Genomic DNA, 72,089 nt, shown 5'->3' with positions numbered 1-72,089 from the left:
GTAGACCTAAACAATTCCTCATCTACTACTATTACTCCACACATCGACCGCTATCCAGCATGCATCTAGAGTATTAAGTTCATAAGAACGGAGTAACACATTAGGCAAGATGACATGATATAGAGGGATAAACTCAAGCAATATGATATAAACCCCATCTTTTTATCCTCGATGGCAACAATACAATACGTGCCTTGCTGCCCCTGCTGTCACTGGGAAAGGACACCGCAAGATTGAACCCAAAGCTAAGCACTTCTCCCATTGCAAGAAAGATCAATCTAGTAGGCCAAACCAAACTGATAATTCGAAGATACTTGCAAAGATAACCAATCATATATAAAAGATTTCAGAGAAGAATCAAATATTGTTCATAGATAAACTTGATCATAAACCCACAATTCATCGGATCTCGATAAACACACTGCAAAAAGAGTTACATCAAATAGATCTCCAAGAAGATCGAGGAGAACATTGTATTGAGATCCAAAGAGAGAGAAGAAGCCATCTAGCTAATAACTATGGACCCAAAGGTCCGAAGTAAACTACTCACACATCATCGGAGGGGCCATGGAGTTGATGTAGAGGCCCTCCGTGATCGATTCCCCCTCCGGTGGAGCTCCGGAAAAGGCCCCAAGATGGGATCTCTTGGGTACAAAAGGTTGCGGCGGTGGAAATCGGGTTTCGTGGTGCTCCTGGCTGTTTTCGGGGTATATGAATATATATAAGAGGAAGAAGTAGGTCGGTGGAGCCACGAGGGGCCCACGAGGGTGGAGGGCGCGCCCCTACCTCGTGGCCTCCTCATTGGTTGCTTGACGTACACTCTAAGTCCAATGGATCACGTTTGTTCCAAAAATAACTCTCCCAAAGGTTTTATTCCATTTGGATTCCGTTTGATATTCCTTTTCTGCGAAACACTGAAATAGGAAAAAAAACAGCAATTTGCACTGGGCCTTGGGTTAGTAGGTTAGTCCCAAAAATAATATAAAAGTGTATAAATAAGCCCATTAACATCCAAAACAGATAATATAATAGCATGGGACAATCAAAAATTATAGATACGTTGGAGACGTATCAAGCATCCCCAAGCTTAATTCCTACTCGTCCTCGAGTAGGTAAATGATAAAAATAGAATTTTGATGTGGAATGCTACCTAGCATAATTCTCAATGTATTTTTTCTTTATTGTGGCATGAATGTTCAGATCCGAAAGATTCAAGACAAAAGTTTAATATTGACATAAAAATAATAATACTTCAAGCATACTAACTAAGCAATCATGTCTTCTCAAAATAACATGGCAAAAGAAAGTTCATCCCTACAAAATCATATAGTTTGGTCATGCTCCATTTTCCTCACACAAGAATGCTCTCATCTTGCACAACCCCGATGACAAGCCAAGCAATTGTTTCATACTTTAGTAATCTCAAACTTTTTTCAACTTTCACGCAATACATGAGCGTGAGCCATGGATATAGCACTATGGGTGGAATAGAATAATGATAGGGGGTTATGTGGATAAGACAAAAAAAGAGAAAGTCTCACATAGACGAGGCTAATCAACGGGCTAGGGAGATGCCCATCAATTGATGTCAATGCAAGGAGTAGGGATTGCCATGCAACGGATGCACTAGAGCTATAAATGTATGAAAGCTCAACAAAAGAAACTAACTGGGTGTGCATCCTGAAGGAAATATGCCCTAGAGGCAATAATAATGTTATTATTTTATTTCCTTATATCATGATAAATGTTTATTATTCATGCTAGAATTGTATTATCTAGAAACATAATACTTGTGTGAATACATAGACAAACTAAACGTCACTAGTATGCCTCTACTTGACTAGCTCGTTAATCAAAGATGGTTATGTTTCCTAACCATAGACACGTGTTGTCATTTGATTAACGGGATCCCATTATTAGGAGAATGATGTGATTGACATGACCCATTCCATTAGCTTAGCACCCGATCGTTTAGTATGTTGCTATTGCTTTCTTCATGACTTATACATGTTCCTATGACTATGAGATTATGCAACTCCCGTTTACCGGAGGAACACTTTGTGTGCTACCAAACGTCACAACGTAACTGGGTGATTATAAAGGAGCTCTACAGGTGTCTCCAAAGGTAAATGTTGGGTTGGCGTATTTCGAGATTAGGATTTGTCACTCCGATTGTCGGAGAGGTATCTCTGGGCCCTCTCGGTAATGCACATCACATAAGCCTTGCAAGCATTGCAACTAATGAGTTAGTTGCGAGATGATGTATTACGAAAGAGTAAAGAGACTTGCCGGTAACGAGATTGAACTAGGTATTGAGATACCGACGATCGAATCTCGGGCAAGTAACATACCGATGACAAAGGGAACAACGTATGTTGTTATGCGGTCTGACCGATAAAGATATTCGTAGAATATGTGGGAGCCAATATGAGCATCCAGGTTCCGCTATTGGTTATTGACCGGAGACATGTCTCGGTCATGTCTACATTGTTCTCGAACCCGTAGGGTCCGCACGCTTAAGGTTTCGATGTTAGTTATATTATGAGTTTATGAGTTTTGATGTACTGAAGTTAGTTCGGAGTCCCGGATGTGATCACGGACATAACGAGGAGTCTCGAAATGGTCGAGACATAAAGATTGATATATTGGACGACTATATTCGGACACCGGAAGTGTTCCGGGTGATTTCGGAGAAAACCGGAGTGCCGGAGGGTTACCGGAACCCCCCCGGGAGAAGTAATGGGCCATATGGGCCTTAGTGGAGAGATAGAAGGGAAGCCAGGGTGGGCCGCGCGCCTCCTCCCCCCTGGTCCGAATTGGACTAGGAGAGGGGGGGGGGGCGCCCCCCTTTCCTTCTCCCTCCCCACTTCCTTTCCTCCTCCTAGTAGGAGTCCTACTCCTACTAGGAGGAGGACTCCTCCTTGGCGCGCCAATAGGGCCGGCCGGCCTCCTCCCCTTGCTCCTTTATATACGGGGGCAGGGGGCAACCCTAGACACACAAGTTGATCCACGTGATCATTTTCTTAGCCGTGTGCGGTGCCCCCTTCCACCATAATCCTCGATAATATTGTAGCGGTGCTTAGGCGAAGCCCTGCGACGGTAGAACATCAAGATCGTCACCACGCCGTCGTGCTGACGGAACTCTTCCCCGACACTTTGCTGGATCGAAGTCCGGGGATCGTCATCAAGCTGAACATGTGCTAAAACTCGGAGGTGCCGTAGTTTCGGTGCTTGATCGGTCGGGTTGTGAAGACGTACGACTACATCAACCGTGTTGTGCTAACGCTTCCGCTATCGGTCTACAAGGGTACGTAGATCACACTCTCCCCTCTCGTTGCTATGCATCACCATGATCTTGCGTGTGCATAGGATTTTTTTGAAATTACTACGTTCCCCAACACATCCAACTTGCTTGCTCCCGAAGACCTAGGGCATTTGAGGAAGCCCATCGTTGGAATATACAAGCCAAGTTCTATAATGAAAAATTCCCACTAGTATATGAAAGTGACAAAACAAGAGACTCTCTATCATAAAGATCATGGTGCTACTTTGAAGCACAAGTGTGTAAAAAAAGGATAGTAGCATTGCCCCTTTTTATTTCTTTTTTTGGGGGGGGGGCTTTTTTTGGCCTTTATTTTTTTAATTTGGGACAATGCTCTATTAATGATGATCATCACACTTCTATTTATTTACAACTCAATGATTACAACTCGATACTAGAACAAAGTATGACTCTATATGAATGCCTCTGGCGGTGTACCGGGAAGGGCAATGAATCAAGAGTGACATGTATGATAAATTATGCATGGTGGCTTTGCCACAAATACGGTGTCAAGTACATGATCATGCAAAGCAATATGACAATGATGAAGCGTGTCATGAATGAAATGGTGGAAAGTTGCATGGCAATATAACTCGGAATGGCTATGGAAATGCCATAATAGGTAGGTATGGTGGCTGTTTTGAGGAAGATATACGGAGGTTTATGTGTGACAGAGCGTATCATATCATGGAGTTTGGATGCACCGGCGAAGTTTGCACCAACTCTCAAGGTGAGAAAGGGCAATGCACGACATCGAAGAGGCTAGAAATGATGGAAGGGTGAGAGTGCGTATAATCCATGGACTCAACATTAGTCATTATTGCAAAAATCTACAAGTCATCAAAAACCAAGCACTACACGCATTCTCCTAGGGGGATATATTGGTAGGAAAAGACCATCGCTCGTCCCCGACCGCCACTCATAAGGAAGACAATCAAAGAACACCTCATGTTTCAAATTTGTTACACAATGGTTACCATACGTGCATGCTATGGGACTTGCAAACTTCAACACAAGTATTTCTCAAATTCACAATTACTCAACTAGCACACTCTAATATCACCACCTTTATATCTCAAAAATAATTATCAAGTATCAAACTTCTCATAGTATTCAATGCACTTTCTATGATAGTTTTTATTATACCCATCTTGGATGCCTATCATATTAGGACTAGTTTCATAACCAAAGAAAATTACCATGCTGTTCTAAAGGAATCTCAAAATGATATAAGTGAAGCATGAGAGATAAATAATTTCTATAAAATAAAACCACCACCGTGCTCTAAAAGATATAAGTGAAGCACTAGAGCAAAATTATCTAGCTCAAAAGATATAAGTGAAGCACATAGAGTATTCTAATAAATTCCAATTCATGTGAGTCTCTCCGAAAATGTGTGTACATCAAGGATGATTGTGGTAAACTAAAAAGCAAAGACTCAAATCATACAAGACGCTCCAAGCAAAACACATATCATGTGGTGAATAAAAATATAGCCTCAAGTAAACTTACCGATAGAAGAAGATGAAAGAGGGGATGCCTTCCGGGGAATACCCAAACTTAGGCTTTTTTTTTCCTTGAATTTTACCCTGGGGTGCCTTGGGCATCCCCAATCTTAGGCTCTTGCCACTCCTTGTTCCATAATCCATCAAATCTTTACCCAAAACTTGAAAACTTCACAACACAAAACTTAAACAGAAAATCTCATGAGCTCCGTTAGTATAAGAAAACAAACCACCACTTAAGGTATTGTAATTAACTCATTATTTATTTATATTGGTGTTAAACCTACTGTATTCCAACTTCTCTATGGTTCATAACCTCCGATACTAGCCATAGATTCATCAAAAATAAGCAAACAACACACGAAAAACAGAATCTGTCAAAAACAGAACAGTCTGTAGTAATATGTAGGTTTCGAATACTTATGTAACCCCAAAAATTCTAAAATAAATTGATGGACATGAGTAATTTATCTATTAATCATCTTCAAAAATAATCAACCTAATCGCACTCTCCAGTAAAAAATGGCAACAAATCTCGTGAGCGCTAAAGTTTCTGTTTTTACAGCAAGACCGCAAAAACTTTCCCCAAGTCTTCCCAAAGGTTCTACTTGGCACAAACACTAATTAAAAGCATAAAACCACATATAAAAAAAGGCTAGATGAATTATTTATTACTAAACAGAACCAAGAAGCAAGAAACAAAAATAAAATTGGGTTGCCTCCCAACAAGCGCTATCGTTTAACGCCCTAGCTAGGCATAAATGCAAGAATAGATCTAGGTATTATCATCTTTGGTATGCAATTCTTCAATGGAACACTTATAACCCTTTGGAGTTTCCTTCTTTTTATTAATGATCAAACTCCTAGGCAAGAAATCAAGAAATTCATTTGTAGCAAAAGGTTCCCTACTAGAAGATTTGAGATCCGCATTTTCCTTACTAGAAGATTCATCCTTATTTTTAGGAACATACATTAATTTAGCAATCTTGGTAGTAGGAGGATTTGGAGTATTTTTAAAGTATGAAAAGGAAGACCCTAAATTAGTAATGATATCCTCAAGTTTACCAATTCTTGTGGAATCTTGATCTATTCTTTTGTTAACTATAGGTTCTTTTTCTTTAAAAAAATTCAGAGTAACCCCTATCTTAGATCCAAATTGAGTGATTTGGTTGTGGATCTTTTTATACAAATTTTCAATCAACTCCACAGAGGCAACTTTATTTTCAATAATTTCAAGCCTTTGCATCACATGTTCCAAAGTTAAAACAGTTCCATTAACCAAAAGAGGTGGTGGGCCAAACAAATCTATCATAGCATTATAAGAATAAAAAATATCGCTACCCAAGAAATTCCCTCCGTTAATGGTATCAAGAATATATCTATTCCAAGGAGTGATACCTACATAATTTTTTTGAAGAAGAATGGAAGTGGATTGCTTCCTAGTGGATCTATTCTGAGCATTGCAAATTCTATGCCAAGCATCTTTTAGATTTTCTCCCTCCCTTTGTTTAAAATTAAGAACTTCATGATCGGGAGTACTAACAATGATAGAAGGACTAGCCATGACGACACACAGCGACACAAGAAGCAAGCGAAAAAGAGATGAACAAAAAGAGAGGGGAACGGAAAAGAGGGCGAATAAAACGGCAATGGTGAAGTGGGGGAGAGGAAAATGAGAGGCAAATGGCAAATAATGTAATGCGAGGGATAAGAGTTTGTGATGGGTACTTTGTATGTTTGACTTGATGTAGATCTCCCCTGCAACGGCGCCAGAAATCCTTCTTTCTACCTCTTGAGCACTGCATTGGTTTTCCCTTGAAGAGGAAAGGGTGATGCAGCAAAGTAGCATAAGTATTTCCCTTAGTTTTTGAGAACCAAGGTATCAATCCAGTAGGAGACTACACGCAAGTCCCTCGTACCTACACAAACAAATAAGAACCTCGCAACCAACGCGAAAAAGGGGTTGTCAATCCCTTCACGGTCACTTACGGGAGTGAGATCTCATAGAGATAATAATAGCAAGATAAATATTTTTGGTATTTTTATGATATAGATTGAAAGTAAAGATTGCAAAATAAAATAGATTGGAAACTTATATGATGGAGATTAGACCGGGGGGCACATGTTTCACTAGTGGCTTCTCTCAAGATAGCATAAGTATTATGGTGGGTGAACAAATTACTGTCGAGCAATTGATAGAAAAGTGCATAATTATGAGAATATCTAGGCATGATCATGTATATAGGCATCACGTCCGCGACAAGTAGACCGAAATGATTCTGCATCTACTACTATTACTCCACACATCGACCGCTATCCAGCATGCATCTAGAGTATTAAGTTCATAAGAACAGAGTAACACATTAGGCAAGATGACATGATGTAGAGGGATAAACTCAAGCAATATGATATAAACCCCATCTTTTTATCCTCGATGGCAACAATACCGTGCCTTGCTGCCCCTGCTATCACTAGGAAAGGACACCCAAGATTGAACCCAAAGCTAAGCACTTCTCCCATTGCAAGAAAGATCAATCTAGTAGGCCAAAAACCAAACTGATATTCGAAGAGACTTGCAAAGATAACCAATCATACATAAAAGATTCAAGAAGAATCAAATATTGTTCATAATAAACTTGATCATAAACCCACAATTCATGATCTCGACAAACAACGCAAAAGAATTACATCAAATAGATCTCCAGAAGATCGAGGAGAACATTGTATTGAGATCCAAAGAGAGAGAAGAAGCCATCTAGCTAATAACTATGGACCCGAAGGTTTATGGTCAAGTACTCACACATCATCAGAGAGGCTATGGTGTTGATGTAGAAGCCCTCCATGATCGATTCCCCCTACGGCGGAGCTCCAGAAAAGGCCCCAAGATGGGATCTCTTGGGTACAAAAGGTTGCGGTGGTGGAAATAGGGTTTCGTGGTGCTCCTGGATGTTTTCGGGGTATATGGATATATATAGGAGGAAGAAGTAGGTCGGTGGAGCCACGAGGGGCCCACGAGGGTGGAGGGCACGCCCCCTGCCTCGTGGCCTCCTCGTTGGTTGCTTGACGTCCACTCCAAGTCCCCTGGATCATGTTGTTCCAAAAATAACTCTCCCGAAGGTTTTATTCCGTTTGATATCCCTTTTCTGCGAAACAATGAAATAGGCAAAAACAGTAATTTGCACTGGGCCTTGGGTGTAGCAACCCGACCCGAATGATCAAGTCTCTGTGCTTAAGTGTCATCCCTGGATCGGTATGCTGACACACACAGTACTCGAGGATTTATAACAAGAGGTAAATCACATGTAAAAGTAACGTAAATACTATTACCTCACCAAAATAGCGGAAGTAACAAGGTTGTGGATTCCCATCAACACCAACGGCAAAGTTGAGTGTAGAAATCGTAACCCTAACGTATCACTTACTCGTCGTAAGATTCCTGCAACATGAGACGTTGCAGCCACAGAGGGTCAGTACATTGAATGTATTGGCAAATTCACACCATAGAGAATGATGAAAAAGGCTATCACTACATGCATATTTGGCTGGTGGAAAAGCTCTATGGTTATAAGGTTTTTGAGAAAAGCCAATTTTTCCCTACTACAAAGGAATAAATTTTATTTAACTATCATGGTGGTTGTTGAACATTGAGAATGGTTGACAGCATTCTCAATCCCAATTAATAACATCATTAAACCCAACAAAATTATTTAAAGTAACGTGATGAGATCAACATGATAATCCAGGTACTAGATACTCAAGATGTCCATAACCGGGGACACGGCTAATCATGATTAGTTTAATACACTCTGCAGAGGTTTGCGCACTTTTCGCCACAAGACTCGATCTCCTCCGTTGGATTTGTCGCACTACATGGTGTTTGAGAAACGGATGACCAAGACATAGTCTTTTAGAAGCGTTTGCACCTTACGATGGGTAGACCGTACCACCTACAACCCCTACATCTGCTAGTCTACCACTGTAAGAGTTCACACGACTTAATCAACTATGCTAGAGCCCATAATAGCTTGTGGCTGCACACGGAAGTTTCTAACATGAATAATCTTATGATCCCTTTTAGCCTGGGTGGCGGACCATAGGATGATCACACGGTATATCCCCGGGATCTCCTAGGACAACACTGGTATATCCCCAGGTGTCCGGGCAAGTCCACTGGTATATCCCCAGGGTGCCCCAACCAATCCACCCAGATGTGTATTAAAGTAGCCACCTTAAGTTAAACCATTAGTTAACAATAATCTCTCACATCTATCATGAAATTCTCTCAAACCCAATCCACGTCTATGAGCATAGCATGGCAATATAAGCATAACGTAATAGTAACTCCCAAGGGTTTGATAATAAACAGGTAATAGGTTCCTACCTCATCAACTACTTCCCAACCCACAAGTTAATGACACCTAACCATGCAATGTTTGAGGATTGGAAACTAATGCATAAAAACTGGGTATAAAGAGTATGATCAAAGTGTGATTGCCTGCAATGTTGATGAAGACGATTCGCACTCAAAACTCTTGATAGATCTACTCGTCACACTCTGGTCAATCTATCGTAAGCAAACAATAGTAACCACACATAAGCAATCACTCAAAAGATCAGAAAGAACGAAGAAGACGATTCGGAAACATCAAAACCAAGCAAATAACTCTTGCAACATAAAACAATTTCTAACAGTACCAAAATTATGTGAGTTTGGCCTTATTAGAACGTTTAGGTCAAGGGATTCGATTTGCAAAAAGAATCAACTAAATCGGAGCTACGAAACTCAAGTTATGATCAAACGAAGTTTGAATTCAAATCTGATCTAATTCAAATTTTAAACTTTTCAAAAACATGTTTAAGTTGTTTTACTGGATAGAGGAGATCATAACGAAGAAGTGGGCGTTGGTTTCGTTGAATTTGGACTAACAGGTAAAAAGTTGTCTTGTTTGAAGAACAGGGACTATTATAAAATCTTCACAGATGGGTCCCTGGCCGAGATTAACAGAAAAAAGAAAACACTAAATAACGAACGTTCACTAACTAGTCCTAAACAGAGAACGTTCTCTAAATAGATCTAACTAAAAAAACTAAACCGTTTTTTTAACGAAAACCGAAATCACCTAAAGGAAAATAAACCAGACCGGGGTGGTTTTATACCGGTTCGGGGCGGTTCGAAGAGAACCGGCGGTTCGCGGAGAGGATCAGACCGGCGAGCTCTGGCGAACGGCAGCAGACGGCTCTGGCTAGCGGGGCTACGCGGCGCGGGTCGGCGCTGCAAGGCGGCGAGGGCAAGGCGGCAGCGGCGCGGCGTGACGACGGTGGTGGCAGCGGTCGGGGAGCGACGGAGTGGAGCGGGCAGCGGTGAGCTGCGCAGCGGCGGCTTCCGCGGCAGTGGCGAGAAGTGCGGCGGCGGCGCGGTGGCGAGGAGAGAGAGGAGAGGGGCCGGGGCCCGGGTTTTAAGGAGGGGTGAGCGATGCGTAGGCGTGGGGAAGGGGCGCAGAGGGGAGGCGGCCATGGCGGCGCCGGACTCGGGGAGGGACTCCGTCCCGGTCGGTGGCGACGGTGCGGAGCGGCTGGGCCGGGCCTGCTGGACTGGGTCCGGCCCAGTCGGGAAGATTTTAAAAAAAAAATTTCGAGACAAATAAAATAATAAAACAATTAAAAGAAAAATATTATATAGGCATATAATATATCAAAAATTTCAGAAAAAGATTTCCAACAACATGGACATTTTTCTAGCATTAAATAAAATACACATAAATTCTAATAATTCAAAGAGTGCTACTGGTCTATTAAAATCCAATAGAAAACATTTTTAAAATACCAAAATGATTTCAAATTAATTTTTTTCTCCAATTTTCTATTGTAGGGAATCATGTTACCCTATTTTCCATGTATTTTATTTTTGGAGGAAAATAATTTGAATAAAACTCAAATAACTCCAAATTGAAAATAAATTCAAAAGAACCTTGAATTTAATTCTTTGAAACTCCCAACTCATATTTCATATAATTTGAAGAGTCCTTTTATCTTCTCTTATGAAAATCATTGAGCTGCATGAAGTTTATGAATTTGAAATATTTCCAAATGAAATTCAATTATTTTCAAATACCCTTTCATTTAATTTAAATGGAAGAAGTCATATCATCTTCGCTCAAGGGTTTTGTATTTGAAAGAATTTGAATTCATGGAGATCAGAAAGCAAATATGAAAGTTTGGGAAAGTCCTTTTATTCCCTCTCATGTAACTTTCAAAAAGTTTCGAATTTCACTCACTTTCAGTCAATCAATCAAATAGTCAATCAAATCTATCTATTTATTATAACATTCCAAAATTTAGAATTTTGGGATGTTACAAACCTACCACCCTTAAAATGAATCTCGTCCTCGAGATTCGGAGAGGCTGGCAAGAAATAGGTTAGGGTATGGGGGTCTCCTCAAAATCCATCGATCATCACACGGGGTCTGGGGTGCTACCACCCTTAGAAGTATGGTTACTGTTCCATCAAAACTCATATACTCCATCCTTATTCTTGACAGTGTCGGTCTTCTCAGATCCTCGAGAAATTCCTTCTCTGAGCTCTTTCGGTAGTGGCATAACCTTTACCACAGTTTTTCTGTCCTTTCATTTGGTAAGGTTATTCCGAGACTTGGTCTTCTTACCTGACGGGTCTGGCGCCATTACTAAACAACTATTGGAAACTCATGGTGGTCAACCATTTATGGTTTCTCCTGCAGGAAATGGGTCTGGGTTGATCCTCACCGTATAACCTACGGTTGGCAAAAGCTGCCTTGTACAAGGGAAAAATTTCTTATACCATTCTAAGGTTCAAACAAGGTTTAATACCATCGTCTCTCTACTATAGGTAAGTCACTCAGATTTACCATCCCATATAGCAAGGCGAATAATAAGAGTAAGTCGGTATGGTGATCAATCCATCCCACACCCAAATCATTACCTTGTATACGGTTTAGCGAATCTCGCGTTCTAACACTCGGTCATCCTCACAAGCATTGCAGAATTTCTCTTGTCCACGAACTGCGTTCGGAATAATCTATTGATTCTGCAAGCCAAACAAACATTTATCGTTCCTTCACAACTCTCAGGTTTTGCATTACTCCTATAAAATCGTCTATCGATAAACGTCGTATCTTCCTCCGGGGTTCTTCCTTCAGCAAAATGTGCTTGCTTCTTGGCAGGTCCTGGGGCCTGTGGGTTATGGCCCATCTCATCACTTGTAGTTCTTGAACTTATCATCGGGCAACTGATCATTATTCCAAGTTCCAACTTCTAGCTTCCACGCATACTTCAAATCCATCAAATTGTACTGTCTTCCTTCCTTCTGTTGTACCTAACTAAGACATGATTACTCAGACTCATCATGGAGTTTCCATTGATCCATATTTCCGACATCATACCTCCTTTATATCCAATAGTAATTTATCTCTTCATCCTCGTGGGATATCCCTCATATCGAGATAAAAACTTATGAAGTCCATATTCCACTTCGTGGAACATCATTATCCTTTCCAGGGTCAAGCGTCCTTGAAGGGGAATATTGGCCATCTCTGCATGGCACTTCTTCAACTGGGAAACGTGAAACACATCATGGACTCCTGACAGTCCTTCGGGTGACTCCAACATGTTGGCCACTTCTCCCACACGCTCCAAGAGTCGGTATGGTCCTACAAATATAGGGGCTAACTTTCCCTTAACTCCAAATTGTTTAACTCCTCACAGAGGGGTCACACGAATACATGCTCTGTCTCCAATTTCATAGACTACCTCCTTGCGTTTTTAAGTCTCCATAACTCTTCTGCCTGGACTAAGCTACCTTCAGTCTATCTCGAATCAACTTAACATTCTCTCTAACTCCTTTGATCACATTTGGTCCAAACAAATGACGGTCTCCAACTTCATCCCACATACTCTTGGGGTATCACACATATCGAGACAAAACTCGTATTCATTTTGTCCAAAATCCACTTAGTGGAGTATCCTTATCTTTTCCAGGGGTCAAGGGTTCTTACAGGGTACTACCACCCTTAAAATGCACAAATCTTCCATAGACCATATTTCTCATATCCTAAAAATGGTCAAAATCCTTCTTCATAGAGTAACAACTCACAAAACCCAAATCTTTACCAACGATGCTAACTTTATTGCTTCTCCAATGATTACAATCTCTTGCTTTTCCATTATATGTCTCAACTCAACACCTCAATATAAAAGAAAATGTTCTCAATTCTACTACTCCATTTCTTTTGTTGCAAACTCAACTATCTAGCACAAGTTTCCTTCTCCTTGGGGAATTCTCTGGCAAAGTGCCCTGCTCCATTACAACTAAAACATATTACTTCTGACAAGTATCGAGGTTTCCTTTTTGGGCAATTGTTGAGGTAGTGCCCTGACTCCTTGCGCCTGTAACAGGTGATATGACTCAGGTTCCTCCTGGGCTCCAATCGGTTTCTCTTCCTGGACTTTTCCATTACAATTAGGGCTTCTATTTCCTGTGGGTCATATTCTACTTCCTCTGTTGAATTCTACTAGATCCCCATTCAAACAATTTGGGAGATGTGTCCTTCTTCTCCACATGAATAGCAAGACTTAGTGCAGGGTTTACTCGGGTCTTCTTTAGGTGTGTCCTCCATCACAGCTTCTTCTAAAATTTCCATGAGGGCTCCTTTCATTTCTTCTTTCTTCTGCTGGATGGTTCGTTGTACCATGGGGTAAATGTGACACTGAGCAGGATAGTGGGTAGTCCCTTCACACAAGAAACAAGTAATCTGCCTAGTTGGGCATTCTTCAACTGGGTGACTTCCTTCACAATTAGGGCATTCATCCTTGTGTTCTTTATGGGTGTGTCCTATTTCTCCACAAATCTTGCATGCACAAGGTTTCTTCATATCCTTTCCATAAGGCTTCAATTTCTGGGACACAAGGTGAGATCTTTGCAGAGTCAACTTAAATTCTTTCCAAGTGGTTACTCCTTGCCATCCATTGATGGTTTGGTACATCCTCCACCAAGTAGCAGCACCTCTTTCAAAGCACTGAAGAGCATGCTGGGTCATATCCTTTCCGACTATAGGGTTATTCTCCATGTGATCCTCCATGTTCTGAATCCATCGGTCCGTCTCCAACTTGACTCATCGGTCCAGAAAATTACAAGCTCATCCTTCATCCTCTATTGGGTCCATGGGTTATGGGGTGAGATAAGAGAGATAGAGAGGGATACACACAACACAAGCAAAAGTTTTGAAAAGACAGATTTTATTGTGGCTGTCGGAAAACATCAAACAAATGACAGCTCACAATAATCGCATCTAACGTAGGCATATGAAAGGGGTTTGGTCTTCTAAGGTCAATAAATCTTCAACGTCTCCAAACTCTACAAGCCTTGTTCATGCCTCCAATGGCTTCTTCCGATTATGCCTGTCTCTATCCTCAAGTTCTTTTGCCAGATCATCTCTGTTGACGTGAAATCTCTCATGACATTCTTTAATACTCCGGAGTTGCATTTCAAACTTCTGGGTTTCAACATCCTTGGCATGAACCATGGTCTAGTTCCTGACGAATCTTCGGTTTCTCGAGTTTTGCTCCTCCAGCTTGCTACTTCAGCTTCTTGGACCTAAGTTCTTCACGGAATGCTTCCTTGTCTAATATGGCTTCATGGAGCTCCTCCTTAAACTTCTTGATGTACTACTCCAGATCCTGGTGATACACCGGCTAAGGTTAAAACTTAATGTTACTAATAGGTGCTCCATCAGCCTTCTTCCATCAAATCCATTTTGAAGAAATGCATCCTTAACTCAGCACGGTGACAATAGCATCAGCAGGCGATGACATCACGGATAACCATGTTTCTGCTCTTGTCATTCCCATGGGCTATCTCTCCATAGTTGATATCTCCTGCCTTAGGGTTTTCTTAGACAAAACTTTGAGTTCTATGCTCCATGTTCCAGTCTTTCTCCAACACACCTTGATCTCGGGTATTGACAACTTCCATAGTCTGCCAAGTTCCATAAGGGTAGCCTTCCTAGGTCATACAAATCTGGGAATTCTTCAGAGCCTTCAAATTCTACTTGTCTTCGTCAACCGTTGTAGTTTCCATTATTCAGATGCACGGAAAATACTCTTCATTCCGAAGTGGTCTTAGTTGTCTGATATCTTGTACTTCTTGGAGTGGTCTCATCAGTCGAATCTTCGTGTGGTCAAAAAGGGAAAGGGGTATGGTCTCACTAAAGGGAATTTTTGAATAAGCTCATAAGAGAAGAGAGGTAAAAGATCCTTTTGAAAGGGAAAGTTGTAGAGAAAAATCTTTGCTATGGGCTTGCCAGTTTCTAGGCTCACGTCCTACAGTCAACATGTGCTCTGATACCATCTTGTAGCGACCCGACCCGAATGGATCAAGTCTTTGTGCTTAAGTGTCATCCCTGGATCGGTATGCTGACACACACAGTACTCGAGGATTTATAACAGAGGTAAATCACATGTATAAGTAACGTAAAGTACTATTACCTCAATCCAAAATAGCGGAAGTAACAAGGTTGTGGATTCCCATCAACACCAACGGCAAAGTTGAGTGTAGAAATCGTAACCCTAACGTATCACTTACTCGTCGTAAGATTCCTGCAACATGAGACGTTGCAGCCACAAAGGGTCAGTACATTGAATGTACTGGCAAATTCACACCATGGAGAGAAATGATGAACAATGGCTATCACTAAATGCATATTTGGCTGGTGGAAAAGCTCTATGGTTATAGTTTTTGCGAAAAGCCAATTTTTCCCTACTATAAAGGAATAAATTTTATTTAACTAACATGGTGGTTGTTAAACATTGAGAATGGTTGACAGCATTCTCAATCCCAATTAAATAACATCATTAAAACCCAACAATATTCATTTAAAATAACGTGATGATATTCACATGATAATCCAGGTACTAGATACTCAAGATGTCCATAACCGGGGACACGGCTAACCATGATTAGTTTATTACACTCTGCAGAGGTTTGCGCACTTTTCCCCACAAGACTCGATCGCCTCCGTTTGGTTTCTCGCACTACATGGTGTTTGAGTAGACGGATGACCGAGACATAGTCTTTCAGAAGCGCTAGCACCTTACGATGGGTAGACCGTACCACCTACATCCCCTACATCTGCTAGTCTACCACTGTAAGAGTTTGCACGACTTAGTCAACTATGCTAGAGCCCATAATAGCTTGTGGCTGCACACGGAAGTTTCTAGTATGAATAATCTTATGATCCCTTTGAGCCTGGGTGGCGAACCATAGGAGGATCACACGGTAACCCCGGGATCTCCTAGGACAACACTAGTATATCCCCAGGTGTCTGGGCAAGTCCACTGGTATATCCCTAGGGTGCCCCAACCAATCCACCCAGATGTGTATTAAAGTAGCCACCTTAAGTTAAACCTTAGTTAACAATAATCTCTCACATATGTCATGAAATACTCTCAAACCCAATCCACGTCTACGAGCATAGCATGGCAATATAAGCATAACGTAATGAAGGAAATATGCCCTAGAGGCAATAATAAAGTTATTATTTATTTCCTTATATCATGATAAATGTTTATTATTCATGCTAGAATTGTATTAATCGGAAACGTAATACATGTGTGAATACATAGACAAACAGAGTGTCACTAGTATGCCTCTACTTGACTAGCTCGTTAATCAAAGATGGTTATGTTTCCTAACCATGGACAAAAGAGTTGTTATTTGATTAACGAGATCACATCATTAGTTGAATGATCTGATTGACATGACCCATTCCATTAGCTTAGCACCCGATCGTTTAGTATGTTGCTATTGCTTTCTTCATGACTTATACATGTTCCTATAACTATGAGATTATGCAACTCCGTTTACCGGAGGAACACTTTGGGTACTACCAAACGTCACAACGTAACTGGGTGATTATAAAGGAGTACTACAGGTGTCTCCAAAGGTACATGTTGGGTTGGCATATTTCGTGATTAGGTTTTGTCACTCCGATTGTCGGAGAGGTATCTCTAGGCCCTCTCGGTAATGCACATCACTTAAGCCTTGCAAGCATTGCAACTAAATGAGTTAGTTGCGGGATGATGTATTACAGAACGAGTAAAGAGACTTGCCGGTAACGAGATTGAACTAGGTATTGGAATACCGACGATCGAATCTCGGGCAAGTAACATACCGATGGCAAAGGGAACAACGTATGTTGTTATGCGGTCTGACCGATAAAGATCTTCGTAGAATATGTAGGAGCCAATATGGGCATCCAGGTCCCGCTATTGGTTATTGACCGGAGACGTGTCTCGGTCATGTCTACATTGTTCTCGAACCCGTAGGGTCCGCACGCTTAAGGTTACGATGACAGTTATATTATGAGTCTATGCATTTTGATGTACCGAAGGTTGTTCGGAGTCCTGGATGAGATCACGGACATGACGAGGAGTCTCGAAATGGTCGAGACATAAAGATTGATATATTGGAAGCCTATATTTGGACATCGGAAGTGTTCCGGGTGAAATCGGGATTTTACCGGAGTACCGGGAGGTTACCGGAACCCCCCGGGAGCCGTATGGGCCTTAATGGGCTTTAGTGGAAAGGAGAAAGGGGCAGCCCAAGGTGGCTGCACGCCTCCCCCCTCCCCTAGTCCTATTAGGACTAGGAGAGGTGGCCGGCCCCCTCTCCCTCTTTCCCCCTCGAGGAATCCTAGTCCAACTAGGATTGGGGGGGGGAGTCCTACTCCCGGAAGGAGTAGGACTCCTCCTGCGCCCTCCTCCTGGCCGGCGCCCCCCTCCCCCTTGGCTCCTTTATATACTGAGGCAGAGGCACCCCGGAAACAGACAAGTTGATCCACGTGATCTATTCCTTAGCCGTGTGCGGTGCCCCCAGCCACCATAGTCCTCGATAATACTGTAGCGGAGTTTAGGCGAAGCCCTGCTGTTGTAGTGCATCAAGATCGTCACCACGCCGTCGTGCTGACGGAACTCTTCCCCAACACTTTGCTGGATCGGAGTCCGGGGATCGTCATCGAGATGAACGTGTGCTCGAACTCGGAGGTGCCGTAGTTTCGGTGCTTGATCGGTTGGATCGTGAAGACGTACGACTACTTCCTCTACGTTGTGTCAGCGCTTCCGCAGTCGGTCTGCGTTGGGTACGTAGACATCACTCTCCCCTCTCGTTGCTATGCATCACATGATCTTGCGTGTGCGTAGGAATTTTTTTTGAAATTACTACGAAACCCAACAGTGGTATCAGAGCCAGGTTATTTATGTTGATGTTATATGCACGAGTAGAACACAAGTGAGTTGTGGGCAATATAAGTCATACTGCCTACCAGCATGTCATACTTTGGTTCGGCGGCATTGTTGGATGAGACGACCCGGACCAACATTACGCGTACGCTTACGCGAGACCGGTTCCCCCGACGTGCTTTGCACATAGGTGGCTTGCGGGCGACTGTCTCTCCAACTTTATTTGAACCAAGTATGGCTACGCCCGGTCCTTGCGAAGGTTAAAACAGAGTCTATTTGACAAACTATCGTTGTGGTTTTGATGCGTAGGTGAGATTGGTTCTTGCTTAAAGCCCGTAGCAGCCACGTAAAACATGCAACAACAAAGTAGAGGACGTCTAACTTGTTTTTGCAGGGCATGTTGTGATGTGATATGGCCAAGACATGATGCTGAATTTTATTGTATGAGATGATCATGTTTTGTAACCGAGTTATCGGCAACTGGCAGGAGCCATATGGTTGTCACTTTATTGTATGCAATGAAATCGCGATGTAATGCTTTACTACTAAGCGGTAGTGATAGTCGTGGAAGCATAAGCTTGGCGAGACGACAACGATGCTACGATGGAGATCAAGGTGTCACGCCGGTGACGATGGTGATCACGACGGTGCTTCGGAGATGGAGATCACAAGCACAAGATGATGATGGCCATATCATATCACTTATATTGATTGCATGTGATGTTTATCCTATTTATGCATCTTATCTTGCTTTGATTGACGGTAGCATTATAAGATGATCTCTCACTAAATTATCAAGAGGTGTTCTCCCTGAGTATGCACCGTTGCCAACGTTTGTCGTGCCCAGACACCATGTGATGATCGGGTGTGATAAGCTCTACGTCCATCTACAATGGGTGCAAGCCAGTTTTGCACACGCAGAATACTCAGGTTATACTTGACGAGCCAAGCATATACAGATATGGCCTCGGAACACGGAGACCGAAAGGTCGAGCGTGAATCATATAGTAGATATGATCAACATAACGATGTTCACCATTGAAAACTACTCCATCTCACGTGATGATCGGACATGGTTTAGTTGATTTGGATCACATGATCACTTAGAGGATTAGAGGGATGTCTATCTAAGTGGGAGTTCTTAAGTAATATGATTAATTGAACTTTAATTTATCATGAACTTAGTCCTAGTAGTATTAGCATATCTATGTTGTAGATCAAAAGCTCGCGTTGTTGCTTTCATATGTTTATTTTGATATGTTCCTAGAGAAAATTGTGTTGAAAGATGTTAGTAGCAATGATGCGGATTGGATCCGTGATCTGAGGTTTATCCTCATTGCTGCACAGAAGAATTATGTCCTTGATGCACCGCTAGGTGATAGACCTATCGCAGGAGCAGATACAGACGTTATGAACGTTTGGCTAGCTCAATATGATGACTACTTGATAGTTTAAGTGCACCATGCTTAACGGCTTAGAATCGGGACTTCAAAGACGTTTTGAACGTCATGGACCATATGAGATGTTCCAGGAGTTGAAGTTAATATTTCAAGCAAATACCCGAGTTGAGAAATATGAAGTCTCCAACAAGTTCTATAGCTAAAAGATGGAGGAGAATCGCTCAACTAGTAAGCATGTGCTCAGATTGTCTGGGTACTACAATCGCTTGAATCAAGTGGGAGTTAATCTTCCAGATAAGATAGTGATTGACAGAATTCTCTAGTCACCATCACCAAGTTAGTAGAACTTCGTGATGAACTATAATATGCAAGGGATAACGGAAAAAACTCCCAAGCTCTTCGTGATGCTGAAATCAACGAAGGTAGAAATCAAGAAAAACATCAAGTGTTGATGGTTGACAAGATCACTAGTTTCAAGAAAAGGGTAGAGGGAAGAAGGGGAACTTCAAGAAGAACATCAAGCAAGTTGCTGCTCAAGTGAAGAAGCCCAAGTCTGGTCCTAAGCCTGAGACTAAGTGCTTCTACTGCAAAGGACTGGTCACTGGAAGCGGAACTACCCCAAGTGATTGGTGGATAAGAAGGATGGCAAAATGAACATAAGTATATTTGATATACATGTTATTGATGTGTACTTTACTAGTGTTTATAGCAAACCCTCAGTATTTGATACTAGTTCAGTTGCTAAGATTAGTAACTCGAAACGGGAGTTGCAGAATAAACACAGACTAGTTAAGGGTGAAGTGACGATGTGTGTTGGAAGTGGTTCCAAGATTGATATGATCATCATCGCACACTCCCTATAATTTCGAGATTAGTGTTGAACCTAAATAAGTGTTATTTGGTATTTACGTTGAGCATGAATATGATTTGATCATGTTTATTGTAATACGGTTATTCATTTAAGTAAGAGAATAAATTGTTGTTCTGTTTATATGAATAAAACCTTATATGATTACACACCCAATGAAAATAGTTCGTTGGGTCTCGATCGTAGTGATACACATAATCATAATATTGAAACCAAAAGATGCAAAGTTAATAATGATGGTGCAACTTATTTGTGGCACTGCCGTTTAGGTCATATTGGTGTAAAGCGCATGAAGAAACTCCATGCTGATGGGCTTTTGGAATCACTTGATTATGAATCAGTTGATGCTTGCGAACCATGCCTCATGGGCAAGATGACTAAGACTCTGTTCTTCGGAACAATGGAGCGAGCAACAGATTTGTTGGAAATCATACATACTGATGTATGTGGTCCGATGAATATTGAGGCTCACGACAAGTATCATTATTTTCTGATCTTCACAGATGATTTGAGCAGATATGAGTATATCTACTTGATGAAACATAAGTCTGAAACATTTGAAAAGTTCATAGAATTTCAGAGTGAAGTGAAAAATCATCGTAACAAGAAAATAAAGTTTCTACGATCTGATCGTAGAGAAGAGTATTTGAGTTACGAGTTTGGCCTTCAGTTAAAAACAATGTGAAATAGTTTCACTACTCATGCCACCTGGAACACCACAATGTAATGGTGTGTCCGAACGTCATAACCGTACTTTATTGGATATAGTGCAATCCATGATGTATCTTACCGATCTACCACTATCGTTTTGGGGTTATGCATTAGAGACAGCTGCATTCACGTTAAATAGGGCACCATCAAAATCCGTTGAGACGACGCCTTATGAACTGTGGTTTGGCAAGAAACCAAAGTTGTCGTTTCTTAAAGTTTGAGGTTGCAATGCTTATGTGAAAAAGTTTCAACCTGATAAGCTCAAACCCAAATCGGAGAAGTGCGTCTTCATAGGATACCCAAAAGAAAAATGTTGGGTACACCTTCTATCACAGATCCGAAGGCAAATTCGTTGCTGAGAATGGATCCTTTCCAGAGAAAGAGTTTCTCTCGAAAGAAGTGAGTGAGAGGAAAGTAGAAAACTTGATAAGGTAATTGTACCTTCTCCCTTATTGGAAAGTAGTTCATCACAGAAATCTGTTCTTGTGACTACTACACCAATTAGTGAGGAAGCTAATGATGATGATCATGTAACTTCATATCAAGTTACTACTGAGTCTCGTAGGTAAACCAGAGTGAGATCCGCACCAGAGTGGTACGGTAATCCTGTTCTGGAAGTCATGTTACTAGACCATGACGAACTTGCGAACTATGAGGAAGCGATGATGAGCCCAGATTCCGCGAAATGGTTTGAGGCCATGAAATCTGAGATATGATCCATGTATGAGAACAAAGTTTGGACTTTGGTTGACTTGCCCGTTGATCGGCAAGCAATTGAAAATAAATGGATCTTCAAGAGGAAGACGGACGCTGATAGTAGTGTTACTATCTATAAAGCTAGAATTGTCGCAAAAGGTTTTCGACAAGTTCAAGGTGTTGACTACGATGAGAGTTTCTCACTCGTATCTATGCTTGAGTCTGTCCGAATCATGTTAGTAATTGCCACATTTTATGAAATCTGGCAAATGGATAAACAAAACTGCATTCCTTAATGGATCTATTAAAGAAGAGTTGTATATGATGCAACCAGAAGGTTTTGTCAATCCTAAAGGTGCTAACAAAATATGCAAGCTCCAGCGATCCATCTATGGACTGGTGCAAGCATCTCGGAGATGGAATATACACTTTGATAAGTTGATCAAAGCATATAGTTTTATACAGACTTGCGATGAAGACTGTATTTACAAGAAAGTGAATGGGAGCACTACAGCATTTCTGATAAGTATATGTGAATGACATATTGTTGATCGGAAATAATGTAGAATTATTCTATAAAGCATAAAGGAGTGTTTGAAAGGAGTTTTTCAAAAGAAAGACTTTGGTGAAGCTGCTTACATATTGAGCTTCAAGATCTATAGAGATAGATCAAGACGCTTGATAAGTTTTTTCAATGAGTACATACCTTGACAAGATTTTGAAGTAGTTCAAGAATGGAGCAGTCAAAGAAAAAGTTCTTGCCTGTATTACAAGGTGTGAAGTTGAGTAAGACTCAAAGCCCGACCACGGCATAAGATAGAAAGAGAATGAAAGTCATTCCCTATGCCTCAGTCGTAGGTTCTATAAAGTATGCCATGCTGTGTACCAGATCTATTGTATACCCTGCACTGATTTGGCAAGGGAGTACAATAGTGATCTAGGAGTAGATCACTGGACAGCGGTCAAGATTATCCTTAGTAGAATAAGGAAATATTTCTCGATTATGGAGGTGACAAAAGGTTCGTCGTAAAAAGTTACGTCGATGCAAGTTTTGACATGGATCTGGATGACTCTAAGTCTCGATCTAGATACATATTGAAAGTGGGAGCAATTAGCTAGAGTAGCTCCATGCAGAGCATTGTAGACATAGAAAATTGCAAAATACATAACGGATCTGAATGTGAAAGACCGTTGACTAAGATTCTCTCACAAGCAAAACATGATCACACCTTAGTACCCTTTGGGTGTTAATCACATAGCGATGTAAACTAGATTACCGAATCTAGTAAACCCTTTGGGTGTTGGTCACATGACGATGTGAACTATAGGTGTTAATCACATGATGATGTGAACTATCGATGTTAATCACATGGTGATGTGATCTAGATTATTGACTCTAGTGCAAGTGGGAGACTGAAGGAAATATGCCCTAGAGGCAATAATAAAGTTATTATTTATTTCCTTATATCATGATAAATGTTTATTATTCATGCTAGAATTGTATTAATCGGAAACATAATACATGTGTGAATACATAGACAAACAGAGTGTCACTAGTATGCCTCTACTTGACTAGCTCGTTAATCAAAGATGGTTATGTTTCCTAACCATGGACAAAAGAGTTGTTATTTGATTAACGAGATCACATCATTAGTTGAATGATCTGATTGACATGACCCATTCCATTAGCTTAGCACCCGATCGTTTAGTATGTTGCTATTGCTTTCTTCATGACTTATACATGTTCCTATGACTATGAGATTATGCAACTCCCGTTTGCCGGAGGAACACTTTGTGTGCTACCAAACGTCACAACGTAACTGGGTGATTATAAAGGAGCTCTACAGGTGTCTCCAAAGGTAAATGTTGGGTTGGCGTATTTCGAGATTAGGATTTGTCACTCCGATTGTCGGAGAGGTATCTCTGGGCCCTCTCGGTAATACACATCACATAAGCCTTGCAAGCATCACAACTAATATGTTAGTTGTGAGATGATGTATTACGGAACGAGTAAAGAGACTTTCCGGTAACGATATTGAACTAGGTATTGGATACCGACGATCGAATCTCGGGCAAGTAACATACCGATGACAAAGGGAACAACGTATGTTGTTATGTGGTCTGACCGATAAAGATCTTCGTAGAATATGTCGGAGCCAATATGGGCATCCAGGTCCCGCTATTGGTTATTGACCGGAGACGTGTCTCGGTCATGTCTACATTGTTCTCGAACCCGTAGGGTCCGCACGCTTAAGGTTACGATGACAGTTATATTATGAGTCTATGCATTTTGATGTACCGAAGGTTGTTCGGAGTCCCGGATGAGATCACGGACATGACGAGGAGTCTCGAAATGGTCGAGACATAAAGATTGATATATTAGAAGCCTATATTTGGACATCGGAAGTGTTCCGGGTGAAATCGGGATTTTAGCGGAGTACCGGGAGGTTACCGGAACCCCCCGGGAGCCGTATGGGCCTTAATGGGCTTTAGTGGAAAGGAGAAAGGGGCAGCCCAAGGTGGCTGCGCGCCTCCCCCCTCCCCTAGTCCTATTAGGACTAGGAGAGGTGGCCGGCCCCCCTCTCCCTCTTTCCCCCTCGGGGAATCCTAGTCCAACTAGGATTGGGGGGGGGGTCCTACTCCCGGAAGGAGTAGGACTCCTCCTGCGCCCTCATCCTGGCCGGCGCCCCCTCCCCCTTGGCTCCTTTATATACTGAAGCAGAGGCACCCCAGAAATAGAGAAGTTGATCCACGTGATCTATTCCTTAGCCGTGTGCGGTGCCCCTAGCCACCATAGTCCTCGATAATACTGTAGCGGAGTTTAGGCGAAGCCCTGCTGTTGTAGTGCATCAAGATCGTCACCACGCCGTCGTGCTGACGGAACTCTTGCCCGACACTTTACTGGATCGGAGTCCGGGGATCGTCATCGAGCTGAACGTGTGCTTGAACTCGGAGGTGCCGTAGTTTCGGTGCTTGATCGGTTGGATCGTGAAGACGTATGACTACTTCCTCTACGTTGTGTCAGCGCTTCCGCAGTCGGTCTGCGTTGGGTACGTAGACATCACTCTCCCCTCTCGTTGCTATGCATCACATGATCTTGTGTGTGCGTAGGAATTTTTTTTTTGAAATTACTACGAAACCCAACACGTAATAGTAACTCCCAAGGGTTTGATAATAAACAGGTAATAGGTTCCTACCTCATCAACTACTTCCCAACCCACAAGTTAATGACACCCTAACCATGCAATGTTTGAGGATTGGAACTAATGCATAAAAACTGGGTGATAAAGAGTATGATCAAAGTGTGAACTTGCCTGCAATGTTGATGAAGATGATTCGCACGCAAAACTCTTGATAGATCTACTCATCACACTCCGGTCAATCTATCGTAAGCAAACAATAGTAACCACACATAAGCAATCACTCAAAAGATCAGAAAGAACGAAGAAGACGATTCGGAAACATCAAAACCAAGCAAATAACTCTTGCAACATAAAACAATTACTAACAGTACCAAAATTATGTGAGTTTGGCCTTATTAGAACGTTTAGGTCAAGAGCTTCGATTTGCAAAAAGAATCAACTAAATCGGAGCTACGAAACTCAAGTTATGATCAAACGAAGTTTGAATTCAAATCTGATCTAATTCAATTTTTAAACTTTTCAAAAACATGTTTAAGTTGTTTTACTGGATAGAGGAGATCATAACGAATACGTGGGCGTTGGTTTCGTTGGATTTGGACTAACGAGTAAAAAGTTATAGTCATTTGAAAATCAGGGACTAATCTGTAAATAAAATCTTCATGGATGGGTCCCTGGCCGAGATTAACAGAAAAAGAAAACACTAAATAACGAACGTTCACTAACTAGTCCTAAACAGAGAACGTTCTCTAAATAGATCTAACTAAAAAAAACTAAACCATTTTTTTAACGAAAACCGAAATCACCTAAAGGAAAATAAACCGGACCGGGGCGGTTTTATACCGATTCGGGGCGGTTCGAAGAGAACAGGCGGTTCGTGGAGCGGATCAGACCGGCGAGCTCCGGCGAACGGCGGCGGATGGCTCCGGCGAGCGGGGCTACGCGGCGCGGGCGGCGCTGCAGGCGGCGGGGCAAGGCGGCAGCGGCGGGAGGCGTCGCGGGCGGTGCAGGGCAGCGGTGCAGGCGGAGCAGTGGCGGCGGCGGGAGCTGCGGCGGCGGCGCGGCAGTTGCAGCGAGATGCGGCAGTGGCGAGGAGAGAGAAGGGAGAGGGGGCCGGGGTGGCCCGGTATTTAAGGAGGGGTGGCTTCGGGAGGCGTGGGGAAGGGGCAAGGGAGGCGGGGCGGCGCCGGACTCCGGGGAGAGTCCCGGTCGGGGACGACAGGGAAGGCGGCGCGGAGCTGGGCCTTGGCCTAGCTTCGGCTGGGCCGGCCCAGTCGGGAATTAAAAAAAAAATTTCGAGACAAATAAAATAATAAAACAAATTAAAAGAAAATATTATATAGGCATATAATATATCAAAATTTTCAGAAAAAGATTTCCAACAACATGGACATTTTTCTAGCATTAAATAAAATACACATAAATTCTAATAATTCAAAGAGTGCTACTGGTCTATTAAAATCCAACAAAAAACATTTTTAAAATACCAAAATAATTTCAAATTAATTTTTTTCTCCAATTTTCTATTGTAGGGAATCATGTTACCCTATATTCCATGTATTTTATTTTTGGAGGAAAATAATTTGAATAAAACTCAAATAACTCCAAATTGAAAATAAATTCAAAAGAACCTTGAATTTAATTCTTTGAAACTCCCAACTCATATTTCATATAATTTGGAGAAGTCCTTTTATCTTCTCTCATGAAAATCATTGAGCGGCATGAAGTTTATGAATTTGAAATATTTCCAAATGAAATTCAATTATTTTCAAATACCCTTTCATTTAATTTAAATGGAAGAAGTCATATCATCTTCGCTCAAGGGTTTTGTATTTGAAAGAATTTGAATTCATGGAGATCAGAAAGCAAATATGAAAGTTTGGGAAAGTCCTTTTATTCCCTCTCATGTAACTTTCAAAAAGTTTCGAATTTCACTCACTTTCAGTCAATCAATCAAACAGTCAATCAACTCTATCTATTTATTATAACATTCCAAAATTTAGAATTTTGGGATGTTACATTGGGTTAGTAGGTTTGTCCCAAAAATAATATAGAAGTGTATAAATAAGCCCATTAACATCCGAAACAGATAATATAATAGCATGGAACAATCAAAAATTATAGATACATTGGAGACGTATCAGCTGCATAGTAGAGTGCAGCGCCTTGCTGTCGGGCCCTGCATATTAAGGGTCAGCTGGGTGAAATACTTTTAAAAATAGTTTAGTTTGTGAAATACTTTCAACATGAGGTCAGATTTGTCCATTTTGCTAGCACCGGTCTACCCACATATCAAATTATCAAAGTAGCGAACGCGAATCAAACAAACATGATGAATGTGACTAGATGAATTCCCATGTGTCCTCAAGAACGCTTTGCTTGCTATAAGAGAAAGTTCTGGCCTGTGCTTTCCTATAAAAGGATTGGGCTACCTTGCTGCACCTTTGTTACTATTTCTACTTGTCACTTGTCACGAATTATCTTGCTATCAAACTATCTGTTCCCGATAATTTCAGTGCCTGCAGAAAATACCTTGCTGAAAACCGCTTGTCATTTCCTTCTGCTCCTCGTTGGGTTCAACACTCTTACTTATCGAAAGGAATATGGTTGATCCCTTGTACTTGTGGGTCATCAAGACTCTTTTCTGGCGCCATTGCTAGTGAGTGAAGCGCCTTTGGGAAGTGGAATTTGGTAAGGAAACATTTATATTATGTGTTGAAATATACTGTCACTTGTCACTATGGAAAACAATCCTTTAAGGGGTTTGTTCGAGGTATCTTCACCCTGACCAAAAGCACAAAGAGTTGACCCTCAACCTATTGCACCTACTGAAAATATTTATTATGCGATTCCTTCGGGTATGTTAGAGAAACTGCTAGCTAATCCTTATGTAGGAGATGGAACAGTACATCCTGATATGCACTTGATATATATATGAAATTTGTGGATTGTTTAAGCTTGCAGATTTATCCGAGGATGGAGTTAAGAAGAAGGTATCCCCTTTATCTTTGGAGGGAAAGGCCTCGACATGGTATAGGCTATTGGATGATACTAGAACATGGGGCTAGAACCAGATGAAATTGGAATTTCATCAAAAGTTTTATCCTATGCATATGGTTCATCGTGATCGAAATTATATATATATATATATAATTTTTGGCTCGTGAAGGAGAAAGTATCGCTCAATCTTGGGGGAGGCTTAAGTATATGATGCACACATGCCCTAATCATGAGCTCTCAAGAGAAATTATTATTCAGAATTTTTATGCTCGACTTTCTCATAATGATCGGTCCATGCTCCATTCTTCCTCTACTGGTTATTTTATGAATAAAACTATTGATTTCAAGTGAAATCTTTTGGAAAGAATTAAATGCAACTCTGAAGATTGGGAATTCAACAAAGGTAAAGAGTTAGGTATAAATCTTGAGTTTGATTATGTTAAATGTTTTATGGAAACTGATGTTTTTCATAAGTTTAGTACTAAATATGGACTTGACTCTGAGGTAGTAGCTACATTTTGTGAATCTTTTGCTGCTCATGTTGATCTCCCTAAGGAGAAGTGGTTTAAATATCATACCCCTATTAAAGAAAACATATAGGAACTCGTTATAATTAAAGATGAAACTATCATTTACAATGTTGATCTAGTTGTGCCTACTGCTTATATTGAGAAATCTCCTTTTCTTGTTAGGATTAAGGAACATGCTAAAGATACAACTGTGGTTAATAAAAGTAATATTAGAACACCTAGACCCTCTGAAAAATTAAGGTTGAACCCAATATTTCAATGGTTAAGGATCTTTTGGTTGATAATATTGATTGACATGTTATTTATTTTTGCGATGATGTTGCTAGAATTGCTAAACCCGTTAGGAATGAACACGATAAGCTAGATAAGAATAAACCCATAGTTGGCATGCATGTTGTTTCTGTTAAAATTGGAGATCATTGCTATCATGGCTTATGTGACATGGGTTCTAGTATTAGTGCTATTCCATTTACTCTATATCAAGAAATTATGAATGATATTGCACCTACTGAGATTGAGGATATTGATGTCACTATTAATCTAGCAAATAGAGATACTATTACACCACTTGGGAATGTTCGAGATGTTAAAGTCTTGTGTGGTAAGATCAAATACCCTACTGATTTTTAGTACTTGGTTCACAACAAGATAATTTTTGTCCCATTATATTTGGTAGACCTTTCTCTTGAATATTGTTAATGCTGAAATTGTTTATGTCAAAGAAAAGGTTAGAGATAAATTTGTGATGTATCTGATGAGTTCAATTTCTCTAAGTTTCGTAGACAATCACATGAAAAGGAATTGTCTAGTAAAGATGAACTTATTGGTCTTATTTCTATTGTTGTTCCTCCCACCGATCCTTTAGAACAATATTTGCTAGACCATGAAAATGAAATGCATATGCATATGGATGAAAGGAATGAAATATATGATATATTCTTCAAACAAGTACCTATCCTTAAACATAACTTGCCTATTGAAACTCTTGGGGACCCTCTTCCACCTAAGAGTGATCCCGTGTTTGAATTAAAGCAATTGCCCAATACATTGAAATATGCTTATCTTGATGAAAAGAAGATATATCTGTTGGGAAACATTGCATGGAAAACAAAAATTTTCTATGCACACGCAAGATCTATCCATGGAGATGCATAGCTACGGGCAGGGGTGTAACACCCACGATGCGGCTATATCTCCCACGTGTCGAAGCACGACTTAGAGGCATAACCGCATTGTAAGCAATGTCGCAAGTGAGGTAATCCTCACACAACCCATGTAATACATAAGGGAAAGAGGTACATAGTTGGCTTACAATCGCCACTTCACACAATTACATGAATAAAGCATTACATCAACCAGATACAATCAAGGTCTGACTACGGAACCAAAATAAAAGAAGACTACCCCAAATGCTACACAGATCCCCGATTGTCCCAATTGGGCTCCACTACTGATCAATGGGAAACGGAACAATAAAACGAACACGAACTTCATCGACCTCCTCCTTGAGCTCGGTTGCGTCACCTGCACGGTATCATCGGCACCTGCAAGCTGGTTTTGGAAGTAACTGTGAGTTACGGGGACTCAGCAATCTCACACCCTCGTGATCAAGACTATTTAAGCTTATAGGAAGGGTAAAAGGTATGAGGTGGAGCTGCAGCAAGCGACTAGCATATATGGTGGCTAACATACGCAAAGGAGAGCGAGAAGAGAAGGCAAAGGCACGGTCGAGAAACTATGATCAAGAAGTGATCCTAGAACAACCTACATCAAGCATAACTCCAACACCGTGTTCACTTCCCGAACTCCGCTGGAAAGAGACCATCACGGCTACACACGCGGTTGATGCATTTTACTTAAGTTAAGCTTTAGGTTTTCTACAACCGGACATTAACAAATTCCCATCTGCCCATAACCGCGGGCACGACTTTCGAAAGTTCAAATCCCTGCATTGGTGTCCCAACTTCGCCCATCACAAGCTCTCATGGTCAACAAAGGATATTCGTTCTCCCAGGAAGACCCGATCAGGCTCGGAATCCCGGTTACAAGACATTTCGACAATGGTAAAACAAGACCAGCAAAGCCACCCAGATGTGCCGACAAATCCCGATAGGAGCTGCACATATCTCGTTCTCAGGGCACACCGTATGAGCAAGACGCCGAGTAGGCCAGCCCAGAGTTGCCCCTGGTAGCCCTGGACATCACTCAGTTGGACCAACACTTAGAGAAGCACTGGCCCGGGGGGGGGGGGGGGGGGGGGGGGGGGGGGGGTTAAATAAAGATGACCCTTGAGCCGGCTGACCCAAGGGAAAGAAAAGGCTAGGTGGCAAATGGTAAAACCAATGTTGGGCCTTGCTGGAGGAGTTTTATTCAAGGCGAACTGCCAAGGGGTTCCCATTATAACCCAACCGTGCAAGGAACACAAAATCAAGGAACATAACACCGGTATGACGGAAACTAGGGCGGCAAGAGTGGAACAAAACACCAGGCATAAGGCTGAGCCTTCCACCCTTTACCAAGTATATAGATACATTAATTAAATAAGAGATATTGTGATATCCCAACAAATATCCATGTTCCAACAAGGAACAAACTCCAATCTTCACCTGCAACTAACAATGCTATAAGAGCGGCCGAGCAAAGCGGTAACATAGCCAAACAATGGTTTGCTAGGACAAGGTGGGTTAGAGGCTTGACATGGCAATATGGGAGGCATGATAAGCAAGTGGTAGGTATCGCAGCATAGGCATAGCAAAAGAGCGAGCAACTAGTAAGCAAAGATAGAAGTGATTTCGAGGGTATGGTCATCTTGCCTGAGATCCTGCAAGGAAGAAGAACGAGTCCATGAAGAAGACAAATGGACGTAGTCGAACGGATCCTCACAAACGCGACGTTAACGGAACTAACCCGAAGAAGAAACACCGGAAAGAAGCAAACAACATGGTAAACAACCATCACATAAGCATGGCATGATGCACAACCAAGTATGATGCATGTCCGATTTAAATATGCATGACATGGCAAAGTGCAACAACCAAAACTACAAATTAAGTGGAGCTCAATATGCAACGGTTTGCATATTGACGGAACACCACATTCAAGTTATTTAGTTCGATCTCGTTTATGTACTCACCAATATTAAATGTTGTTAAGCATGTCAAGAGATGATACATAAAAAAACTATACCATCTAAACAATTTAAATGGGGCCGGGTATAATAAACAACAAACCTGGTAAATCCCCATATGCATTAGTAATTTAATGCAAACAACAATTTTAACCAATCTTGAAGTTGTTATCATGATGCAGATGACATGTGCAAGTTTATGCAAGTTTTAAGGAAAAGTAGACATGACAAGATATGAGGCATTTGTCGCCATGGCGGAAGGAAAAGGGGTGCCACGGCGGTGAAACGGAAATTTTACCATGGCAACATTCCGGTGATCCGGCAACTCAAATGAGATGCTAGTGCAAAGGAACAAGTGTGGGTGCGCGAAACGCGCAAGAGTGACGGGGAGTGATCCCGGATACTGGGTGTCCCACGAGACGATGGTAACAAGGCAAAAGAGGGGCAACGTGCATCGACAATTCGAGCACGGAGCAAGCACGAGCATCTCATACATCACACATGCATTAGTTCACGGGCGGTCGTCTCGGTGGTTATACCTTTCGGAGCGTGCATTATCGGAATAGATCAAGTTCGAAGCGGAGAAGGGGAAGTAGACATTCTCGGGACTTTCATAGTGGAAGTAGTCGTTCTCTCATGCTCTAGGGTCGACAGTAGAGGTTCTCGCGATCTCGGCGACGATAGTGGTACATGTTTATCGGTAGTCGAACATGACGATCCGGAGAGGGTACTTGGCAACATGCATGTCGTCGATAGTTGTACACAATCATTGTCGGACTTGACGGGTTCGAGGTCTCCGGACATAGTGGTACATGTTCGTTTTTTGGAGAGGTACATGGCGTTCTTCGGTCATGGTACTTGGACATTTTGCTATCCGGGTCTTCAGCGACAGTCATTGTACACATGACGTTGGGGTACGTGTCGGTCCGGTCTTGACGGAGTAGATGTACACGTTGTCAGGGCTTGTCGCATCACCCGGGCGTAGTCGACCTTGGCATATCCGAAGGGGTACTTGTGGTCTTGAGGGTCGACGGTAGTGGAACTTGGCGCAATCCACGAAAACAGTGCTCGTTCGGGCATCGTAGTCGGTCTTGGCGGGTCATCATGTAGTCGTGCACGTGTCTACGGCGACACCAGGATGCATCTTGGCGGTCTCGTCTCGGTCTTCAATCCAAAATGAAGCAAGGCAAAAGACTCGGGGCGGTGGTACTCGGCAGGAGGGTTTGACTCCGGCCGGATGCATGGAGCATCAGGGGATGTCGCATAGGCGAGGTGGAGGAGGAGCTGCAGGGGCGGCTGGAGATAGAGGTGGTGGCGCCATGGCTGCAACTGGGGAGGGGCGACGGGGAATGGACGGAGGAGGTGGGCTCGCTGTTGGTGTCGTGCTGGTGGTTCTCCGGCGATGAGGTGCGCCGGGGTGGCGCTGCTGCCATCTGCAGGTGCTAGTCGTCGGCGGCGACCGGCAGAGGAAGGGCTCGCCGGAGGCGCCGTTGGTGCAGTACGATGGGAGATGCGGGCGCCATGTCAGGACGATGAGGAGCGCCGGAGACACGAGGGCGAGGTGTGCGGCACTCCAGTGGCTTGACGGATCCGGACGAGGGACTTGGCAGGAGCGGCGGCCACCATGGACGAAGGAGGGGAGCTGCTCGCTGGCGACGGCCGGATGCAGAGGCACGGCGAGGAAGGAGGAGAGGATGACGTGGTGCTGGTGGTGCTCGGCGGTGGCGTCGCAGGCCGGCATGGCAGAGCCAGGGGGAGGGTGAGGATCGAGGAGAGGGTCTCCTCTGGTGGCGCAAGAGGAGGAGGGGGAGACGTGCGGGATCGAGGGAAAGAGAGAAACGCGAGGGAGGGAAGATGGGATCGAGGGAGATGGCTGCGGGCGCGGGCGCTCCTGGCGGCGCTGGGAAGATGCGAGGGAGATGGGGGTCGGGCTAGGGAGAGGTTTAGGGTTAGGTAGGGGGCTGTTGGGCCTAGGGGAGGTTGGGCCGGCGTGGGAGGTTGGCCTGGGCTCTCTTCTCCCTCTCTCTTTAAAAACTTAAACCTTAACATAAAAGAAATTTAAGAGAGGAAAAGAAAGAGAGGGTTAGGGAAGGATTTTGAGCATGGGGATAATTTTCCCGAACTCACAAAAATATGCTTGTTCCAAGAAAAATAGGAGAGGCATGATAGCAAGGATTTAATTCAAAGTCATTTGAGTTTAAATCAAATGGTTTGAACAAGGGCTAGGAAATAGAGGTGTCCAAAAATGTTCGAATTTTTGGTGGAGCTCTGCAATATGATGAAAGAAATATATGGCCATGTTGGAGACCGAGAATTAACATAACAAAGGCATTGGGATATTTTGCAAGTGTGTTTGCAGTAAATCCAAACAAATGGAATATTTTTATTTAGCTCCCTAATATTGGGAGGATATGTTATAAAGAGAATCACCATGTGAATTCCCTCGATTTAAATGGACCGAAGATCCATGCAATTTATTTAGTTGAGTTGCAAAAGATTTATGAGATGATGGCATGATGACATGATGCAATGCACATGATGCAACGAACCAAACAAATCACATGATGAAACCCGGAAACCCTGGAAGGCATCTGAAGCTCCGGTCTTGGGGCGTCACAACACTCCACCACTACGAGAGGATCTCGTCCCGAGATCTAGGATGGCACCGGAGGGAAACGGAAAAGGAAGAGAAGAGGTAAAACTAATTGCTTCTTTGACAAATGAGTGAAACCAAAGAACCTTGCGAGGTTGAACAAATTTAAATAAGAAAACAACGACGATGGACGAATTTGAAAACACTCCGTTAGAAAAGAGGAACAAGGAAGAACACATTTGGACAGCACTCCGGTTGAAAAGTGATATGGAACTTGATAAGATGAAAAGAAGTTGAGCAGAGGGCACAACACTCCGGTTAAATGGATAAGCATGAAAAGAACATGATCCTCACAACTCGAGAATATGAGAGAAAAGCGAAACATCACAATGCCTCCATAAGAAGAAAGAAAAAAATAGATCATTGAAAGGATGGAGAAGAAAAGGTCAACTAATGCCACAAATGAGCTTGAAAAAGGCATCCTTAGGATAAGGGTCGAACGGAGTTGTTGGAAAAACAACAACGAAAAGAGTAAGCTTGTTGTGGGCTTATGGAAGACATGTCAAAATTATGAGGTGAAATTCTGCCACAAACGGAAACAATGGATTGGATTAATATCAATAAGGAGACAGGAAACTTATTCCACCGGGAGGATAAAAGAAGAACTTGGGTCATTTATAAACACCATAAATAGCAACAATACTTAGGGAAGGCTTTAAGTGAAATATAACCCAAGATAACTCCAACGAAGAGATTGATGGATTGAGAAGAGCTCATGCTAGAAGAGATTGATGGGTTTAACTATCTCATTCTTAACAACAAGTGAATCATGAAACATGAACTCAAATTATCAAGAATGACATAATACCATCTCCAATGATACGGTAGATAGGATTGCACTTTAGAATGCGAGATGAAGAAATGCTTGAGCTCCTTAGAAAAGAATCTCAATGAACACTTGGAGAAGGAATTATTTCCTTGATGAACCATCATGTAGAACATCCATGAAGAACTCCGGTAACAAAAAGGATGATGAAGACGAAAGGAAAAAGAAGCTGAAAACACAAGTTGAAGCCTTGCGATGATTTAAATGGAGCTTCGCGACAAGATAAAGTGGAAACTTGGAACTCCGGAAAAGAAAGATGAGCAAAAGAAACCAAGAATTTTTCAATGAACCTCCAGAATAAGGAATTAATCACTTGGATGAACAAGAATAAGAATTATGTTATGCTTGTCCATCATCAATTAAATTGATGATAAACAATGGATTTGGCACACTACTTATTCCCATTGCAAAGGATTGAACAGAGATATAGCATAAACTTGAGAAAGGTCTTCCATGAACCACCGGTAGGATTGGAAAGAACGAATGAATTGATATGATAAACAAGGAAGAGAAATCTTGAACGAACCACCGTAAGAATTGAAAATAAACAATGAAAAATATAAAGAAACACCGGGAAGAATTATCAAATGAACGAAGGTGCTTGAGGGAATTTAGATCCATGAGAACGAAGAGATCACGAGCTGATTAGAGAAAACTTGAATGATGCACCGGTAAGATTTGGAGGACGATAACTGAAAGCTGGGAATGAATAACCTGAAATGATGGCCTTCAGAGATTCAGAATGAAAAGAATCTTGAATCGCTCCGGATAGGTGAAAAGAATTCTCACAGTCGAAAACAATTATGAGAGGAAGGCAACAAGCTAGAATCACTAATATTTGGGAGAACAGATAAGATTTGGAGGAAAACTCTACTTCGGTCTGCAAATCTAAGAATGTTGACGAGAAACACGAACATGAATTGTTGAGATACTCCGGGAGAATGAATATTAGAAAGGTTGAACCGACGAAGAGAAGAATTTGAAAGATCTTGGAGAAACCATCTGACTGATGATAACTCATTCTTACGTCAAACTTGGAAAAGAATTTGGGAAGCTCCGGGAAAATTAGAAGAGTCAGGTAAGATCCTGGAAAAAAGACCTGTGGGTTAGGGCCCACTCAAACGATACACCGTTGAAGGATTGCTTGAAAAGAGAGATTGCACCGGTTGAATTAAATGGCTTGAATGAGATAACAATCTCGAAATAGGTTGAATGGATCTTGAATGACAAGACGAGCCTTCTGAGATATCTTCAGCACTCCGTAACAAATGAGTAGCGAGAAGTGGATGATTATGAGGTGCACCAGCATGAGGAAGCATTGAAAATGAGGGAAAGATATGATCAACACCAACAGCTTGACTTGGATCCACCGGAGAAGAAAAAGAACGAAGAATGATGAACTTGAAGCTCTGTTAGAATCTTCATGAGCATCACCGGGTAAGAACATTGACAAAAAAGAATGGAGAGACTTCCCATTGATAAGCTGGATACTTGATTAAGATATCAGAGTCCTTGAAGAAAAAAAGGGGTGGGTGGGTGGGAAAACAAAGACAACATGGAGGGATGAAACAAACACCGTTGATGAAAACTGAGATTGGATCTTGCAAATGTTGAAATGATCGGATCCACTTGACAAGAAGCGCGCCGGTTGAAAAGGATTGACATGACAATCTCGATTATCAAGAAGGATTAGTATTCCCATAGGAATATGAGAACACCACTTAGGAAAGGTATGGAATCAACATTTGACTTTGAAATAACTCGAGTACCACAACTCAAAACAAAACAAAGGATTGGCTTGCGAAATAAGCCAGAACAAACATATGATAGAGATTTCGTCCGAAGTTTTCGTGGTGGGGCCTACACGGGCTCGATCGTACAACACCAGCATGTACAAGGCAGTGCACATGACATACGAAGCGTCCCCGAGTCAGCATAGCCAATGACTCTTTAAGACACAACGAGACCACTGTAAAACCAACTGTGGATAGGCGGACCACTAGACGTGGAACCCCAATCTCATATCATACATCTGTCGAAAAGATATCCTAAAAGCTACATGAATTCCCACTTATAAACTCCCAAAACTTTCCGGTTATGCAATCGGGTGTTGGGGATACAGGGGAAGCATAATATCTCACCCAAAACTAGCAAATCCTACATCCAGCTGTATCCATCCTTCAACACATAACCAAGAAACCTTCGGAAATTGTTTACCTCAACCTTCGAAAAGCATCCGTTATACAAGTTATGGCAATACTCCCGAACTCCCCCCCAGTACTGGGTGGCGTCGAGGTTATCTCACCAACAACTGCATAAAAGAGATTTTCGATGTCGGCGAAACTCAGGTATTCCAGAACTGCAACGATAAAATTGTGACGATAACACCTCGGAGCTCAACTCCCCGGGACACTGCCACAACCCCTAAATGTCAGGAGGCACCAAGAACAATGTTCTTGTCACAAAACCATCAGAACGATTCCAAGATACCCGCGTGATCCTAAATTTCTTTTAGTGAAATTTGAGAAGAGAAGAGTCAAAACTCTATGTCAGGATGCCTCACCAGAGCGACGAAGGGACTGAGGAGTAAAAAGAATCCTACTCTCCGATATATATAATCCTAAATGACTCAAAACATTTTTCTAGACTCAACAACGCCAGCGATTCAATCAAGCAGGGGGCTCCTAAGTCGGGGAAGGCTCTGATTACCAACTTGTAACGCCCACAATGCGGCTATATCTCCCACGTGTCGAAGCACGACTTAGAGGCATAACCGCATTGTAAGCAATGTCGCAAGTGAGGTAATCTTCACACAACCCATGTAATACATAAGGGAAAGAGATACATAGTTGGCTTACAATCGCCACTTCACACAATTACATGAATAAAGCATTACATCAACCAGATACAATCAAGGTCCGACTACGGAACCAAAATAAAAGAAGACTACCCCAAATGCTACACAGATCCCCGATCGTCCCAACTGGGCTCCACTACTCATCAACAGGAAACGGAACAATAAAACGAACACGAACTTCATCGAGCTCCTCCTTGAGCTCGGTTGCGTCACCTACACGGTATCATCGGCACCCGCAAGCTGGTTTTGGAAGTAACTGTGAGTCACAGGGACTCAGCAATCTCACACCCTCACGATCAAGACTATTTAAGCTTATAGGAAGGGTAAAAGGTATGAGGTGGAGCTGCAGCAAGCGACTAGCATATATGGTGGCTAACATACGCAAAGGAGAGCGAGAAGAGAAGGCAAAGGCGCGGTCAAGAAACTATGATCAAGAAGTGATCCTAGAACAACCTACGTCAAGCATAACTCCAACACCTTGTTCACTTCCCGAACTCCGCCGGAAAGAGACCATCACGGCTACACACGCAGTTGATGCATTTTACTTAAGTTAAGCTTCAGGTTTTCTACAACCGGACATTAACAAATTCCCATCTGCCCATAACCGCGGGCACGGCTTTCAAAAGTTCAAATCCCTGCAAGGGTGTCCCAACTTAGCCCATCATAAGCTCTCACGGTCAACGAAGGATATTCCTTCTCCCAGGAAGACCCGATCAGGCTCGGAATCCCGTTTACAAGACATTTCGACAATGGTAAAACAAGAAAGCAAAGCCACCCAGATGTGCCGACAAATCCCGATAGGAGCCGCACATATCTCGTTCTTAGGGCACACCGGATGAGCAAGACGTCGGGTAGGCCAGCTCAGAGTTGCCCCTGGTAGCCCCGGACATCGCTCAGTGACCAACACTTAGAGAAGCACTGGCCCCGGGGGGGGGGGGGTAAATAAAGATGACCCTTGAGCCGGCCGACCCAAGGGAAAGAAAAGGCTAGGTGGCAAATGGTAAAACCAATGTTGGGCCTTGCTGGAGGAGTTTTATTGAAGGCGAACTGTCAAGGGGTTCCCATTATAACCCAACCGTGTAAGGAATGCAAAATCAAGGAACATAACACCGGTATGACGGAAACTAGGGCGGCAAGAGTGGAACAAAACACCAGGCATAAGGCCGAGCCTTCCACCCTTTACCAAGTATATAGATGCATTAATTAAATAAGAGATATTGTGATATCCCGACAAATTTCCATGTTCCAACAAGGAACAAACTCCAATCTTCACCTGCAACTAACAACGCTATAGGAGGGGCTGAGCAAAGCGGTAACATAGCCAAACAACGGTTTGCTAGGACAAGTTGGGTTAGAGGCTTGACATGGCAATATGGGAGGCATGATAAGCAAGTGGTAGGTATCGCAGCATAGGCATAGCAAAAGAGCAAGCAACTAGCAAGCAAAGATAGAAGTGATTTCGAGGGTATGGTCATCTTGCCTGAGATCCCGCAAGGAAGAAGAACGAGTCCATGAAGAAGACAAACAGACGTAGTCGAACGGATCCTCACAAACGTGATGTTAACAGAACTAACCTAAAGAAGCAACACCGGAAAGAAGCAAACAACTTGGTAAACTACCATCACATAATCATGGCATGATGCACAACCAAGTATGATGCATGTCTAGTTTAAATATGCATGACATGGCAAAGTGCAACAACCAAAACTACAAATTAAGTGGAGCTCAATATGCAACGGGTTGCATATTGACGGAACACCACATTCAAGTTATTTAGTTCGATCTTGTTTATGTACTCACCAATATTAAATGTTGTTAAGCATGTCAAGAGATGATACATAACAAAACTATACCATCTAAACAATTTAAATGGGGCCAGGTATAATAAACAACAAACCTTGTAAATCCCCATATGCATTAGTAATTTGATGCAAACAACAATTTTAACCAATCTTGAAGTTGTTATCATGATGCGGATGACATGTGCAAGTTTATGCAAGTTTTAAGGAAAAGTAGACATGACAAGATATGAGGCATTTGTCGCCATGGCGGAAGGAAAATGGGTGCCACGGTGGTGAAACGGAAATGTTACCATGGCAACATTCCGGTGATCCGGCAACTCAAATGAGATGCTAGTGCAAAGGAACAAGTGTGGGTGCGCGAAATGTGCAAGAGTGATGGGGAGTGATCCCGGATACCGGGTGTCCCATGAGACGACGGTAACAAGGCAAAAGAGGGGTAACATGCATCGACAATTCGAGCACGGAGAAAGCACGAGCATCTCATACATCACACATGCATTAGTTCACGGGCGGTCGTCTCGGCGGTTATACCTTTCGGAGCGTGCATTACCGGAACGGATCAAGTTCGAAGCGGAGAAGGGGAAGTAGATGTTCTCGGGACTTTCGTTGTGGAAGTAGTCGTTCTCTCATGCTCTAGGGTCGACGATAGAGGTTCTCGCGATCTCGGTGACCGTAGTGGTACATGTTTATCGGTAGTCGAACATGACGATCCGGAGAGGGTACTTGGCAACATGCACGTCGTCGGTAGTTGTACACAATCGTTGTCGGACTTGATAGGTTCGAGGTCTCCGGACGTAGTGGTACATGTTCGTTTTTCGGAGAGGTACATGGCGTTCTTCAGTCATGGTACTTGACGTTTTGCTATCCGGGTCTTCAGCGACGATCGTTGTACACACACTACAAAAAAAAGACACATCCGTGACATTTTGGGCCGAACAAATTTTTTTCTGTCATACATATGACACTTCTATGACGATAATTGTGACAAAACCCGGTATCATCATAGATGTGGTGGGCTCCTACTTCTATGACAGAAAATCATGACAGAAAATGGGCTTTTCGTCCTGGGCGGGCCGGAGACGCAGCTGCATGATATGCTTTGGGCCGTCCATGACGGAAAAAACCGTGGTAGAAGCGAGGGGGAGGAAAATTTCAGGGAGTTCCCGGTTACGGTGGGAGGTCGGGGGCCGAGCGATGCGCATTTCTCTCGTACATGTACGCGCGTGTGTGCGAGGCGTTGGCTCTAACTGAACCCGAGCGAGGCGTTGGGCTCTAACTGAACCCGAGCGATTGCACTGTAGGCTACGCATTACTGAAACCGAGCGATCGATCGATGGCTGTTAACTGAACCTGATCGAGCGATTCCTTGGCTACTGCTGCTAACTGAAGCCGATCGATGGGATGAACAGTGAGCGTTGCGGGGGGGGGGGGGGGGGGGGGGGGGGGGGGGGGGGGGGGGGGGGGGGGGGGGTGGATGAACAGTGAGCGGTGGCGTTGCCTCTGGATGAACAGGACCACGTGGTTTGGTGGAGGGCTGGATGAACAGTAGACGGCGGAGGGGTGCCCGTGGAAGGGTGGATGAACAGGACCCCGTGGTGTGGAGGGCAGGATGAACAGTAGACGATGGAGGGGTGCCCGTGGAGGGGTGGTTGAACAGGACCCCGTGGTGTGGAGGGCTAGATGAACAATAGACGGTGGAGGGGTGGTTGAACAGTAGCCGGTGGAGTAGCGCGCGGTGGAGGCTGGATGAACAGGAGCCCGTGGAGGTTGGAGGAGGTTGACTGTGGATGAACAGTAGCTCGTGGAGGCTGGAGGGGGTCGACGGTGGAGATGAACAGTATCCCGTGGAGTCCCATTTTGCGGTATGCCACACCCCTCCCGATGAACAGGACCCCCGTTTCAACCATAGCGCTCCAACACAAGTCCGTTTCCTCCGTTTTGCGGTACGCCACACCCCTCCCGATCAACAGGACCCCCGTTTCGACCATAGGAGGTCCGTTTCCTCCGTTTTGCAGTACGCCACACCCCTCCCGATCAACAGGACCCCCGTTTCGACCGTACGAGGTCCGTTTCCTCCGTTGTGCGGTACGCCAGGCCTCGTTTCCATCGCCTCTTCCGTCCAAGCCCTCCCGATGAACACGACCACACATTCTGTTCCGACCCATGAACACGACGACGACGCTATTTCTCCGTTCCGACCCAGTCATGTACACGAGCCCTCGCCGTACGTATGTGCGAGTAGGCGTTCGAGACCCCGCCCATATGTACACATACATGGCCGTATTTTCTTTCTTGCACCCTGGCCGTTGTACGTACGTGTACATGCTACGTGCGCGCCTCTACTACGACACGTGGGCGCCTCTACTACGACACATGTGCGCCTCTACATCCACCAGTATATATGTACGTACACGTTCGCGACCAGAATGACAATGCTACGTACGCTTCGACCAGGTGGGTCCCGACTGTCAGGCACTTCCTTGCGTGCGAAGGTGTAGCTGGTGGGTCCCAGCAGTCAGGGGGGAAACGTTTTTTTCGCGAAATACGGTGGCCCATCCGGTGGGTCCCTGCTGTCAGGTGGAGGAAACATTATTTTCCGCGTAATAAGGAGGCCGCGTAATAAGGAGGCACTTCCTTGCTGCGGCCGTGGATCCATCTGTCAGCCTCTCCACGTACAGCCCACGTCCGATGGAAGTCGTTCCTTGACCACGTTAACCACGCCGCGCCAAGAGCACCAGGGCGGTGGACGACGGCGAGGCCTAGGAAGGGGACGACGCGGAGCCGGGGAAGACGCAGCAGTGGAAGCCCGCGCAGAGAGGAGTACGAGGGTTCACTGGTTCGGCTGCGGTGTGAGGCTGCCATCGCCGCAGAATAACAGGGGGTGTGGGTGAGTAGAGGGATGGCCTGGCCAGTGGTGGGATTAGTATGGGGCGGTGAGGTCTCCGCGGCATCATAACCGACCACGGGAGGCAGGAGCATGCGGCACGACCGGCGCTGGTTTGGGCGGCTGGAGCAAGAAGACCAGAGGTTGAAGAAGCACTACGACCGTTGGATGCACATCGTACGGTCACTGGAGCTAGAATCGTTCCTATTGACTAAAGTTGACAAAGGCCCCCATCCCAGTCAACTTAGTAGGCCCACAAGTCAGCCTCCCACCATGGTGGGTCCCAGCTAGCAGGGGGAGTATTCATTTTTTGTGCGTAATAAGGAGGCACTTCCGGTGGGTCCGAGCTGACAGCGGGGGGAATGTTTTTTTCGCGAAATATGCTGGCCCGTCCGGTGGGTCCGAGCAGTCAGGTGGGCAACGTTTTTTTCGCGAAATAAGGTGGCCCGTCCGGTGGGTCCTTGCTGTAAGGTGGAGGAATAATTATTTTGTGCGTAATAAGGAGGCACTTCCTTGCGGCCGCTTGGACCCAGCTGTCAGCCTCTCCATGTACAGTACTCTTCCGATGGAAGTCGGTCGTTGACCACGTTGACCACGCCGCACCGAGAGCACCAGGGCGGTGGTCTGGACGATGGCGAGGCCTAGGAAGGGGACGACACGGAGCCGAGGAAGACGCAGTAGTGGAAGCCCGCGCGGAGAGGTGTACGAGGGTTCACTGGTTCGGCTGCGGTGTGAGGCTGCCGTCGCCGCAGAATAACAGGGGGTGTGGGTGAGTGGAGGGATGGCCTGGCCAGCGGTGGGAGTAGTATGGGGGCGGTGAGGCCTCCGTGGCAGCACAGCCGCCCACGGGAGTCAGGAGCAGGCGACACGACCCGCGCTGCTTTGGGCGGCTGGACCAAGAAGACCAGAGGTTGAGGAAGCACTACGACCGTTGGATGGACATCGTACGGTCACTGAAGCTAGAAACGTTTATTATTGACTAAGTTGACAAAACCCTTGGTACGCTCCAACTTAGTAGGCCCACAGGTCAGCCTCCGAAACGGTGCGCCCTAGATGTCAGGGGGAGGAATCATTTTTTGGGCGGCCGAAGCTAAGAATATCCAAAATTGAAGAAGAAGCACGACATCCGCTGAATAGACATCCAACGGCCACTGCTGCTAGAACCGTGTGTTGACTATAATAAGTTGGCAAAGCCTTGCATATGCGTCAACTTATTTTTTTAGGGGACGCGTCACTTAGTAGGCCCACAAGTGTGTGGCAGAGAACTTATAGCCCATTTACGTTTTGTAAGAATGTACAGCCCATTTTGGAATTCTAATGGAATTTACAACAACCCATTTACAGTTTGTTAAAAGTACAACCCATTTTCTAGCTCGAACAATGATTAATAATTTCAACCAACCGTTGAAGACAGAATTCAATAAAATTTCCCACATTTTGATGGGCTCCGAAATATTTTTATCCCAAAATTTCTAGTCAGATTAAATATAAATTTGTATTACGTCAAAATCTAATGAAACATTGCACGCGCAACAATGAAAATTTAAGATTTCCAAAATCCATAAATAATATTTTATAAACTAATTTCGTGTTTGGTGCATTTTTTTATAGTTACTGCCCAGTTTTTATAATTACATCCCATTTATTATTTTTTAAAGCCCATTTTCCTGTTAAGCCTAATGCATCCCTCCTAGGAAAGATTTGCAGCCTAGCGGGTATTCCTCAAAAAGACGTATAGCTAGGCTAGCCATTTTCATCTTGAAAAAATTAGTATCTGGGCTGGATATCTGGTCTGGGCTAGACGGGCCACAGCCCACCCAGTTAATACCCTGCTCTCCTCAATACTGCTCGAGCTGCTTGGTCCCAGCTGTCGGCCGCACCTTGTGCAATTCTCTCGTTTATATTGACTACATAGGTTGACAATGGTGTGGGACCATGATGTCAGGAAACCAGGAGAAAGGAAAAAAATATAGTTGTACATAATAAGGAGGCACTTGCGTACGTACGGCTATGGCCCTAGTGGGTCCCTAGTGTCATTTAGTCAAAATAAAGTCATCTCCTGAATCCTCATGTTCGTTGACGATGTTAACAATGCTCGGCGCCACGGCGAGCGCAACAACTCGAAGGACAACAGAGAGGGCCTCGCGGGCCCTACGGGGTTTGATACAGGGCCGCTACTCATTCAGGAAGCCAGGATCATCGGACAGCTATGAGCACCTTCGAGAAACTGAGACAGCATGAAATGGTAAGGCCGCGCTTGGGAGCTCTGGTTTATTTCAAACCTGTATTAACATACAACTGTAATTTACTCGTCATCGAAAACAACGCGTAAAATATAGGCGTAATGAAACCGAGGGCCCGAGGTCTGTAAGTAAAACCGGCGGGTTACGCGTGTAATTTGAGAGACAAGTGTATATTTTACGAGCACTGCTATATGGACGACATTACCAGACGATACATGCACGACGTGCGTATCATGCCATCCATGGGCAAGGCTGAAACAGCAGCTAACGACTGGATTAGCAATCGTCCGAGTGTCGTTCAGCGTTTTTATCGTGTGTCAAGTACTTCCGATATTTACTAGTCGAAATCAACCAACCAAGCGCCTTCGCCCGAGACCATCTGCTTTAACTTACAAGCGGTTTTGGTTGGAAAACGACGATCCAATCACGGCCTAATATCATGAGTTGGTCGGAAGATCATATGGTTTCACGTCTAACCAACCTGACTTGTCACATAGGCTATGAATGAAACATCAGACGATGAACTTCTTAAGCACGGAAACAACAGAAGAGGATGATCTCTTAACAAGCAAATCACTGGCATTAGATCGACATGCAAAACAATACGAAGCATTATTATCAGGAGGCACGGTGAACAGCTCGTGATGCCGCATGCCACAACATTCCAAGCTCAACTTTGCAATCAAACACAAGGCCTGGCATTACATAGACAATATTCAGAACAAACTCTTAACACAGGAATATCTCAGCAGAGTAACTATCTACTTCTAAACTGTACACAGGAATAGGAAAAAACACTCGACGCTTCTGGCTAACATCAATGAACAAATTTTGACAAGGTTTTCCAATTCCAATCTATTAAACTAACGTCTTCTTGCTAACATCAATGATTAAACTTTGACAAGCTTTTCCCATTCAAAATATGTAATGCCTATGATCATGGAGTCCTGTTGCTTCTTGCTAACATCAATGATTAAACTTTGACAAGATTTTCCCATTCAAAATATGTAATGCCTATGATCGTGGAGTCCTGTCGCTTCTTGCTAACATCAATGATTAAACTTTGACAAGCTTTTCCCATTCAAAATATGTAATGCCTATGATCGTGGAGGCACTCCACGTGTTGTTAAATTGCCAATGGTCTCTGCAGACTAGTCAAGTCACCGGTGTCTAATAATACTCTGTAAGCTTCTCGGTCATTCCTTCTGTAATATAGCGCAAACAGTGACTGCTTCTTTCTGCAAAGTGGAACGACCAACTGGACCCAGTAATGCAGCAGTTTGCCTTGGACACATTGGCTCCTTTTGTGCAGTTGAACTAAAATCGAAGTCGGAATAAAACCGAGCTTTAATTTTGATATCCCTGTAAGCAACAAAAGGTATAAGGGAAACAATTACTGAGAAATAACGGTTGATGACTTGTACTCCCAAAAGAAAAACATCTACTGATCTACCTTATCTTAATGGGAAACAAAGCAGGAGAGTAGCAATTCTCAATCAGTGTGATTCATTCATATTAACTGAGACATTATCTTAACAATGCCTTGTTTCAAGATGTATAAAGAACGAAAAAGCAGAAAAGTATCATTCCTAATACAATGTGACTGATTCATTTTAACAGAGACATTATCTTAACAATACCTTGGTTAAACATGTAGAAAGAACTACAAAGCAGGATAGTACCATTTGTAATACACTATAAGTCTGTAACTGATATATAATAATAGAGACATTATCTTAACAATACATTTCTTAAACATGTACTCCGGCCGATCCCTAACAGAAATGGTACTCCTGCCGATCCCTAACAAGTGTTTGCAGTTTTGAACTAAGATTCAGTAGTTAATTCGGAGGAAGGTCGGTACTGACCATTCAAGACCAAGATTTGAAACAACTCGTGAGGAAGATCTCACAGAGATCTCAACACATATATGGAAATCCGGTCTCATTTTGTGCAGTTCCACCAAAATTAAGCGAAGCAAAATGTCACAATAGCAACAAGTTGAAAAGATATCCCTGTTTTAACAAAGGCAAAAAAGGAATCAATTACTGGCCAATAAAGGAGGATGAAACATGCGGCCACAAAAATGGTAATCCAGCCAATCCCTAACAAGTGTTGCAGTTTTGAAATAAGATTCAGTAGTTAATTCTGAGAGTGGCATCAATTACTGGCTTATAAAGGGGGTGATGCTGAATTTGTTGTAACAAAGCAACAAGCATCATGTCTGGGTTGGTCCCATTTTTGTTCACTACTTAATGGGAAAGACATCAATACAATAGCTTCAATTCAACATTTATTGAAAACAGTACCAATACAAGTAGCACAACATCTCAAAGCACACTGCACAATCATGTGGATGAAGGCCTGTACTGACCTTTCATGAGACCAACAATGATAAAATACGAATCTGCCAACACGAATAGGAAATCCAATCTCGTTTTGTGCAGTTGCACTGAAATCAAGCAAAGTGTTTCGCGTAGCGAAGCAAAATGTCGCAATAGCAACAAGTTAAATAGATATCCCTATTTAAACAAAGGCAAAAAAGGAATCAATTACTGGCTAATAAAGGAGGATGAAACATGCGGCCACAAAAATGGTAATCCCGCCAATCCCTAACAAGTGTTGCAGTTTTGAAATAAGATTCAGTAGTTAATTCTGAGAGTGGCATCAATTACTTGCTTATAAAGGGGGTGATGCTGAATTTGTTGTAACAAAGAAACAAGCATCATGTCTGGGTTGGTCCCATTTTTGTTCACTACTTAATGGGAAAAGACAGCAATACAATAGCTTCAATTCATCATTTATTTAAAACAGTACCAATACAAGTAGCACAGCATCTCAAAGCACACTGCACAATCATGTGGATGAAGGCCTGTACTGACCTTTCATGAGACGACCAAGATAAAATACGAATCTACCAACACGAATAGGAAATCCAATCAAGTTTTGTGCAGTTGCACTGAAATCAAGCAAAGTTGCCGGTGTGACATTTAAGTTTTCTATAGCAACAAGTTGAATAGATATCCCTGTTTTAAGAGGCAAAAAAGAAAACAATTACTGGCCAATAAAGGAGGATGAAACATGTGGCCACAAAAAGAAGCATCTACCTTATCTTGATGGAAAACAAAGTATAGGACAATAGCATTTCTAAAACGGTTGCATTGATTCATATTAACAGAGAAATTCTCTTAAAACAGGTCAGTAGTTAATTCTGAGAGTGGCATCAATTACGGGCTTATAAAGGGGGTGATGCTGAATTTGTTGTAACAAAGCAACAAGCATCATGTCTGGGTTGGTCCCATTTTTGTTCACTACTTAATGGGAAAAGACAGCAATACAATAGCTTCAATTCATCATTTATTTAAAACGGTTGCATTGATTCATATTAACAGAGACATTCTCTTGAAACAACATTCGTTAAAAAATGTAATTTACTTTTAATAGTGGCATTGCTTCAATTTTCCGGCGGCATTCTTAGATTAACAACAACAAAATAGCTGCATGGGACATGCCAGCACCATGTGCGTACACACGTATAAATGGGTGATGCAGAGTATGTAGCCAAGCAGCATATATGCGCTGGTCCCATATTTGTTCTCTTTGAACCTTCTTCCTATGGGAGGGCAGCAAATCTAGTCGTGCACAAACTACCCGACCCCCCAGTTTCTTTCTCTTTTCAACAAAGAGATCGGTTCCTTACAGATGTGTGTACTGGGTTACCCCCTTTTTCCCTTTTCGACCTATAAAGCGGCTGGATAGCCAGTCTATACTACTTTCCGCCCCTCCTTTCCTCATTGAACCACGTCCTAGATTCTTGCTCCAGCCCACCGCACCCTTCTTTCCTCTTTGAACCAAGACCTAGATTCGACTACAGATCGAAAAAGATCCACATGCAGCTAGAGCAACGACGGTTTCAAAGAAACTTATACCTTAGGGTCGTCGGGATGTGGCAAGGCGTGCGGCGGGAGGCCGGATCTGCCCACACTACGTACGGCAGCGAGGAAGAAGGGGTCGGTGGCCCTCCCGCACAGGTGCTGGGTGAAAGAGAACATCACAGCTGGCAGTGGATTGCCTCCCTCGCCGAAGGCGATAGAGTGAACGCTGCACCTCCTCCCCTTCCTGGTGCGATGGGATACGGACGCCTCCTTCACCAGCTGTGAGGGGGGGGGGAGAGACAAGAGGCCAACACAGTCTTGTTTAGATCTGGTGAAGAGAGGGTGAGAGACTATGAATATAGCAAACCCTAGCAAATGAACGCTGAGCCTCCAGCGTGTAACATATATGTAGTGCAGCGAGCGTGTGGAGAGTGCAAACCCTAGCGAACAAGCGCTGAGGCTCCTGCTTATATATATACTACTGTAGTACGGACTGAGCTCCGGTGCCTTCACTGCACCTGCTTTTGGCTGTATGACAGGTGAGCCAGCCACATTTTGGGCCCACCTGTCGTAAATCCAAAGGCAGGTGCACTAAGTCAATGAAGCTGCGTCCATATAGTACTCTCATGTATACGACTAAAATATAGTGGAGTGGTTTTCTTATTCTCTCCATAACAATAGTTTTAAATTGTGTAAGTACGAAACGAAACTCTTTATTTAATGTACAGTGAAGAAAACCAGTACTACTTCCGATGAACTAACGATCCAGGCCCACGCGTCCTGGTCGCACTTCCTGTCCTTCACGTGGGGTACACTACCCTCCCTTAAGTGAACAACCACACATGCGCCAAATTATCAGAAGCTTGTGAGAGTGTGTACAAATAAAGAAATTTAATTTCAATTATCGGAAAGGTTTGAGAGTATTACAAAGTTTGACTTCAGTCAAATCTAATATGCGGAGTAAATAAAAATGGAGGGCTACTACGTCCACCTGGGTTTTTAGTCCACACCATTTTTAAAATCAAAGTTAATAGCTGGACAAATAAAATTATAGGGGAGCTGGAGACAAAGTTGTGAGAAGGCTTAGAAATCAATACAAAACTTATGCTCTTAGTACCAACGTCGATCCTTCTTCGAGGAAACATTTGGTTTATAGCCAATTGTGTGATAAAATTGCACCAACGTGAAAGACGACTGCGTCTCCAACGCAACGAAGGTGAACTGACGAAGGATATCATCTTTGTGCGTAACAAGCAAAGAGCACTGATGGAAGACAGCTTGTTTTTCGTCAAAAATCGATCAGCTTCACCAGCCGACGCAACCATGAGGCGCAACCATGAGCATCGATAGGCCATCGTGGTGATGCATCATCCATTTGGCATCAAGGTAGGGTGAGGCACCTAAGAAGTTCGACAAATCCTCACTGTGGTCTGTTTCTTCTCAGCAATCAAGCTCGAGGAAGGAAGAACCACGTGGCAGAGGACAGTGAGGCGGAACAACAATGGCCATCCAATTTTGTGCAGTTCCACTAAAATTGAGGAAGACATGCCCGGGTATGGAGACACGCATCGCTGTTTCCAAAAATATAAAAAAGGGTTAGTAACGACATCTCAATTTTCAATAAGAATTAATGAAAAGTACACCAACAAACAGAAGCATCATACTATCTTGATGAGAACTAAACCAGGATACCCGAGAAAAAAAGCATTTCTTTATTTAACCAGTGATAGTACTACCACCATATGGACAATGACCGCACAACCGCCATGTACTTTTTGTTGAAACAACATGTATACCTCCACCGAGGCATAAATCAGGACAACTTTTTGAGTGGCATTTCCTCTATAATAGTAGTAGGTGATGTTGGACCAGCCGACGAACCCTAGCTACTATGCATGGGGAGCTGGGGAGTAGTCACATAGAAGAAAACCCGCACGCAGCGACCTGGGGAGCTGGACAAGTACAAGAAGTTATACCTCAAGTGGGCGAGATGTCGTTTAGGTGGGCGGGATCTGCCCACATGACGGTAGCGAACAAGGGCGCGGAGGATCTTCGTCCACGCCAGCGCCAGCTCCGAGAGGACGGTGCGCATCGGCTTCCTCCGTCGCCGACGGCGACAACGTCAACACTGCACCTCCTCACCTCCCGCAGCGGACGGGATTCGGCCGGATCTGTGACCACCGGTGAGGAGAGAGATAGAGTGGACATTGTCATCTTGTTTTGATATGGAGAGGGTGAGACAGCGAGACGCGAGAAACTCTATCAAACAAGAGGCTATAATGGAGTAAAAAAATCTCTCCATAGCAGTGGTTTTAAATAGAATACGCGTGTTCCCAGAAAAAAGAAACGAAAACTGGCGGACAATTTTTAAGGGTCTGTCTAGGACACATCTAGATGTGACATAGTTATGTCACATATAAGTTGATGTCCACTCTGTTTGTGGTCTTTTCCTAGTTTTTTTGTTTCTTGTTGCTACATTATATACTTGTGGGAGCTTAGATGTGATATCCTTAAATAACATCTAGATGTGAATTAGACAAACTGATTTTCTAACGTACCAAGAAAGAAAACTCAATCAAAAACACGCCCCCGCTTCCAGGTCGCGAGAGTCGTCACGCACACACACATAGACATAGACATGCATATCCGTATTTACGTAAAATTCCATTTCCATCTCCATCTCCAATCATATTTGTCCAACTGGCACATTATTTACGTTGTTAATTATATACGCAGCAATATTAACATACAACATCTCTTGTTTGCGCACGTCTGGACCACTGCCACGGCTGGTCCTGACCAACCCGAACCCTCTTCATCACCCGCGCGTGCTTCCCGCCCGAAACGGTCAGTGCCGCATTCATGCTCGGCCAGAGCGGACGCGACCTCTCACTGGCGCCGGCATTGAAGCGGCGCGCCGGTCGAGAGAGCGTCGCCCGCGCCGCTTCCGGGTGCACGCGGCTGCTCCGCGTTCAAAGGTCGCAATAGCCGGCTACAACATGCATGTAAAAAGTTCTTGGGAGTCCGTGCTACAGCTAGCTGTCCTCCCCCAACTCGTCAATCTCTTCCAGTAGTGCTAGTACTCCATGGCGCGATCCATCGACAAGCAGACGGGAAAGTTATGGTATACTACTCGGTTTGCGGTGAGTGGCATGCCGAGCGACCGTGTGAGACACGAACACGATAGACGTGATTTAAAGTTGGTTTTGCTAGATGGCGCGATCCAACGAAACGAAACGTTGGTTTCTCCCCGTTTCCATTTTTTCTCCGGAAAAACGGAAACTTTTCCACTCCATTTTCATTCCTATTCCAAGGTTGCCCCGTTACAACATTCCATCAAATACAAAGGAAAACTAACACGCATGCTGATGCATCTCAATGATTCACAGATCATAGCCAATATTTACTTCACAACTAAAGAAAAAAGTTGTGAGAGCGTGTATGAAAGAAAAACTACTAATGGGGTCACTACGACTTAAACCCTAAACCCCAAACATGATTTAATTTCCTGGCCAGGTAGAACCCGTCAAAGGAAAGACGGCTGGCACCCTCGGATCATACGATGCTTTTGTGCAGTTCCACTAAAATCGACCTGAGCATCCCTGATGGCAAAGATATTGAAGAAGTGTGATTAGAATAATAGTACTGGCACTAGTTCATGAGACATAAACTCATCACAAGTAGAAGCCAGTAGAAGTAGAGAAAGATCGACATGGTGATGGAGCTACGGTAGTGGAGCAAGCCGGCTCCAAAAGGAAGATGGACTACCTGGGACGTCGGGCTGTAGCTAGAAGGGCGGTTGGGACGCGGCATCGGCCCATACCGCGGTGACCCCCGATTGGGACGCACCGACTGTGGGTTTTCTCCCTCGCCGATGTCGACCGCGTCTACGCAGAACATTGTTCCCTTCCCCCAGCTGCGGGATCAGGCCCGTCGTTCTATGCTTGTGAAGAGAGCAACCTAAGCAAGCATGCTTGTAGCTTAGGCTCCTGCTAGTGTATATATAGTGGTTTTCTTTTTCTCTCCATATCAACCATTTTATATTGCGTACGTGTCATTCAAGAGTGAAATGATGGTTGCTTCTTCCGACTAACTTACTGTGTGATTTGACTGCTCCTTAGTGGCCCCTACATGTACTCCCCCTACGTGTATGGAACAGTCACATGTACACATGGACGCAAAAACGCGCGCGACGCCCTAATGCATGCATGTCCGAGCACACGACGGAACACACACGGTGACGCTCAAGTGCTCAACCTACACGTGCATGCACACACATACTCAGTCAGGGTGAGGTAGTGATCGTATGAACACTGGAAAATATATATATTGAGCGCAATGAGCGTATTATGAAGTCCACTGACTGTATTTTTACAAATATATAGTGACAGACAGTGTATTTATCTCGTTTGAAATTAAGCCATGTTAACCGGAGAGGAGGCAGCATGGACTAGCATTACTTTGTTGTGTCCCGTCAACTTGCTGAACGAGGAGAAGGTTGCAGGACGGGAGAAGCTTGCGCGCAGTGGCTCGCAGGACAAGGAGAAACTTTGACTAATGCAATCTCTCCCTCGCTCAGGCGGTGGACATGCAACAGTTAATTCGATGTCAGATTGCCAGAAGCATACTACACTATACTACTAGGAACCGGATGGAGGAGCGTCTGCACTCTTATTATAATTTTAAAATGTGATAAAGCAATCTTCAACACATTTGGTTCTCTTCGAGGGTTCTCGCATGTGATAATGGAAGTTGATTGCATGGAACACTCGCCACAGTTCTCGCTTAATTCTGGCTCATATCCTGTTACAAATAGTAGCGCTCAGTAATATTTCCTCTTTTTTTGTTATTCAGCATGTAAACAGGTCAGCAAACCTTGTGGCGCATCTTCGTGCGAACCGTGCTTGCTGCACTTTGAATGTGGCCGAGAGCTGGCTTGATGAAACACCTCGCTTCCTACTTCTTTTTTTGGCTTCCTAGTGACCAGTGTCTTGGCTGATCGTCCTAAGAATGCTTATATATATATATGAATAAATCTCTCTCATTTACCCGCAAAAAGATTAAGCCATATTAACCGGAAAGGAGGGAGTATGGACTAGCACTACTTTTTGGTGTGTCCTGTCAACTCGCAGAACGAGGAGAAGCTTGCAGGACAAGGTGAAGCTCGCTTACACCTTTTGACTAATGCAACCTACCCTCGGTGGACATGCATCAGTCCATTCGGTGTCAGATTGTCAGAGGCATACACTGTAGTACCCAACATGCGGAGTACCATCATTGTTCGACTTCACGAAGGGGAGAAGAGCCAAGCGCAATACTAGTACGCGTACTTGGTTTTGCCCCTTCATACTACTCCACCCTCCGTCACAGTTTACAGGGTGCGCTTCATTATGATGCATTTCTCTTAGTGCATTTCCACCACCAGAGAGACTTTAGACGCGTTTGGTTTAATGCTCAATTAATTAGGGCGTGGTAACCGCAATTGAGTCCACAATTTTCTCTCCATGTACTGTACTACTACGGAGTGCATGCATGTGTGTACCCGGGGTGGAAGCACTGCATGCATGTGTATACGCATTATTCCCTCTAGTAATAGACGCCATGCTATAACTACCAATGCTATTTTTCAGGCCGATCGCTAGTCGCCTTGGTCCCACAGATTTTTTTTCTTTTTTCTGAAGCGCGCTGTATAAACAGTGACGGATGGAGTAGTATGAGCGGATGCAAAGAAGAGCATATTGATGGTTGCTTCTTCAGAGCAACTTACAGTGGGAAAGGTGGGGCTTATGATTTGACTGCTCATTACTCACTATTAATGCGGCGCAACGATCGGGCTGAGTCTCCCATGCGGTTGTGCACTACCCCCTCAGTTCTTAAATATACTCCGGAGTATTTGTCTTTCTAAAATATGTTGAAATCTCTGTTAAGATAAATAGAATATTTAGGAACGGAGGAAGTACACATACGAAGCAAAATGAGTGAATCTACACTCTAAAATATGCCCATTTGAAATTTGTAAAAGACAAATATTTAGGAATGAAGGAGTATAATTTCGTGCATGGCACATGGACCCGGATGATGAAGAGGCTTCTGGCAATGCTATCAAGCTTCCACCATTTGTTTACATAATTGACATACTATACAAATAATTTTCCAGCGACATGAAATTGTACAATGGTGTGAGCTTTCAGCTTTTGTTTCGCGTGTCTTGCCATTGATGCTCTTTCGGAAACAATAAAAACGAACTTCCTTGCTAATGCATGTCAATTATTAGCAGATCAGAGCTAATAATTACATCACAACTGAAGACAAAGTTGTGAGAAGGTGTTAAATTAAAATTGATCCATGCTTTCATTGGCAACAACGTCCCCCAGCTCTGTCTAAATCAACAAGGCATGTTGGGAAAAAAGTAGCTATCTGGAGCATGCAACATTCCGATCATTTTGTGCAGTTCCACTAAAATAGAGCTGAGCATCCCTGTTCCAAAGATATCAAGTGTGATTACGATAATAGAGGACTGCTGATGAAACAATAAACACACAAACAGAATCCGGTCACCTTTGCGGTCTATCTTATGACTAACTAGTTGGAGAAGATTAGGCTCGGAGTTGGATGAGGAGGATAGAGCAAAACCAATCTCCCTTTGTGCAGTCGCACTGAAATGTAGAGACGTTGCCCGTGTGACATTTTAGTACAATTGCACAAAATACTCTTAAGAAAAAAGTGATTTGTGCAGTTCACCAAAAGGTCGCAATAGCAACGAGGTGAAATGGATAGCCCTGTTTGCAAAAAAGAGGTAGAAAGGAAACAATTACTGGCCAATAACAGTTGATGACACATGCGACGACAAAAAAGAAGCATATTCCTTGTCCTAAGGGAAGATAACAACACAGTTGTGTTTTTCTAAAACGGTGTGAGGACGAGAATGCAATATGGAAAGTACGCCGAACGAGCTACGTTTTGGGCAAAGAACTATGGAAGATCCACATGCAGCGACGTGGGAAAACGGGCAGTGGAGCAAGGCCGGAGGGGATACCTGGAGGTCGTCGGGATGTAACTAGGTGAGCTGCGGTGGGCGGAATCTGCGAGCAGGTGGCGTAGGCCCTGCCGCGCCGGAGCTTGGTCAGAGAGAACGACGTGTACCGCAGATCGGGACATGCTGCCTCAGCGCCGTTGAACGGAGAAACGATGCACTTCCTTCCTTTCCCCCGGCAGACGGGATGTGGCCGAATCAGTGACCAACAGTGAGAGAGAGAGGCCACCGCACTCCCTTTCCCCCGGCGGACGGGATGTGGCCGGATCAGTGACCAACAGTGAGAGAGAGGCCACCGCACTCCCTTTCCCCCGGCGGACGGGATGCGGCCGGATCAGTGACCAATGGTGAGAGAGAGAGGCCACCGTAGCCTTGTGTGAGATACTCTGAAGAGCGGACTACCTTTTCCTCCATAAAAATCATTTTATATTCTGTGTACGTGCCATTGAGCGCTATAACTTTATTTAAAAATAATGCGACAACGCGTCAAGTCGAACTTTGTTTCGTGCACGCGTGGTACACGACCTCCCTAGGTAAACAACTGCTACAGGCGTTCAAATTAGCACGTGGGCTGCCATTTCATAAAGAAATGAGCTCCACCGTGTACCCGCGCGGGTGTGGCTGGGCACGAAGCCTGAGTACGTGCACGGTGCACCTTTTCTCTTCTTGTATACGTACACCACCTACGTGGGGTTTTGTGAGAGAGATACAAACCTAGAGAGATATAGTGTGTGGGTTCTTGAGAGTTTTTTTTGGGGGGGGGGTTAATCAAAAAATTTAACATATGCAATGTGTGTGAAATAGAGTCCTGGATATAATATATATATAAAGGGGGAGATCCACGAGAAGAGAGTGGAGGTATCATCAGCTTGAGGTTTCTATAGAATCGAAGAGAGGGATGATGTGTGTGTGTGTGCGCGCGCGATCGATAGAGTGCCATCGAATTTGTGTGTGCCCATGTCAAAGATATAGAGTGGCTGGCCTACTGGAATGTGAGATGGGACATGTGCAGTTTGTCTCTGTGGCATGGATACCTACCTGCAGCGCTCGACTATCGGTGTGTGGTGGGGGAAGAGGGAGGCCCAATTAACTATAGAGGTACAATGGCTGGTATATGTGTGGAGGAGGAGAGAGGCCTACCTCATGTATTAAGGAGATCGATCTGCCTCATGTATTAAGGGAGATCGATCGGCATCCATGCATATGTGCAGGAGATGAATAAGGTTGGAAGAGAGACAGAGCTAGAGTGTTGGAGGGGGTGGTAGTGGAGTTGCTTCTAACAAATGGTGGGATAGTCTTGCTAGACAAACGGAGGGCATGCCCGCAATATCAATAAGAGAGGAGATGGCTGCTTGTTGTCTGTGCACGTGCATGTGAGAGACGGGTTAGGAGGCATGCACGAATGATGAGGGGGGACAATGTGGCTGTGGTAAGCAGACGTAACTACATAGGAAGATCAATCACCCTTTGTAAGAGAAAGGAGAGACATAACTTGTGAGGTACGTCGATCGATGGGGGGGTAGTTAAAGTCAATCTAGGTATATGTTGGGAGATCGATCGGTATACATGCATGTGTGTGTTAGAAGCAAATGAGGCACGAGGAGAAGGATAGAGAGAGAGGGATGCATGTAGGAGGTGGTATGAGAGGCATACTATATCGAGGGGGAGGAGTGTGCGAGTACGAGAACGATGAAAAGAGTGGTGGGAGTGAGGCATGGACTGTGACAAGAGAAGAGGGGAAGCTTGTGTTTATGCTAGGCACACCTGGCTAGAGAGGCATATCGATCGATGTGTGCCGTAAAGAAGGAGCTGGGGGGCCTACACACACCGTGGGTGAACGACCTAAAGTGAAAACACGAATTTGCACGATGGAGCTAGAGAATGCTGAGGGAGGGTGAGAGGGATGCGGGCGTGTGCATGCACAAGAGAAAGTTAGCGCTAGCTACAAAGATAAGAGGGTTGTGTGGGTGTAAAAGACGAATAGAGATCATATATACTTCATTATAAAAAGCGAATTCGGATATTTGAAGAATTTATCATAGTGTTTAAAACCGACGGATGTGTGAATATATATAACGGTGATAAACATGGTGTGGTTATGAACATGGTATACTACATTTAATATATTTTATCTCTACTCTTATAAAAAAACAGAGTTGTTGATGATGGTGTGCCTGCCATCCTGCATTATAGGCCGTCTGATTTATATCTAGCGGATAGCAAGGAAACTTTGATGGTTGAAGTTGGCAACAATCAGGATTGTAGATTCTTATTGAAATAGAGAAACGAATTCAAATTTAGTTCGAATTGCAGCGGTAGTATAGACATTTGGAATGCACTAAAATGTTGGTATGAGTAGGTTACATGCATTATACAGCAAGCGAAAAAATTTAATCGGACATAACATGGATTCATACTCCCTCCTTCCATCTACATAGGCGTAATGAGATTTTTAAGACCGCCTTTGACTATTGACAAGATTAATAGTACATGACATGCACAATGTGAAAATTATATCATTGAAAGAACCTTTCACAAACAAATTTAACGGTGTGCTTTGTGTAAGTTGCATGTCATATATCATTGCTCTAATATTTGGTCAAAGTTAGCATCGAAAAACGCATTAGGCCCTATATAGATGGAAGGAGGGAGTAGCTTTGAATAGCATTTGCATAGTAAAACGGGGCAAGACTCTCTCTTTGTGTGGTGTGAATAGTTTTATTTTTTTCGTTTTCTTTTTGGTTGAGGGAAGTGCGAATTGATTTGGTACGTACAAGTACAATATTACGACACGTTAGGCTTGTCCCTGAAATTCAACCCGCGTCTTGTTATATCCCGAAAATTCAGATATCGTGCTCCCAAAACTGGCGCCTTCACAACCCGCGCCTTGCTATCCCGAAATTACAATGCACGCGAAAACTCCCTCCAGCTGCCAAATCCCGACACGCGAAATCCCCCTTCTAACCATGAGCCGAAAGCGCCGCTAGTTCAAATCGGTGGGGGGTACTTTTGTAACACACCCTACATTTTGGACAAGCGCGTTCCTAAGTCATGCTTCACCCCCTCCCATCGCCCCCTTTTCGACATTCGAAATCCCAGGCCGCCATAACCTCTCCGCTCCAGCCGCGAAACCCCACCCTCCTCCGTCCGCCACGTCACCACTGCCCAGCCGGAGCCTCTTCCCCGACGACGTCGTCCACTGCAACAGCTCGACGTCCCTCGTCCACCTCCCCGGATGAGGATCTGTCGTCCATCTCGCCGTCCCGCCGGTTCAGCCGCCCCGTCCTCCACCTCCAACGAGCTGCTCCGACGATCGCCTCGTCTATCGTGTCTGCTCCATGCCCACAGCGCCGCCTTAACCTGCTCCACCAGAACCGCAGCATCCTCACCGACTCCTCGGACGAAGCCGAGGCCTACTCGGCACCACCAAAGAGGTTGTACACTCATCGCATCGCACCTTCTCCTTAACTCGACCTCCCGGCGCCGACGGTGCTCCATCCTGCACCCCCATGGAGCGGCTACCTTGAAGCCGGCGCCGCGGGCGACATATCCACGGCGGCTCTCCCCCAGTGCGAGGCCCCTTCGGCGGCGGCGTCCATACCAGCCGGATCTGCTGCTGCTGCTCCGGCTCTCGCTCGATCGCTCGCTCGCCCAGCTGCTGCTGCTCCCCCCCTCGCTCGTGCTGCTGCTCTGCTCCGATTAAGCCACACTTCAGTCGACTGAATCGACTTTTGGGTCAGTCGATTTTCAGGTGTTCGGGGGCTCACCGGAGTTAAGGAAGAACCAGCCGCAGCGGGGACGGGGGCTCGCCGAAGAGGTACCCCACTATCTATCTTAGGGTTTAGGGTGGGGGGGGGGGGCTAGAGGGCTGGCCGGGGCGGCGGTGGCGAGTTGTTTCGGGGCGGCGAGGCGGCGCTGGGGCCGGCGGTTCGGCCGGTGGTGGCTGGTGGCTCAGGGGGGTGCAGGTTGAAGATGAACTGCAGGCCCTCCCTAAACTACATGTCAAGTGCCTCTCTGCTACCATTGCGTTCAGTTTCGATAGTAGCATTCAGATTCCACAGTAAATTTCAGTTTCGACAGTTAAGTTTAGAGTCAACAGTTTTTACCTCATCTGTTGTAGTCAGGTGGTTTTTGGTGATGTTAATTTTACATCCATTTTACATCATCTATTGGAGATGCTATTAGAATCCCACTTGAGATTGACGATGTCTGTCTTGTGCTGCTTCAGCCTTGACGTCTTACGGCTCACCGGAGCTGCTCCAACGACAGAACGATCCATCACAACAGAGCAGTGCCCTGGACGCCGTCTACAGATTCCTCAGATCTTCCTCCACACCTCCGACAGCCACCTCTGCCTCAACTGCTTCAGCGACCAACCCAATGATGCTGAGGTCAACACGGCTACGGCAAAGGGGTTGTACACTTATTGCATCACTTATTACTATACATTCACGTCGATCCATTAGGGCTATTTTGGTTCAACGGAAAAACATCGATCCACTGGTTGTTACCATCACTCTAAATTTCTGCATGCTCTCCTTACATAATCTCACCATATTTTTTTTGTATGCATGTCAGATATTGTACACAGTCATGCTGAACATGTAGAGAAAAAGAGAAGAGTTTTGCGCGGCAATACAATGTCATGCAGACATCGCTCCATGGTGGGTTCAATGGCAAACCCTCCCCACCCCTCTCCAGATTGTAATCCAGACGAAGATATCTGTTCTGAGGCGGATTCGGACGCCGCTGACCACTCCTATTTACCCCCCAAGGTGTTTGCTCTACCTTGGCATGATGATGTTAGTCATATCATGCATATGTTGCCTTGCAGTGCCTACTTTTGACATCATATATGTCATATGCTTAGTTTAGACATGTTCTGTAATGCCACCTGTTTAGTTTCTATATCATATATGGGAATTATGCAGTCTCATGTCTTTTAGCCAGCCATAATATATTTGAAATGTGCAATGCCATCCTGTTTAACCAGGCATCATATATTTGAATGATATCTTGCCCTTCCTTTTCTTCATTACATTTCCATTTGTCGACAATGTTTGTACATTAAACTACTCTTCCTGTGAATCAGCCATTTCGGTGGGAGATGGAAAAATTTGGAGTGAAAACAAGGCCTTCAGAGCAGACAGTGCTACCTGTCGAAGCAGATCTCTTGTTGGGTCCCGATAGCTTCTCGGAGATGGATTCAGAGACAGATGACCAGTCCTATTCCCCACTGAGGTGTATGCTCTAACTTGGCACGGTTATACTGTTCATATCATGCATACAGTGTCTTGCATTGCATAGTTTAGACATCATATACACAATATTCAACACCATGTTCTTAGTTCAGACATCATATCGAATGCCCTCTGTTTAGCATATAAATCACATATGTGAATTAAATGATGCGATCCTGATTACTTAGATAACATGTAGGTGAATTATGTCATGCGATCCTGTTTAGTTATTCATCATATCTTTGAATTATGGTATGCTATGCTATCCAGTTTAGATAGACATCATATATGTGAAATTATGTCATGCTATCCATTTTAGTTAAACAATATACATGTCAACTATTTCATGACCTCTTTTTTCCACACTATCTATTGCATTTGTCTCTCATACAATGTCTGTACATTCAACTATGTTTCCTGTTTATCAGCCATTTGAATTGGAGCAGGTGATGCCAGTATCTAGCGGACTAAAAACACGGTCTTCAAATAAAACAGTGCTACCTCTTGGTGGAGATAGCACCCCGGTTGTACATGCACAAGAACCAGCCCTACCACACATAACCCAAACTCTCGCAGATTGTACCCCTACTACGATGGACAGAGAACCAGCTTCACCCAATCTAACCCCAACCCCAGCCGATAGTAACCCAGTTCCTGTTGACACAGCACCATCTCCACCACAGAGCTCCCAAACAAGAGTAGTTAGTAAGGCAGCTCCAGTGCCCAAAGGGCCAGTACTATCACGGCGAACCCCACTCCACCAGTTAGTACGCCTATTCATGTGGAGGAAGCACAACCAGCTAGTCGTAGTTTAGCATCTATCGCATTTGATGTTGTTAAATCGTATATGCGTATCTTCCCATCTTGGAAATATTATACTGAAGATGAAGGAAAATGCCAGTTGTAGGTGTTTGTCCAGGAGTTATGTGTAAGTAATGTTATTCATGGCAATTACTTTGCTTCGTCCCATACATCCTACCTCCATGATGGTTATAATACAGCAAATTTTCCCATTTTTCTCTATAGAGAAGGACCGATTTGGAAACTCAGGATGAGGTAACATGTGCCAATACCTCTGCTATCTTCAAGAATGCTTGGTGGCAGTATCGGAATTACCTAAAGAAAACGTACTTCACCGGCAAAGAAACTCATCAAATTCCCTTACGTTCTCCTGAGACACATTTACTGGACTATGACTGGGAACGCCTTGTTCTGTACTGGTCCCGAACCAAGAATGTGGTAAGGTCTATGAGATCATTTTCTATTTTAAGTATTATATTCTTGCGTTTTACTGTACTCTGTTCATGTAGAACAAGTGCCTAAACCTGAAGAACAACTGTTCTAATTTAAGATTCCATTGCTACCATAGGACATAGATATATGTTTGTTTGATACTTTTATTATGTACTAGTACTTGGCAATAGAAGACTTGGTAGTTTAATCCTGTCCACCTTACTAATGAACTGGTTCACCGAAATGAGTTTCATATAGTAGTGCATGCTAAACTTGTTATGTGTCTGCTTGTTTCTTCTTTTAGAATGCTGATAGAATATTGGGGAAGAGTGCCTTATTAAGCAACGGTAAAGGAAGTAATGTAGATAAGGTTCAGGATAGTGACACATCCCATCTTGGTTTATTGTTGGAGTTACTGGCCACTACCGCTTGCACAAGCTATTCAAACTCACTCTCTGAATCAGTTCGGTTTCTTGAGTCTCAACTACAAGCTGAAAGACATCGATCAGCTGTGCTGCGACAAGAAGCGGAAGGACTGCGGAAGTCCCTGGAGCATTCAGATGCATACTTTCTGGTGCAACAACAAGTGTTGGAGGATTTTAGCGCCAAATAGGACAAAGCTAATCAGCTTGCTAAGCTTATTGCCAGCATGGTGGATACCCAGGATAACGTTTCTTGAGCTCTTCTGAAGTTGTTTCAGTTATGCCCTTGTTTTGCTGCCGCGTTTATTTGCACTGGTGGCCAATTTTGACGGCCAGTGTATATGATATGCTGCTTTGTTCCCTATATTTGCACTGGTGGCGAACTTTGATGCCCAGTGGATGTAATATGTGTAATAGCCGTGATAGCCTAGCGTTAGTTGCTTGCTTATTTATTTCCTTGTTGTCTTGTTTATTTGTTTGATTGTAGTCATTGCAGTTCTTTTTCCGTGGTTAACTAGTGGATGCAATAACCTATTTTTTTAAAACTAGGCCACAATAACCATGGGCTAATATTTACTGCAATGACACTGGGCCTCCTACGGGCCGTAGAAACAGTGGGCCTTTTACGAGCCGTAGAAACAGTAGGCCTTCTATGGGCCGTATCATCAATGGGCCTTATACGGGCCGTATGATCGATTGGCCAAACATGGGCCAATAACAGGCCGCATTATGGCCGTAAACGGTCTAGAGTTGGAATCGTCTATTCATGGGCCGACCGTAATGGGCCATCGTTAATAAGCCGTATTTGATGACGCTATGAAAACAACCCAACGTATTAACGGACCACAAACGGGCCGACTGTAACCACGGGCTGAATTTGGCCCACAAGCAGAAAATGACAGTAACGGGCCGTAAGTAAACGAATGCTGGAAATGAGCCCAAGAATAAATGGGCTCTAAGAAGGCCGAAAGATAACATGGGCTGGAAACGGCCCAACAGAATAACAGGCCGTTAATGGGTATAAAGTGATACACTGTTCATTACGGGCCAGTTTCACCACGGGCCGTTAATGGGTGTAAAGTGATACACTGTTCATTACGGGCCAGTTTCACCACGGGCCATTAATAGGCCAAGAGTTACATAGGGCCTCATATGGGCCGAAAGACGTCATGGTCCATACATGGGCCAGAAGTGAAAACGGGCTGGAATCATATTGGATGGCCCAGATGATGCTACTGGGCCTAATTCGGATAGGGCGTAACAGGCCTTGGGTTAGCGGGCTGTAAATGGGCTATATGCGAATAGGCCGTTAACAGGCTTTCCATGGGCCGGCCCGCCAGCTTTTGACCAAGTCAAACAGGCCGGCCTTTTCACAGGAATGGGCCTTTGTTGGGCCGTGCCACGTGTCGACGTATCATAGGCGCCTATCTGACCCACTGACGAGCTGACACGTGTTTCGTCCGGCCAATAAGAATTTTACACGTGGAAATTTCCCATTGGTCGGGGCTGTTAACGGGTTATCGGATCCAAAACCCGACCCGATAGCTTAACGTCGTTCCGTTACGGTGGATGCCACGTGTCGGTCACCCTTGACGAAAGAACTTCTGTGACGCGCGATTTATCGTCATGGAAGTGGACACTTCCGTGATGATAATTTTGGTAATGTCATGGAACACTTCTACGACAGCACATGTATGACTATCTTGATTCTGTCATAAATTTGTCATGGATGTACATGCATGACAAAAAAGCGACCTACTGTGACAAACACGTATCATCACAGAAGTGTATCTTTTTTGTAGTGACATGAAGTTGGGGTACTTGTCGGTTCGATCTTGACGGAGTAGATGTACACGTTGTCAGGGCTTGTCGCATCACCCGGGCGTAGTCGACCTTGGCATATCCGAAGGGGTACTTGTGGTCTTGAGGGTCGACGGTAGTGGAACTTGGCGCAATCCGTGAAAACAGTGCTCGTTCGGGCATCGTAGTCGGTCTTGGCGGGTCGTCATGTAGTCGTGCATGTGTCTACGGTGACACCAGGATGCATCTTGGCGGTCTCATCTCGGTCTTCAATCCAAAACGAAGCAAGGCAAAAGACTCGGGGCGGTGGTACTCGGCAGGAGGGTTTGACTCCGGCCAGACGCACGGAGCATCAGGGGAGGTCGCATAGGCGAGGTGGAGGAGGAGCTGCAGGGGCGGCTGGAGATAGAGGTGGTGGCGCCATGGCTGCAACTGGGGCAGGGGCGACGGGGAATGGATGGAGGAGGTGGGCTCACTGTTGGTGTCGTGCTGGTGGTTCTTTGGCGATGAGGTGTGCCGGGGCGGCGCTGCTGCCATCTGTAGGTGCTAGTCATCGTCGGTGACCGGCAGAGGAAGGGCTCGCTGGAGGCGCCGTTGGTGCAGTACGATGGGAGATGCGGGCGCCATGTCAGGATGACGAGGAGCGCCGGAGACGCGAGGGCGAGGTGTGTGGCACTCCGGTGGTTTGACGGATCCCGACGAGGGACTTGGCAGGAGCGGCGGCCGCCATGGACAAAGGAGGGGAGCTGCTCGCTGGCGACGGCCGGATGCAGAGGCACGGCGAGGAAGGAGGAGAGGCCGGCGTGGTCCTGGTGGTGCTCGGCGGTGGCGTCGCAGGCCGGCATGGCAGAGCCAAGGGGAGGGTGAGGATAGAGGAGAGGGTCTCCTCTAGTGGTGCAAGAGGAGGAGGGGGAGACGTGCGGGATCGAGGGAAAGAGAGAAACACGAGGGAGGGAAGATGGGATCGAGGGAGATGGCTGCGGGCGCGGGCGCTCTTGGCGGCGCTGGGAAGATGCAAGGGAGATGGGGGTCGGTCTAGGGAGAGGTTTAGGGTTAGGTAGGGGGCTGTTGGGCCTAGGGGAGGTCGGGCCGGCGTGGGAGGTTGGCCTGGGCTCTCTTCTCCCTCTCTCTTTAAAAACTTAAACCTTAACAGAAAATAAATTTGAGAGAGGAAAAGAAAGAGAGGGTTAGGGAAGGATTTTGAGCATGGGGATAATTTTCCCGAACTCACAAAAATATGCTTGTTCCAAGAAAAATAGGAGAGGCATGATAGCAAGGATTTAATTCAAAGTCTTTTGAGTTTAAATCAAATGGTTTGAACAAGGGATAGGAAATAGAGGTGTCAAAAAATGTTTGGATTTTTGATGGAGCTCCGAAATATGATGAAAGAAATATATGGCCATGCTGGAGACCGAGAATTAAGATAACAAAGGCATTGAGATATTTTGCAAGTGTGTTTGCGATAAATCCAAACGAATGCAATATTTTTATTTAGCTCCCTAATATTGGGAGGATATGTTATAAAGAGAATCACCATGTGAATTCCCTCGATTTAAATGGACCGAAGATCCATGCAATTTATTTAGTTGAGTTGCAAAAGATTTATGAGATGATGGCATGATGACATGATGCAATGCACATGATCCAACGAACCAAACAAATCACACGACAAAACCCAGAAACCCTGGAAGGCATCTGAAGCTCCGGTCTTGGGGCGTCACAAGGGGAGAGCATCTTCATACCCTTGAAGATCGCTAAGCGGAAGCGTTTATCAACGCGGTTGATGTAGTCGTACACCTTCATGATCCATCCCGATCAAGTATCGAACGTACGTCACCTCCGCGTTCAGCACATGTTCAGCTCGATGACGTCCTCTCCTTCTTGATCCAGCAAGAGGGTGAAGTAGTAGATGAGTTCCGGCAGCACGACGGCGTGGTGACGGTGTTGGTGAAGAACAATATCCGCAGGGCTTCACCAAGCACAACGCATACTATGACGGAGGATAAACTAGAGGTGCGGGGTTTCTGGCACACGGCTTGGTGTATCTTGATGTGTTCCAGGTGCTAGCCCTGCCCCTCTATTTATATGTTGAGCCCTGGGGGTCGAAACTTGGAGTAAAAGCCTCCTCAAAGTCGGTTTTGCCCGCTAGGAAGAGTCCTTCTCGGACTTCGAGGACCAAACACCATAGTCCTTGGCGTCTGTCCCAAACGCCATGGGCCTCGACGTCTAGCCCATGGCTTGATGCCAAGGTCTCCGGCGTTTAGCCCCCTGGCCTCCGCAAAACTCCTTTTGCACCGACCTAAAGCCCTGTGAGCTTTACCCCTTGGCCTAACCATATCATTCTATATATCAATCTTTACCTCCGGACCATTCCAGAGCTCCTTGTCATGTCCGTGATCTCATCTGGGACTCCCAACAACATTCGGTCACCAACATACATAACTCATATAATACTATATCGTCAACGAACGTTAAGCGTGCGGACCCTACGAGTTCGAGAACTATGTAGACATGACTGAGACACCTCTCCGGTCAATAACCAATAGCGGAACCTGGATGCCCATATTGGCTCCTACATATTCTATGAAGATCTTTATCGGTCGAACCTTATGACAAGATACGTAATTCCCTGTGTCCATCAGTATGTTACTTGCCCGAGATTCAATCGTCGGTATCTTCATACCTAGTTCAATCTCATTACCGGCAAGTCTCTTTACTCGTTCTGTAATACATCACCTTGTGACTAACTCCTTAGTCATTTGCTTGCAAGCGTATGATGTGTATTACCGAGATGGCCCAGAGATACCTCTCCGAAACTTGGAGTGACAAATCCTAATCTCGATACATGCCAAATCAACAAACACCTTCGGAGATACCTGTAGAGCATATTTATAATCAGCCAGTTACGTTGTGATGTTTGATAGCACACTAGGTATTCCTCCGGTATCTGGGAGTTGCATGATCTCATGGTCGAAGGAACATGTATTTGACATTCAAGAAAGCAGTAGCAATAAACTGAACGATCATATGCTAAGCTAACGGATGGGTCTTGTCCATCACATCATTCTCCTAATGATGTGATCCTGTTATCAAATGACAACACATGTCTATGGTTAGGAAACCTTAACCATCTTTGATCAACGAGCTAGTCTAGTAGAGGCTCACTAGGGACACGATATTTGTTTATATATCCACACATGTATTTAGGTTTCCTATCAATACAATTCTAGCATGAATAATAAACCTTTATCTTGAATAAGGAAATATAAAATAAAAACTTTATTATTGCGTCTAGGTCATATTTCCTTCAATATCATGTTATTATTAGTGCTAACCTTTCAGAGCATGAAGAAAAGAGACTACTTAAAACCCTGAAGAAGCACTACTATTGGATATACTCTTGATGATCTTAATGGCATTAGTCCACTCTATGTCAGCACAAGATTAATATGGAGCCTGATGTTAAGCCAGTTGTTGATCATCAACGATGACTGAATCCTAAGATGAAGGCTGTGGTAAGAACTGAAATATTAAAGCTTCTGGAGGAGGTATAATTTATCCCATAGCTGATAGTAGATGGGTAAGTCCTATTCATTCTGGCCCTAAGAAAGGAGGCGTTACCGTTGTTCCTAATGATAAAAATGAACTTATCCCACAAAGAATTGTAACTCGTTATAGGATGGTAATTGATTTTAGGAAATTAAATAAAGCTACTAGAAAAGGTCATTACCCCTTGCCTTTTATTGATCAAATGCTAGAAAGATTGTCTAAGCATACACACTTCTGCTTCCTTGATGGTTATTCTGGATTTTCTCAAATACTTGTATCATAAGAAGATCAATAGAAAACTCCTTTTACTTGTCCTTTTGGAACTTATGCTTATAGGCGTATGATGCGGCTTGAAGCTACGTCAGTATTTCCCCAAAGAGGAAGGGATGATGCAGCACAACAGCGGTAGGTATTCCTTCAGATGTGAAACCAAGTTATCAAACCAGTAGGAGAACCAAGCAACACAATGTAAACATCACCTGCACACAGATAATAAATCCTCGCAACCCGATGTGTTAAAGGGGTTGTCAATCCCTTTCGGGTATGACGCCTCAAGATAGGCAAACAGCCATGAGATAAATTGTAGTAGATTGATAGATCGAACGCCAAATAAAATAAATAAGAATAAATTGAAGCAAGGTATTTTTGTATTTTTAGTTTAATAGATCTGAAAATAAAAGCAAAGGAATAAAGATCGCAAATGCAAATAATATGAGAAAGAGACCCGGTGGCCGTAGGTTTCACTAGTGGCTTCTCTCGAGAAAAATAGCAAATAATGGGTGAACAAATTACTATTGGGCGATTGATAGAACTTCAAATACTCATGACGATATCCAGGAAATGATCATTACATAGGCATCACGTCCAAGATTAGTAGACCGACTCCTGCCTGCATCTACTACTATTACTCCACACATCGACCGCTATCCAGCATGCATCTAGTGTATTAAGTTCATGGAGAAATGGCGTAATGCAATAAGAACGATGACATGATGTACACAAGATCTATCTATGTAGAGATAGACCCCATCATTTTATCCTTAGTAGCAATGATACATACGTGTCGGTTCCCCTTCTGTCACTGGGATCAAGCACCGTAAGATCGAACCCACTACAAAGCACCTCTTCCCATTGCAAGATAAATAGATCAAGTTGGCCAAACAAAACCCAAATATCGGAGAAGAAATACGAGGCTATAAGAGATCATGCATAAAAGAGATCAAAGAAACTCACATACTTTCATGGATATAAAAAGATAGATCTGATCATAAACTCAAAGTTCATCGATCCCAACAAACACACCGCAAAAGAGTTACATCATATGGATCTCCAAGAGACCATTGTATTGAGAATTCAGAGAGAGAGAGAGAGGAAGCCATCTAGCTACTAACTAGGGACCCGAAGGTCTACAAAGAACTACTCACGCATCATCGGAGAGGCACCAATGGAGGTGGTGAACCCCATCCGAGATGGTGTCTAGATTGGATCTGGTGGTTCTGGACTCTGCGGCGGCTGGATGAATATTTTGTCGACTCCCCTAGGGTTTTTGGAATATTGGGGTATTTATAGAGCAAAGAGGCGGTCCGGGGGCACATGAGGTGGGCACAACCCACCAGGGCGCGCCTGTGCCTCCTGGCGCGCCCTGGTGGGTTGTGCTCTCCTCGGAGCACCCTGAGGGAGTCCTGGATTAGGGGGTCTCTGTTGGGGATTGTAGCAGAAATTTAAAATTCACTACACATCACCAAGATCAATCTATGGAGTCATCTAGCAACGAGAGAGAGAGAGGAGTGCATCTACATACCCTTGTAGATCGCGAGCGGAAGCGTTCAAGAGAATGGGGTTGATGGAGTCATACTCGTCGTGATCCAAATCACCGATGATCCTAGCGCCGAACGGATAGCACCTCCGCGTTCAGCACACGTACGGAGCGGAGACGTCTCCTCCTTCTTGATCCAGCAAGGGGGAGGAGAAGTTGATGCAGATCCAGCAGCACGACATCGTGGTGGTGGAAGCAGCGGGATTCCAGCAGGGCTTCGCCAAGCGCTACTGGAGGAGGAAGAGGTGTCACGGGAGGGAGAGGGAGGCGCCAGGGCTTAGGGTGTGGCTTCCCTCCCTCCCCTCCACTATATATAGAGGCAAGGGGGCGGCGGCCCCCGGGGCGGTGGCCCCTCAGGGGGCAACGGCCCCCTAGGGTTTCCAACCCTAGGCGCCTTGGGCCCTTGGGTGGGGCACACCAGCCCACCAGGGGCTGGTTCCCATGCCACTTCAGCCCATGGGCCCCTCCGGGATAGGTGGCCCCACCCGATGGACCCCCAGGACCCTTCCGGTGGTCCCAGTACAATACCGGTGATCCCCGAAACTCTCCCGGTGGCCGAAACTGGACTTCCTATATATAAATATTTACCTCCGGACCATTCCGGAACTCCTCGTGACGTCCGGGATCTCATCCGGGACTCCGAACAACTTTCGGTTAACCGCATACTAATATCTCTACAACTCTAGTGTCACCGAACCTTAAGTGTGTAGACCCTACGGGTTCGGGAGACACGTAGACATGACCGAGACAACTCTCCGGTCAATAACGAACAGCGGGATATGGATACCCATGTTGGCTCCCAAATGCTCCACGATAATCTCATCGGATGAACCACGACGTCGAGGATTCAATCAATCCCGTATACAATTCCCTTTGTTATCGGTATGATACTTGCCAGAGATTCGATCGTCGGTATACCGATACCTTGTTCAATCTTGTTACGGCAAGTCTCTTTACTCGTTCCCGTAACACATCATCCCGTGAACAACTCCTTGATCACATTGAGCTCATTATGATGATGTCCTACCGAGTGGGCCCAGAGATACCTCTCCGTCATACGGAGTGACAAATCCCAGTCTCGATTCGTGCCAACCCAATAGATACTTTTGGGGATACCTGTAGTGTACCTTTATTGCCACCTAGTTACGTTGTGACGTTTGGCACACCCAAAGTACCCTTACGGTATCCGGGAGTTGCACAATCTCATGGTCTAAGGAAAGGATACTCGACATTAGAAAAGCTTTAGCAGACGAACTACACGATCTTGTGCTATGCTTAGGATTGGGTCTTGTCCATCACATCATTATCCTAATGATGTGATCCCGTTATCAATGACATCCGATGTCCATGGTTAGGAAACCGTAACCATCTATTGATCAATGAGCTAGTCAACTAGAGGCTCACTAGGGACATGTTGTGGTCTATGTATTCACACATGTATTACGATTTCTGGATAACACAATTATAGCATGAACAGTAGAAAATTATCATGAACAAGGAAATATAATAATAACCATTTTATTATTGCCTCTAGGGCATATTTCCAACAGTCTCCCACTTGCACTAGAGTCAATAACCTAGTTACATTGTGATGAATCGAACACCCATAGAGTTCTGGTGTTGATCATGTTTTGCACGTGGAAGAGGTTTAGTCAACGGATCTGCGACATTCAGGTCCGTATGCACTTTACAAATCTCTATGTCTCCATCTTGAACATTTTCACGAATGGAGTTGAAGCGACACTTGATATGCCTGGTCTTCTTGTGAAACCTGGGCTCCTTGGCAAGGGCAATGGCTCCAGTGTTGTCACAGAAGAGAGTCATCGGGCCTGACGCATTGGGAATAACTCCTAGGTCGGTATTGAACTCCTTCATCCAGATTGCTTCATGTGCTGCCTCCGAGGCTGCCATGTACTCCGCTTCACATGTAGATCCCACCACGACGCTTTGCTTGCAATTGCACCAGCTGACTGCCCCACCATTCAAAATATACATGTATCTGGTTTGTGACTTGGAGTCATCCAGATCTATGTTGAAGCTAGCATCAACGTAACCCTTTACGACGAGCTCTTCATCACCTGCATAAATGAGAAACATATCCTTAGTCCTTTTCAGGTACTTCAGGATATTCTTGACTGCTACCCAGTGTTCCATGCCGGTATTACTTTGGTACCTTCCCACCAAACTTACAGCAAGGTTTACATCATGTCTGTTACATCTTTTGGCATTCACACTATGAATATGTGTAACATCACTCTCGAGATTAAATAAGAATAAGCCATTAACCA

This window comes from Triticum urartu, chromosome 1, assembly GCF_003073215.2.
Source record: "Triticum urartu cultivar G1812 chromosome 1, Tu2.1, whole genome shotgun sequence".
Classification (NCBI taxonomy): Eukaryota; Viridiplantae; Streptophyta; class Magnoliopsida; order Poales; family Poaceae; genus Triticum; species Triticum urartu.
This window is presented reverse-complemented; position numbering follows the sequence as displayed.